A 72,089-nucleotide genomic window follows, 5' to 3' on the forward strand; every position below is an offset into this window, starting at 1 on the left:
TTGTAGATGGAGCATAATGGAAAGCCATCCACGTGATAATAATCATAGGCAATACTGATATAGCACTCACTCTCTGCCACCAACTCTTCTAATTACTTCCTGTATATTATGCCATTTAATTATCTTAACAATCTTGAATGACTATTGTTATTGCCATTTTACATATGAAAAACCTGAGGACCAGAGGTTTTAAGTAATTTTCACAAGATCCCAGAGTTAGTAAGTAGCAGTGCAGGATTTCATCCCAGGCAGTTTTTATCATTATGCTATAAAACAAGAGTTGTAATGCTTTGCAGTTGTTCATGTGTTTTCTCCCCATATAATTTTTCTCTCAATCTATGCTTGAAAGCTAAACCTATTTAAGTTGCGGCAAAAATACATAGAGCTGGTTTGACCCTGAGCTCATTGAATGTTACAGCAGCAATTGGCTGAAAGGAGGACTTCTCATTTGGAACAGGATATGAACCACTGGTTATTTTGGGGATCCAAATTACTTGGATTTCAACATTTTTCTAAGTAGATTTAATTTGGTTTCCACATTTTCACGCTTTCCTTTTTAAACTGTCATTCGCATTTCTAACTTTTAAATTCTTATCCAAATAGTAAAAACTGGTTTATAAAATTCCATCAGTAACACTTAAAACTAGTTTAATTCCATAGAATGCAAGTTGCAATGATAGATGGTGTCTACAGAATACTTTATTTTGGTGCCTTGTATTCTTCTTTTAAAATGCATCTTTCATATAACTGCTTTTCATTGCACTACCAGGTTATATGTTACATCAAATTGTTTAAATTACCAGTTACTTACTATTTGAAAATTTATAATTATTCAGAAATTGTAGTACATTACATATAAAGAGGGTGATTTTTGGAAATTTGGACATAGTAATAATACACTTTTTAAAAGAATCAAATTAACATTCAGAATTGAAATATGTATAATTAATAGTAATAAGTACATATGAAAATATTCATTTGGGAAGTATTTTGGAACAGTCATATTAAATATTTTCCAAAACAACTTGAAATATGATTAAATGTAGCCTAAGTCCCAATTTTCTGAATGGTTACTGTTTAGGAGCATTAATGGTTGGTGACTTTGCCTTAAGCGATTAACTTTGAAAATGACCCTTCAAGCTAGATGTGATTGATATGAATGATATTAATGCATTAATATTGTCAGTGTCACATTTGTCAAAGTTACTGTAAACAAAAGACTGCCAGCTGTTAGAAACTGCAGGAGAGTGTTTTGGAAGTCATATGTAAGAATGTCTTTCTCTGTGTAGGAATTTGTGGCATATGCTTCAAGAAAAAGATGATATTGTACTACAACAAAGTCAGTAAGTACAGGTTGTTTGATATTACAGAGACTGATTTCCAGTGGAGGTCTTGGCTAGCTGCCCCTAATTTGTACTCCCTCATGTTCCTATTGAACATGAATGTTCATTTCATTGAACATTGAACATTCATTTCATTGAATTCCTCATGAAATTATGTAAGAGAGATTTTCAGTGCCACTGAAAACTAGAAATAATACCTCATAATCTTGTAAATCTCAGGAACAATTTATTAATTTCTACAGTGAAAACACAAATAGCACTCTGTAACTGAAGAAGGGAGAAACACAGGCAGAGATTTACCTAAATATATGTTTCTAGTTATGTGAGTTATAATTATGAAAGCTGTAAAACATACATGGCCAAAAAGAAATAGAATGGGTAAATAATTATGACGCGTCTATGTGACAGACTCTTACGCAGTTATTAAAATGGTGATTTTTAGAAGGATAATTTGGGATAATTTGGAAGATAATTTGGGATAATTAATACACATAACGTAAGCTCAATTTTTCAACATTGTTAACAAACATATGGGTATTGAAATAAATAATAGAAGGAGATGTATCAGCATATTAATGGTTTTATTAGTTTACTAGTGATTTTATGACCTTCATATCTTTTATAACTGCAAGTATTCTTTGTATACTTCATTATAATTTATTTTATGTATGGTAAATAAAAATATAGGACAAATGTCATATTTAATGTAATACATTTTTAATCCAGTTTTAAATTGTTTCTATATCTCTGTCCATGAGTTTCATTAAGAATATTTTCTGCATAAATAAAAATGTTCATACCCACAGCGTATCTTATGTTACTCTTGGGAACATATACCCCTTCTCAGTACTGATTCCTGTTTGTTTTTATTTTATCTCTTTTGTCAGAGTGCTACTGGACATCTAAGTACTGAGAAAAATACTAGAATAATAGCTTACTTTTCCTAGTAGTTAGGATTATGGGAATAAAAACAAAATAACTGGCATAGTTTTATTCCTAAGGTTTGTAAATTAGCCTGATGTGTAGAAACTAAAAGCTAAAATAAATTGCCACACAAGTTTTAAATAGCTATTTATAAAACAATTTTCCCCAAACTATTTATATAATGAAATGAAAAAAATCAAATTAAAGGAGCTGTATATATATATAGCCCCTTCCTGAATGTCAGTAATGTATTAGTGCATAGTTTAATTAGGTTCAATAGAAAGTTTCTGTTATTTCCCCAGAGTACAGTGGGCAAAGGATGTTCTTCACTCGGCTGCTGTGAAAAACTATTGTTTATAAAGATTTATTCTCCATGTAACAAAGCAAAAGGACAAGAGTATTTGAAGGACTCCTGAATTCTCTCTGTTGCAGTGTGATTGGGTAAGGTGATGCCCCATGCCCATAAACTATCATCATAGGTAATATTTACAAAATAAATTAAGAAAATAAAAGCTGCAGCAGATTTTATTATAATGGAGATGGCTTACCTTCTTTTTGAGAAACTAATAGCCTTATTTCCTCCATAGAACAACATAATGAAAATTTTCACACAAGAATGAATCTTGTGAAACCTTGTGTTTCTTAGCATATGGCTCAAAAAGCTGAAGGTAAGGACTTCGCCTTTTTCATTTTAAATTATTAGGGTAAAAGTGAGAGTGGAGACACTGGGACAAAGTGGAGGTGGTGATCAGTGCACTTAAAAAAAAGTTTTAAAACTCTTTTTAATGCTGTTGTTTTGTGCTGATTTTAGTCATTGCTTGTCTTTTGTAGATTAGAAATCAGGGTCAATGAGAGGGTTATACTGTATGGCAAAATGGAGGGATTGCAGGTTTCAAAGTTTATCGTAGAAATAGCTGCAGTGTCCTACAAGAAAGAGTTTGTTCTTTATTTTACTTAAAAGACCTAGTTCATAATCCCCAGGTTTGAAATCTGATTGTTCCTGGTCTCCTGCCATGTGAATTTTGATGGGATAGCAGACTGCCATTTTGAGATTTTAGGAGCTTTAATTTTATCTATACAGACAAAGGTTACTTGCCTCATAGTTATTACCAGATGTAAAATAGGGACACGATGGAAATCAATTTTCTTTCTTCTTTCCTTCCTCTGTTCTCCTTTTCTTAGATTCCTTCCTTTTCACCATTTTTGTGGCTTATCAACTCATTACTAGATCCAAGATCCCTACAATCATCAAGTAGCACTCTCTTGGAAATATTTAAAATCAAAAGAAAAGTCCCCCACCAGATCTTTAAGCTATAGTAAAATGCTACAGAAATGTAGGCAGTAACCCTAAAAGCCATCCCCCTACAAATGAGTGGCCTCTCAAGCCTTTGGACCTGAGTCAATCATGGTTTCCAAGAGATCTAAGAAGTCGCAGCAGCGTTTTAGATTTGATTGACATGATAACTTGTTTACAAAGTAATTTGTAAACAAATAGAATTTTTTTGAACTTTGCATTTTTGCAACATTCTTTTTTTTAAATCAAAATATGGTAGCAGAAAAAAGTAAGGATGTTTGATGTTGAGAGAATAAAATATGAAACTAAAGTGGTTCCTGATAACTTATTTTCATTGTATCTTTGAAAGTTTAAATATTATTCATACACTTAAGCAAGGTTTCCACGTCAGGATTATTGAGACTAGTATCTAAAAACAAGAGTCTGTAATTATTGGGAATCCTATTAAAGAAATACTATAAATTGAATTTTTAAAAGTTATTTAGGAAACTTTTATTGGTTATCTATCATGGCTAGGTGCTTTACATCTAAATTTTTTTTTTAAAGGTTTATCTGAATCAGGTCTTTCTTTTTTTTTTTAATTTATTTTTATTATTTATTGTATTTTTGCCTGCGTTGGGTCCTCGCCGCTGTGTGCGACCACCCTCCAGCCGCTTCGAGCTGTGGCCACTCCCCGCCGCGGCGCTGCAGGCCCCTCACCGCAGCGGCCCCTCCCGCCTTGGGGACGGGCCCCGGGCGCGCGGGCCCCAGCTTGCAGGCTCCACAGCGCAGGCCCAGCAGCCGTTGCACACCGGCCCAGCTGCTCCGCAGCATGCGGGACCACCCCCGACCAGGGCTCGAACCCGTGTCCCCTGCACTGGCAGGCAGACTCTCAAGCCACCAGGGAAGCCCACATCTAAATTTTTAGATCTGGATGCTGATGCTCAAGAGATGTACGTTTGTGAATATGTGTGTGTGTGTGTGTGTGTGTGTGTGTGTGTGTATGTATATATATATATATATATATATATATATATACACATCTCAGTTCACACATTCAGGAGGTGGCAAAAATATATGAGAATGTAATCTTATTCCCTCCCTACATCAATCCTTTTCTTACCACTAGTCTTACATTTTTTTCCAGTATTGATTTATGTCATGAATGAGAGAGGGGGGAAAATGGGAACTAAGAAGCAGCAAAGGTAAATTTTCTGAGATGATGTAATCAGAATGACAATGATGTCTAAGTCAAGGGGTAAGCAGAAATGAGAGTAGTGTAGAAAAAATTACTTTATCCCCTCAGCATGACCATGATCACCAATTTGAAGCTGTTAAGGAATTTCAATGTGAAAACTTTTACCTATTGCCAGAAAAGCCAAAAAAGGAGAATAATGAAAAAAATGTGTTGATTTCTCTTTTGATCTCTTTTTTAGTGCTGTCTGTTGATGACTAAAATTACTTAAGGAAAGGAGATATATTTTATCGTGCTTAAATTGTTCAGTGCAAAAGTTTAAATATTTGAAAATCAGTGAGCTAAGAGGAAAAAAAATACTTGTGACCTTTGTCAATCTTTCCAGTGCCAAGTGTGGATACCAATTTCATATTTAACACACACACATATGAAAATAAAATGCAAAACATGATTTTTTAAATGTCTAAGTCAGTCTTGAAGTACATAGTGTACTGGCTTTTTCAGGTAATTTTCTGTAAAGTATTACGGAAGATGGTGTCCTATGGATATTATCCTATGAATTTTCACTTAGTGCTCAAAATTTTATATATACATATATATTTATATAGGTTATATATAAATATATGTATATATAATATATATTTTAAATTATCTGAAGAATTTCATTTATAATATAATATCTTCAATTTAGTTTTAAACTACTTAGCAAAATACTTAAATAAATTGAAAAACTTTCACATTAAATCATTTAAATATGTTATTGTGTAATAATGTAATCTTTTCTGGCATAGGGTTGGGAATCAACAGAGAATTAATGTCTACCTGAATTTCTGTTATATAAAGGCAAAATTTGCCTAGAGCACATACTCAATTGAATGGTATTGAGAATCAGTAGAATATTTAATAACACACAGTGCTGAGTTTTAGGGGAATCCCCCAGAAGACTGAAAAAGCAGTGTAATTACGTGGACAAAATGATAATATTTTTCAAAGTACAGGTAGATAAAATAATAGAGGATTGAGTGGGTACAGAATATAAAGGTAGATAAATTGACCAGTGGATAGGTAAATATCTACATCTACCTATATCATATATATTCTTAATATACTACATTTCTTAAAATACTAAATTACTATACCTAAGAATGCAGTAATTTCCAAAGCCAAAATTTTATTTTTATACAGAAGAATACATACTGTGATTTAGAAGGATTCTCTATTGTTGAAATTAAATAATTGCCTTACTTCTAAAGAATAGACACTAAAAATGTTGTGGACATACATTTAAAGCAACAATTACAAAATATTTACATATTGATCAGTATTTTGTTACCGGGCTTCCCTAGTGGCGCAGTAGTTAAGAATCCGCCTGCCAGTGCAGAGCCCTCGTCTGGGAAGATCCCACATGCTGTGAAGCAGCAAGGCCCGTGCACCACAACTACTGAGCCTGCGCTCTAGAGCCCGCGAACCACAACTACTGAGCCTGTGTGCCACAACTACTGAAGGCCGCACGCCTAGAGCCTGTGCTCTGCAACAAGAGAAGCCACCCCAATGAGAAGCCTGCTCACTACAATGAAGAGTAGACCCTGCTCGCTGCAACTAGAGAAAGCCTATGTGCAGCAGCAAAGACCTGCCGCAGCCAAAAATAAATAAATTTATAAAGTAAAATATTTTGTTACCTTTTTCCCTCAAATGAGATAATGTCTATGACAGTCTTTTAATCTTACCAATTGACTAAAATATTCATTAAGACTCATAATAGAAATACATATACTACAAATGTCTAATTCACTATGTTAGTCTCTAGTGACGATTTAAAAAAAAATCTGTCTTTTTTTGTCATCCTAGTTGGCCTCTGTACAGCAATCTAAATTGCTGACCATTTTATCTTTGAAAAATTTCTCCTTCCTTTGTCTGTGATATACCACCCTTGTGTGCTTTTTTTCTTTTATTCCAACAAAGCCTCTTAATTAATTCTCTTCCTTTTTTGCCTACAAACCCTTAAATATAGATTTTTCACCTACATTTCATCCTCAGGTAACTTCTCATGAATTATTTTTTCTTCCTCCACCCATCTTTTCATCCATCCATCCATTCATTCATCCAAGATTCATTCAGAACCTACAGTTAGTTAGGTGTTAAGAATATTGATATAATTTAGATGTAGTTCCTTCCATATCCTAGAGAAGTGGAAAAATTAAGTATATACATATAAAGGCAATTAAATATTCATGATAGCTGTTTGACATAAAATAGTGTATGGGGGTTGCTGGGCACTAAGCGGGAAGTAATTCTACCAGGAAGGTAAAGGATAGGATAAATAGGGTTTTTTTAACTTTTTATTTTATATTGTTCATTAACAATGTTGAGTTTCAGGTGTACAGCAAAGTGATTGTTATATGTGTATCTATTCTTTTTCAAATTCTTTTCACATTTAGGTTGTTAGGTAATATTGAGCAGAGTTCCCTGTGCTATCCAGTAGGTCCTTGTTGGCTATCCATTTTAAATATAGCACTGTGTACATGTCAATTCCAAACTCCCTAACTATCCCTTCCCCCCAGTAACCATAAGTTAGTTCTCTAAGTCTGTTAGTCTGTTTCTTTTTTGTAAATAAGCTCATTATGATACATAGATTTTTTTAAAAAAAATTATGCTGATTATTGAGGGGCAATTACATGTATTAGCCAGGTGGCCAGGAAGAGATGGGGATTCCAATGAAATTGAACAGAGAATAAATGACAGCATTTGGGAAAGTCTAATAGTCTAATAAGCTAATAAGCTGGAGTAAAGAGGAAAGAGTAATGATGCAAGAAATGGGATAGAAAGATAAGCAGGGTCCAGGAAGGGAATGTAAGACCTTACGTAGAATTTGAAAGAGTTGGGTTTTATCCTATAGCAAATAAGGTGTCAATAAATGTTTTAAGTATACAAAAATCACTTTGACAGCATTGAGAAAGATAGGTTTGTGGAGGGAGTGAGAAAGCAGGAAGGATCTGATCAGTGACTTATAAGACAGTAGGGTTGTAGATAAGGAGCATTGTTTAATGAAAATCCAAAGGATATATTATATACAGAAACTGGTAAAGAAAGACATGATTTGGAGATGGGGTGGCTAAAGGAAAAAGAGTATTCTAGGATGATTCCCAGGTGGTTTTTTTTTTGGGGGGGGGTTGTTGTTTGTTTAGAAATTGTTTTGGAAAGAGGATGGTGTTCAACAAAATTGAGAAGGAAAAAGAGGGGTAAGGAAGGAAAGAGAAAGTTCTGTTTAGGACACCTTATACTGAAGAAACTTTGAGACACCAAGTAAAAAAAAAGTAAAAAAAAAAGGAGTATTTAGAACATAGTTCATGTGTTATGTATATCTAGAATAGATGTACCTATCTGCAAGTTTTCAGCATGTTGAAACTCTGAAGGCACATAGCTTTGCCTAATGTTCATTAATAGAGTGGAATTTATGCTGAGAAATAATTGGACAAATGCATGAAATATAAATGTATAAAATAACTTTCACTGATAAATTTTTATAAAAATGAAGGAAGAAAATGCTGGAGTTATTTGCAAAAATTAAAAGGTAAGTATAAATAAGAGAAGAGGACTATAATATATTAGGTAAGAGAAGCAAGTTCCTATAGTATGTATAGTATAATCCCACTTTCGTCAATGTATGCATTAATTGACAATAGCCTGAAATATATCACCATACATTTAATATTGAAGTCTTGAGTCAGTGGGATATGAATAATTCTAGTACCTAATTTATGTATTTTACAATTGGCTTAATACTATAATATGTATTACTAGAATCAACTATATGTATTTGTCATTTTTGTAGGTCAAAAATAGTAAATATTGGCACATTCAACCTGATGTTATCTCTATGATGATAATTTAAAATGATAACTGCAGTTCAGTTTTTGAAGAGAAAGTATGTGCATAAGAGAACCACTTCAGCTTAGGATAGAATATTAAGTCATATCAATATTTAAAGAGAGTAGATCATGGAATAAAAACTTATGTAACTGAGAATATAAAGCTATAGAATGAAATCTAGTGAGCTTGGGTTTACGAAAAGCTAGGAAGGAGAAACATAGTATCTTTAGGCTATCATAATGTGTATATTCCCAGGACAGACTTTTTTTTTCCCCCAGTTTTACTTCCATGTATATCCACCAGCCTGCCAGATATGTCCGTGTGGATGGTTTGCATCCACCTCAAACTCAACATGTCCAAAAAAAGTCTCATTTAATTTCCATCCTCCATCTAATCTTCAAAATTGCTTCCTTTCCTTACATTTTCATTAATGATATGACATCTATTCTTTTATCACAGGTAGAAATCTTGATAATATTATTTACTTCTCCAATTCCTGATGTGTACAATGTATTCATTCAGCTGAGCTTAAGTTCTTTTGATTTCACCTTCTTCATTTCTTTCCTATCTGTCTCATTCTCAGTACAGACTCTTCTACTGCCCTTGTTCAGGAGATCATCATTTTTCACATGGATAGTTGGAATAGCCTCTACTCTTTGCTTTTCACCTCTTCCCCTCTCAGTTCATTCTCCACACTGCAGCGAGTTTTCTTTCTCTCTTTCTTTTTCAATTCAAAACTCTGGGCCAAAACTCTTGCCATGCTGAGCCTCATTTTCTATTCCCGCTGTCAAAACAACTTCTGCTTCAGGTACCAGCAAACAACTATGAATTTTTCCTTAGAATCCCTCTCTCTTCCTTCTTAAGACTTGACACAGCACAATATGCCTACTTCCATTATGTGATCTATCTCTTTCTACATTATGAAACCTTAGAAAGTAGGAGATACATCTTAGTAATCCTTTTTTATGATTCTTAATACAGGGCCTTGCACATAGTAAGCATTTGCTGAAAAAACAAATAACTACCTTATTTAAATACTAAGTTTGGTGTGTAAGACAGATATTTCCTCATCTAAAACTATGAAGAAACAGTTTTAGTATAAAAATCAAAAAACTAAAAATAGAGCTGCCATTCAACCCAGCAATTTCACTCCTGAATGTATATCCAGAAAAAACAAAAACACTAATTTGAAAAGATACATGCATCCCAATGTTCACAGTGGCATTGTTTACAATACTTAAGATATGGAAACAACCTAAGTGCCCATCAATAGATGATTGGATTAAGAGGATGTGGTATATATACACAATGGAATACTACTCAGCCATAAAAAAGAGTGAGAATTTTGCCATTTACAACAACACAGGTGGACTTAGAGGGTATTACACTAAGTGAAATAAGTCAGACATAGAAAGACAAATTCTGTATGATGTCACTTGTATGTGGTATCTAAAAAATACAACAAACTTGTGAATATCACAAAAAAGAAACAGACTCACAGATACAGACAACAAATTAGTGGTTACCAGTGGGAAGAGGGAAGGGGGAGGGGCAATATAGGGGTAAGGGATTAAGAGGTACAAACTATTATGTATAAAATAAGCTACAAGGATTTATTTTACAACCCAGGAATATAGCCAATATTTTATAATAACTATAAATGGAGTATAACCTTTAAGAACTGTGAATCACTATATTGTCACCTGTAACTTATATAATATTGTACATAACTATACTCCAATTAAAAAAGAATAATGTGCCTTTTCACAGAATTGTATAAAACATTAAATATTCCACTATATTTAAAAAATCATTCGGTTAAAACAGATATGATATCACAGAATATGTGTGCTTTATGAGCTGGAAAACAGTTTTCTTTCCACTTAAAATTTTTAGAATATATTTTATATAGTCACCTAAATTTTTAAAGAAATCTACAATGTGTTAATAACTATTTAGGAAATCAATATAATGTTCCTGTTATAGAGCAATTTTACTTAAAGAAAAAAATTAGGGAAAAGTATTTCTTAAATAATGGTATCTCTTACAAGGTCTCAAAATAACATAAACTAACCATAATACAATTCTATTGGAACATATTATTGTAATAAAAAAACAACCCCTAGTCGTTTATACTTTGTGAACTATTCTTACACAAACCAACCTTGAATTTTAAATAGGACATTAAGCCGTTAAGGTTGCCCAAGATTTACTAATTCTGTACACGAATACACAGCTGTCTTTGCCATTCTTCTTTAGTCCAGCATCCTGGGCAAGTTAGGGTTGTTTTGGGGATAAAAAAAGACGAGGTTCAAAGTCTGAGAGAAATCTGGAGAAAATTCTACTGCTTCAAAAAAGAAAATGGATATTAGTTTTCAGAAAAATATTTTTAGATATTTAGACTAAGAAAATAATTTATTGAAGTAAATAAACTAAAATCAAGACTCAAGAGGGGTGGTTATGGAGTAGAGAGATTTTTTAAATAACATTCTTTATATCTAATTTCCATAGTTTAAATACGTATTACATTATCACTGGTCTATTATAATAACCTCTTAGCTGGCTACTTGATCCTCACCATTAACCCTAAAACATTCATTGGTTGTCTTTGTAATAATGATTCACCAGGACATAAATATGGAAATAAAGTTTAGCAATCAAAACTCTTTCTGACATGGCAGTGATTAATTTTTCCAACATTTCCATAATATACAGACTGTATCAGTTAGGGCTAGGTTTTATTTAAGAAAAAGAGGCACAAAATAACAGTGACTGAAAGAAGATTAAATTTTATTTATCTTTCATGTATAGTTCTCGAGGCAAGTAATCAGATGATGTATAGCAGCTTTGCTACATAAAGTCCTTAAGGACCTGAGCTCTTCCCAGCTCTGTGCTTTGCCATCCCTAAAGTGTGGCCTTCATCCTCATAATCCAAAATGAAGCTCACGTGTTGGTATCTATATTCTAAGTAGAATATGGGGGAAGGAGGAAAGAAGAAGAAAAGAGAACATGCTGTCACAGGACATTTATACTTCTGTTCCTTTAGCTAGGTCTCAGACATAAGAACATGCCTAACTGAAAGGAAACTTAGAAATTTAGTCTTCTTTCCAAGTGTACATGGATCAAGCTAAAAGCCGATGATCGTAAATGAAAGGGAGAATCAGTATTGGGGTGAGAAACAACTCTTCCACACTACACCGCCTCTACTATGTTCTCTTGACAGTTTGCACAGTGATGTTAACTGACCTGGCACTTCCTCAGAAGGTGATTCCTCCATGTCTATATATCTTAACTCCTTTAGGTGGAGACAGTTTTCCTGGAGGGCATGAAAGTTCAGGCCAAATAGGAAGGCAGCAAATTGCCAATCTTTCTGTAATCTGAACATTCATAAAAATTTAACTTCTTTCTTAAGATTTCTTTCCATGTTGCCTGGTAGAGCAGATAACGAAGAGTGGTTTATGAAATTCTTTTCACATATCTTCAGGAAGTACAACATATTTGCACTACCTGCGATGTCTCAGAGTTTGGTGTCTGTTCATCCTTTTATTCACTATGTAATCATTCCTCACGTGATTTTATTGATGTCCTCCACTTAAATCCTTCAGGAATTCTGCATGAGAACTCCTGCTCAGGGAGAGTTACCTGTAATGAATATAGCTCTAGTTTACTCCTAATTAGTAGTTACTTCATTTCCATGTAGCTCTTATTAACATGAACATGGGGCTGTTGAATTCCAACTGAGATCTTAGCTCACTTCATTCTTCTGATCATAAGAATAAAAATTTGGGTAGGGCAAATTCCCTCAAAAAAAAAAAAAAGCATAAAAACTGTCAACAGCTTCTTCCTCTTCATTATGCATGTACCTCCCAATATCTTCCCAAATGCTGTAGAATGCTCCGATTTGGCATACTTTGTTTCTACCAACATAATGAATAGTTCACAGACCCACATTATTATACAGTAACAAACTTTCTGAGGAAATGTATTTTATGTACCCATTGCTTATTAATGTACTATAATAATGTACTCTATTATAGATTTCTTTTCTGATCATTAATACCAAATACAGTCTAGTCATTTTGTTCCTGCTGAATGCAAGTTCTGCATTTTCTTATCTTGTTTTCATTGCACTAGTGAGGTAGTAAAGCCAGCAGTTAGGAGTGAGGCAGTGTAGGGAAACTTTTGTGTTCCCCTATGCCCTGTGGAGTTTGGGTCGGTGACTGAAACTTCTCTTTGTTATAGTTTCCTCATCAGCAAAATAGAGACTTTAGTACTACTGATATTATAACATTGTTAAGGATATTAAATAAGGTCTTAGAACGTGAACACCTGATAAATCTTAGCTATTATTATGCCCTCTGCCTAGAATTATCTTACCCTAATTAACCACATGGAATTAACTCTAAATTAACTCCATTTAGAGTTAATTTCTTCCTTACCTAATCTCACACAGTGCTTTGCCAAAGCTCTGTTAAGGGACTTATTAGAGTCTGCCTTTTATCACAGTTGTTGTGTATGTACCCACTGTCTTCATGAGGTTGTGAGCACTTATGGAGCAGGCTTTATGTCTCCTTCATCTACAATATACCAGTAATGCTTTGCTGTCGTAGTAGTTATTTAATATATATTTGTTTAATTACCATCAACATTTTAGGAGAAAAAGATACAAGTGTAACACCTACAGTATTGCTTAGCTTTTCAGAATTTTTTCTTGATTAAGCAATATGATTTGTAATATAAGAAACTATATTTTCAGACCAGGGATATTACTTATGTTCTTTAGTGGTATCCTTTGCCATCTTTGCAATAGCAGACTCTTAACGGATATCTGTTGATTGATTAACTTATGGGGATTTCATTTTAAATTATCCTGTATGCTCTGCCAACTTTTGAAGATATTCAACATTTTATAGTCAGCTCAAATGTTCCTTTTCTGTGGAACCTTGCCTCATCATTCCCCTAATATTTCATTGCTTTCTTCTTGGTTCTCTCATATTTTGTTTATCCTCTATCAGCATTTGTATCACAATATTGTAGTGATATATTTACATGTCTGTCTTCACAAAATATGTATTTTGGGGGCAGTGACTACATTTTTATTGTTTTGTGTCCTATCATCCTGTATGACATAACTGAAAGTTTATTGACAACATGAATAAGCATGTGTTCGATATCCTTTATTTTCTTCCCAGCATTTATTGAATTATATAATGAGAATTCATTGTCAGCATAATGATACCAAAATACTGCGTGATTATCAAGGTAGCTAACTAGAATTAAACAGTCCATTGACTCACTATAGCAGTAAATAAACAAATACTTGAGAAAGATGTTTAGTGATACTGAGAGGCAGTGGAATTTGTGTATTTGGGAGCCCAACCTTTGCAACCAGATTGCCTGTGTTTACATCCTGCCTCTTCCTTCTACCGGATATGACCTTGGATAGATCGTTAACCTCTCTGTGTCTTAGTTTCTTCATCTGCAAAAGATAGATAATTGTCCTCAACTCATAGGGTAGTTGGTAGGATCAAATGAGTTAATAAAAGTAAAGCCCTTGCAGTTATGTCTGATACATGATAAGTACTATTTAAGTATTTTCCATAGCATTCTAACAATGCCATTCAACAAATAATGGTAGCCCATTTCCTGAACATTTCAGTTAATGAATATTTCACCATTCAGAGCTGTTCACCTGCATTCTCTGTGTTGGCAGGTATATATTGTTGGCATTGGAAAGATAATTTTAATGGATATTGAATCACTAGAGAGGAAGGCTGAGGACAGTGAGCCCAAGGATAGAATAGAAAATGTGGGTCAGCAGATCTGGACCTGCAGATAAAAACTGTATCATACACAACTACCCAGATGTGGGAAGGAATGAAAGCCAGGGGGCAGCTGATGTGGCGTTTGGAATGTGATAGCAGCACTCACTTGCAGTTGACTAGTCTCTTCCTCTTAAATAACATCATGCATTTTGATGGTTTTACATTGAATGTTTAATGACATATTTTATAAGTTGAAACTGCCATCTTCTCAATTTCATTTGTCATTTGGATGCCAGAAGCCCAAACCTTCCTTTTATATAATTCCCCTGAGAAAGCAGCCTTACTCGAAAATACTTGCTTTCATCTGTTCACATGAATTTGTGCATTTAAATTCAAAGGAATAATTTTTTGCCTCCGTATTGGCAAGTCCCACCCCTATGATTTCACCAACTAGATTTTATATTAGTTTTGCTACTTAACTTTTTCTAGATCCTGAATTTGAAAGCCTTCCCACTAGTCCCTTTCTAATCCTTAAGAATTTTTACTATATCTTATGGCAATTTTCTCTTTTATTGCTTTCTCTCATAAATGATATGTGATGTAACATAGGTTAAAGAAAAGTATTTTGTTTTTTTGTGATTTTTCTTCTGCTTTAGATTGGCCTTTTGTAGCAAGTAGTAATCAATTCTAATGTCAGTTTGCTATTTGATGTTGCATTTTTCCCTGCTACGTTTATAACATTCTGTTTTTATCCTTTAAAAATTAATATGCAAAAGGATAGTAGACAGAATCAAAATATTAGATTATGTTACAAAGCTAGTTTATGTTGCTCAAATAACAACTAAAAATTTGGAGTATTTAGTTGCCCATCTTTCCAAGAGAACTCAAAGAATACCATGTAATTTCTTTATCATGTATTTTTTTGTAATTATAGTAAAATAGCACTATACAGTCACTCCTACACTGTTAAATAAGAACTGTGGACTAGAGGTCTACTTGTGACATAGATGATTCCTTGAATTCTCCATTAATTACTGCTATTATTTTTAGCATCCTTAATTTCAGCAGTGGGACAGTTGGGATTGAAAAATAAGGTATCTCATGTATTGGAACAGGTAAGGACTACCCCGGGACCAGGCAAATTAAAATAGAGGAAAATTAATTCTATCTTTGTTGCACAATCACGTGCTTATTTAGTGCACCTTTACATAAATGTTTCAGGAGACCATTGCTCTTCTTTTGTCTCTTGGTTTCCCATCCTTCAGGAAATGGTTCTCTGTACCTGTGACAATTTTGCAGTTCTTGTCAATACTTATTTGACTTAAGTCTGAGTCCCTCAGGGCCTACGCTATTAGCTAAACTAGTAAGTATCATTGGCTGAACGTGGCTTAAAGAAAAGATGCATTTGTGACATTAGATTACCTTCGTTACTCAAAGAAATATAGAGCCCCTCCTTTTTGTTCTGCAAATTAGAGTATAAATTCTCTAGATTGTTTGGAGGATTTTATGAGACTCTTTGTAAAAGTGCTTCATATACAGTCAATTTATAGAAAGTAAAATTTAACTATTTCACAGTCTGAACTTAATAGAGGAGAAAATAATAAACATGAACCCCTTATTTAATTGCTTCTGTGCCCTCCCTCAAGGAAATTTCTTGGGTTTCAGACATCCAAAAGTAACCTTTATTGTGTGCCACACTTTTGAGTAGTTTAGAAGTCTTCGGTCATATTCCGCTGTGTCCCAAATCCTCTTCACCTGGGGTCTTCTTGCCAGCTCAGTAGCCATGTTGTCAGGCTTCTGGCAAGCCATCCTTAGTGGTCATCTACAGCAGGGCTCCCCAACCACTGGGCCACGGACCAGTACTGGTCCACACAGCAGGAAGTGAGCAGCGGGAGAGTGAGCAAAGCTTCATCTGTATTTACAGCCGCTCCCCATCTCTCGCATTACCGCCTGAGCTCTGCCTCCTGTCAGATCAGCAGTGACAATAGATTCTGATATGAGCGGAAACCTTACCGTGAACTGGGCATGTGAGGGATCTAGGTTGCGCGCTCCTTATAAGAATCTAATGCCTGATGATCTGATGTGGAGCTGGGGTGGTGATGCTAGTGCTGGGGAGTGGCTGCAAATACAGATTATCATTAGCAGAGAGGTTTGACTGCACAGAGACCATAATAAATCAATTGCTTGCAGACTCATATCAAAACCCTGTCAGTGAGTGGCAAGTGACAATTAAGCTGCATCTGGTGGCAGGCTTTATAGTGGCAAGTGAGTTGATGTACTTCAGTTGTACAGCTGCATCTGGTTATTTTAGTCCATGTGTGGCCTGCCCATTATTTTATTTACCACTTCCATCTGCAACTCTTTCCTGCACTGTGCACTTGTCTCAGTCACAGTTTCGGTAAGCCCACAAGCTAACTGTAGCCAAAATGAGTAAAAAACAAACGTCGCTGGAGAGCTTCTTTGAAAAGGGGGAAAGACCCAATGATGAGACAGCAGAAGACTCTAAGACTGCCAACAAAAAGAAAGCTGCATTTAGAAGAAAATACCAATAGTCCTACTTAAATTACGGGTTCATTGCAACACGTGATTCGCATTCTCCAAGCCCGCTTTATATAATATGTGGCGACCAACTATCCAATGAAGCCATGAAACCTTTAAAACTGCTTTGCCACATGAAGACCAAGCACCCTCATTAAAAGACAAGCCTTTGGAGTTTTTCAAAAGAAAAAAATGTAAAGATGAAGAACAGAAGCAATTATTGAAGGACACAACTTCATCAAATGTGTCTGCACTGAGAGCATCATTCTTAGTGGCTAACCGCATTGCTAAAGCTAGGAAGCCCTTTACTGTTGGTGAAGAGTTGATCCTGTCTGTGGCTAAGGACACTTGTCATGAACTTTTAGGAGAGGCTACAGTTCAAAAGGTGGCACGTGTTCCTCTTTCAGGTAGCACCGTAACTAGACGAATTGATGAAATAGCAGAGGATATTGAGGCACAATTGTTTGAGAGGATTAATGAGTCACTGGTACACAATCCATGTTGACGAGTCCACGGGTGTTAACAAGGCAACAATGCTTGTTTTTGTGAGATATATGTTTCAGGAGGATGTGCATGGGGATATGTTATGTGCACTTTTGTTGCCAACCGATACCACAGCTGCAGAACTATTCAAGTCTTTGATGATTACATATCAGGAAAACTGAATTGGTCATTTTGTGTTGGTATGTGCACAGACGGAGCAGCTGCCATGACTAGACGGCTTTCTGGTTTCACTACTCCAGTCAAAGAGGTTCTTTCTGAATGTGAGTCTACACAGTGTCATCCATTGAGAAATGCTGGCTAGCTGAAAAATGTCACCTGAACTTAACAACGTTTTGCAGGATGTGATTAAAATTATCAACCACATTAAAGTACATGCCCTTAATTCACGTCTGTTCACGCAGCTCTGTGAGGAGATGGATGCAGAGCACACACGTCTTCTCTCATACACAGAAGTGAGATGGCTTTCTAAAGGCAGATCACTGGCCAGCGTTTCTGAGTTATGAGAGCCGCTCCAGAGATTTCTTTTAGAAAAACAGTCACCACTGGCAGCACATTTCAGTGACACACAGTGGGTCATAAAACTTGCTTATTTGTGTGACATATTCAACCTGCTCAACGAACTCAATCTGTTACTTCAGGGGAGAATGACAGCTGTGTTCAAGTCGGCAGATAAAGTGGCTGCATTCAAAGCCAAACTGGAACTATGGGGGCAATGAGTGGACATTGGGATTTTTGACATGTTTCAAACATTAGCAGAGATTTTGAAAGAGACTGAACCAGGGCCTTCTTTCTCCCAGCTGGGGCATGATCACCTGTCTCAGCTTTCAAAAGAGTTTGAGCATTACTTCCCAACCACAAAAGACCCCTGAACTGGGAAGGAATGGATCTGCAACCCGTTTGTGAATAAGCCAGGTGATTTGACTTTGTCCGTGCTAGAAGAGGATCAACTGCTTGAGATCACAAATGACAGGGCCTTAAAAGTATGTTTGAGACAATTTCAAATCTCCATACGTTCTGGATTAAAGTCAAGGTGGGATATCCTGAGATTGCCACAAAAGCACTGAAAAGCCTGCTTCCATTTCCAGCATCCTATCTTTGTGAAACAGGGTTTTCTGCAGTGACAGCAACCAAAACAAGGTTACGGAGTAGACTGGACGTAAGCAACACACTTCGTGTGTCACTGTCCCCAGTCACCCCCAGATGGGACCATCTGTTTGCAGGAAAACAAGCTCAGGGCTCTCACTGATTCTGCATTATATTGAGTTGTATACTTATTTCATTATATATTACAACGTACTAATAATAGAAATAAAGTGCACAATAAATGTAATGCGCTTGAATCATCCCAAACCATCCACCCCCCCACCCAGTCCATCGAAAACTTGTCTTCCATGAAACCAGTCCCTGGTGCCAAAAAGGTTGGGGACCGCTGACCTACAGTATCCACTAGGCCCACAGGAAATCAGACAGCCTTGCTGAGCCAAAGGAGAGGACAGGCTGCCCTACTACAGATTGTTCTTTCAGTCTAAAAACTCATTTACTTTTCTTTTGTTCACTCGTCCCTGCTCAGATATGAACAGGGGTTATAACAGCAAAGTTTAACTATAAAACAAGATAAATGATGCCAGCCTCCTTTCCTACCAGGTAGGCCCAATTTCTACAAGTGCTTCCCGTAGATTTCCTCTTCCCTCAAGTTTTTCCCCCGTGATGTGCTTAACTCTACCCCCTGTAGATGCTTCTTCCCATCAGGTCAGTATTTTCCATAGATCTCAAAAGGAGGAAGGGAGAACCCTTAGTCAGAACTCACTGTCTATGAATGTCCTAACATTTTTTCATGTTTCCCAAGTATCTGCTGATACAGACCGTAGGGTGGGTCTGTTGATGTCATTACAGTGAGCTGAATCACCTCTTGCCAAACCCTGCAACAATGTTTTTCTTCCCTTCATCTTTTAACTGTGAGGATATACTTGGAACCTGTTGTTTTCAGCTTTGGGGGCTATAGCTAAAATTCTGAGATATCAGAAAATATACCTTCAAAAAACTTGTTATTACTATTACTGAAGGAATTTCAGGCAAGAATGTAAATTAAGACAGAGGAGTTTGTGGGACTACTTCAAGTAGGCTTCTGAGACAAGTGGCAACTCTGCCCATGGGTAAGGGTGGCCCTGGCTATAATTTACATAATCACAATAGTAATGATGAAGATGATGATGATGTAATATTTACAGAAGTCTTATTATTTTCCAGGAACTGTTTTAAGTGCTTTGAAAGTACTTGTTTAATCCCCACAGTAACTCTATGAAGAAGTAATATTAAAATTATTGCACACTTGAGGAAAGTAACTTCCTCAAAATCTTATAGCTAAGAAGCAGTGGAATTAGTCTTTGAACCCAGGAAGCTTGGCTTCAAAACTTTGTATCTTAACCAACAAAATATAATTAAAATAATGACACCTTTACATTGATAAGTATGTTTACTTTTTAATGAAATAATCCAGATTATTAAGTGTTGATTAAAATGTAGCTTTGTTCACCCATATTTTTGCATAAAATATTTAAATAATGTTTACTAGTTATCTTTGCAGATTTGAAAATAAGATCAAATGTACAGATTTTATCTTCCTATGGCATCTGGCATCTGAATTTTACTTAACTATGTTATAAACGTCCCCCTACCCAACTAAAACATTTTATCTTCTTTTCATTCAATAATTGAAAAAGCTCTAGAATATTTTCAGATAGCAAATCCTTAACACAAAAACACTTCTTGATCTATTCCAGTTTGTTTCTTTTCCCTAATGTTTAAATCCATTTATAAATACAGTATATGCACAGTTAGTCATTGTGGTGGGAAACTGAGAATTAATCATTGGGCAATCCTTTGAAATAAATATTTCATTGAGCACAAATATTCCAAATTAATGAAACTGTGCTCAAAACATCCTTAAAGAAACACATACTTATATTGAAATATAACATAATCCTTCAGAAAATATGTGTTACAATTAAACATTGCCCATTCCATTAAAAAATGTGATTCATTGTAAAAGATTGAGAAAAAACTGAGCTAAAGAAGAACTATATTTTATTAAAAGTCTTTCCTGAGATACAGACAAAAATTTTTAGGCTTTTTTTTTTTAAAGGCTGAGCAGGTGTATACAAAGTTATTTTCCTAGCTGGTAAAATTCATCACCCAGAAATATTTTACTAGCATAAATGCCAATACTGCATGGTTTATTTATTGGAAGCCAAACTATTTGGATGACTTTGGATGCCTTGCTACAAATAGTGATTTTTTCCTAAAAACAACGAAAGAGCACGTCAGTCAGGAGGGAAAGAAAACACTTTGACACATTAGTTTTCTCTATAAGTTCAGCTTTGGAAATCTGAGAATTCTCACGATAACATCATATTTTAGCTGTCTATTGCTGTGTAACAAACTACCCTGAAACCACATGACTTAAAACAACTCTTTCATTTTGCTAATGACTTTATGGGTCAGAAACTCGGGAAGGATTTAGCTGGGTGCTTAATCTCTGATGGTTGTCCGTCAGTTGGGTCGTCTGGTCCTAGAGAATCAACTTGCAAGTCTGGCTTCCCCACGGTCTTTGTTTTTTTCTCTCATTTTCCACAAGATAAATTATCCTGTAAGACTCCTCTTATAGTTTAGGCTTATCAAACAAGGCTTGAGATTTCAGGATATTTGTATTTCTTAGAGTGTGGCTCAAGGCCCCCAGAACCAAGGTGAAATCTGCCAGTATCTCTGAATTCCTAAAACAGGATATAGCATTATGTCCCTTCTGCCACATTTCATTGCTCAAAGTAGTCTCAATCCAGCACAGATTTAAGGGGAGGAGGAAAAATAGACCCCTATCCACTTTGTAGGAATAGAGTCAAAGGATTTGTTGCAGTCTTTAATTTGAGATATATATTGTTAAAAAGACAGTTTTGAAATATTTTTTTTTTACTTCTCAGTTTTGCTTTATCTAATTCAAACCATTGCTGCATTGGTTAACATATGGCTCACCATACACTTTCTAATGAGAAAGCTTCAAAAAGCTCAGTCCTCAAATGCCAGTACAACTAGTCTGGCAGAAAGTCACCTGAATTCCTCTCTTTGATACACAGAACCTAAGCTGCATGGATTTGTTTTCCCAACACAGAAAACATTATGGTAAACAAGGGATTTGAATTTAGATATTTACCCAGCTTCTCTGAATCCTGGGCTCCTTTTTGCCTCAATCCTTTGCCAGGAGTTCTGCTGTTTGGCTCCCCACGTCTCCTAAGCTAATATGCACTTCCTGGCAAATTAGAAGCATTCTGGACTGAAGCAGAGATTGTGGCTTGAGGGTAAAATTAACTCTTATAACTGAGTAGTTTCCTCTGTTCACCAAAATGTGCAGTTGGAGGCTTAAAAAATACATGTATATAGATATATAGATGTATATATATGTGTGTATGTGTATATATATATATATACACATACACATATATATATAATTTGGCTGTCAGTTTAAAAGGAAATAAAGCTAAATAAAAAGTAAAGTTTTCATGTATTAGAAAACCTAAACACTTTCTACTTTTATGTACCACTTAGTCTGTGGTCGTTCCTGCATTGTGTCTTTGTGGCACTATTAGAAATTCATAGTCTCTGTTCTCATTTTTCAGCTCTTTTATACGTTGAACATTCTTACTGAGGGCTATCGTAAGCTATGATTATTCTTTTTGTGTTTAAGTATTCACTCCTTTAGTCTCAACTGTTCAACTGTTCAAATATCATTCATATTGTCCATGATCCATCTAAGGCTAATAGTAAAATGATAGAATGCGCTAGTGAATATCATAGCATACCATCCTTCAGAGGATTATTGAAAGCTACATGAGACAGAATACATTTAGATAGATAGATTTTTACATGTATATATATCTTTAATTCATTATATTTTAAGTGATTACTTATCCATTATATTCATATACGTTGCTGTTCTACATTACAATATTCTAAAGAAAATTCCATTCTTCATGAGTTACTTGGCTAGTACACACTTTTCTATCTGGTGGCATTAGTGTGCTGTACCTTTTATGCATGTTGTCAACCTATGCTAATTGAAATGTTTATAAGATGCTGATTCTGAAATATTGCATCTTAACAGTTCAGTAGTTTTTAAATGGGCCCTCTGTTTTATTAATGAAATGATTTATAGAAATATTTAATCTCACTGATTTACCACTAGCATTAATGAGTCTAGTTATTAAGCACTCTATTTCCAAAGGCTATGAAAACAGGCCTGGCAAGTGTGTAGTATTTTGTGATGAGTTATTTGTGCTGAGATAGGATCAAAGCTATGGGAAGCTTATTTCTTAAGTGAAACAGCATTATTTATGATCATGTAACTTGATAACTCTTTCTGTAATTTTCATACCATTGCTTTCCTATTTACAAGAAATTTAATACCAATTATGAAAATCATACTGCAGATTTTTAAAAGACATTTAGGTGATATATAAATACATCTTTCGTATTAGTTAAACTGAGCTCTGACAGTAAGCCATTTAAAAATACTTAAACAGATCCTTGCAGAATACAGATTTATTCTTTTGAGAAACCAGTTGTTTCTTTTGTCTATGGTAAATATTTAAGGTGGCTATTACTATTTCCATAGAGTCTTTTTCAAATAAACAACCCACAAAACCTGTTTTTGTGCACTTAAGTAATTTTTTCTTATTTGCATATTTAAGTATTTCATGTATTATGGGTAGCGCTTAGATACCTTAAGTATATTTATGGAGCATCTCTTCAATATATGGTGTCGTCTTTTAGTTCCATAAAATAGTTGGATTTTTGAGAGGTATTTTTTACCCCTTTGCCAGTTTTATTTATTATTATTATTATTTTGGCTGTGTTGGGTCTTTGTTTCTGTGCGAGGGCTTTCTCTAGTTGCGGCGAGCGGGGGCCACTCTTCATCGTGGTGCGCAGGCCTCTCACTATTGCGGCCTCTCTTGTTGTGGAGCACAGGCTCCAGACGCGCAGGCTCAGTAGTTGTGGCTCACGGGCCCAGTTGCTCCGCGTCATGTGGGATCTTCCCAGACCAGGGCTTGAACCCGTGTCCCCTGCATTGGCAGGCAGATTCTCAACCACTGCGCCACCAGGGAAGCCCCCTAGAGAGGCCCCCCCTTTGCCAGTCTTAAACAAGACTAGTTTAATTACCTAACTTGTGTATTAAAGAAAATGATTTCTTAGGTTTCACCTTAAGACTTTGACGCTTTTAGAAATTAGTGCCTTTTTGAGATTCTAGTGTCTATTTTGGATTACAAACCTTTTGAAATAAATGAAATTTGGGAGAGGGGACGTAAGGATATGTCTTTAGCTATAAGATGTCAAAAATGAGATCCTAAACTATTCAATAGCTCAAAATGGCATGAAATGGCTTTGCTACTATTGCTCTCTCCTTCCATCTTGTAATGTTGAGGTATGATATGTCATAATAAGGAGCTGGCATGATCCATTGACATAAAATACCAGCATTATGTGGTTTAGCTCACTGAAATGGTATATTTCCTCTTTCTCTTGTTCTGTTTCCTTCTTGGAGCAGAATTTGTCTTATTTGTCAGCAGGTGGATATGATTTATGTTGGGAGAGTTTGATGATTAACCAGAAACTTGGGGATTTTCATAAAATCCCCCTTATTTCAGCTAAGCAGTACGTCCTTAACTTTTTCCTACAAGTAAATGAGTGGTAGCCCATGATTTTATGGCAAAATTTAAGTTCAAATCTTTGTTCATATTTAGAAAGGAATTTAAAATAAAGTGATCTGATTCTCTGGCCACAGTTCAAAGAAATAAGATACAATTAGGTAATTTCAGGAGAAGACAATGTACATCTTCAAATTTGATTTCACTTTTTAGTTATTCTAAGCTACTCAAATTAATGGAGCAATATAAGTTTAAAAAATTGATTTTTTGGCTAACATTGTAAAATAGTTCATCAAAACAAAGGTGATTGCCTATATAGTTTAATATTATCTGAAGCAATCATTAGGTTAAAGACTTTTAAATTGCTGATAAGTTATTTTGCACAGGGATCCCAAAATACCCAAAATTCTTAGGGGACTTTCATGATAAAAGAATGAACATACTTCCTTTTCTTAAGACATTTTTGATTTTATAGGAGGCTTTATAAGAAAATACAAATCCTGAATTTAAATTAGCATAAGGCCTTTGGGAATCCATAATAAGGGAAAAATCTCTAAATTAGTGGAAGGATTGACACAACTTAGACTCAGAATAATATAAGGTCAGAATTTTTAGACAAACCCCAAATTATATAAAGTAAGACATTTATTGGTATAATTTTTACAGTGAAATTTTTGACTTTTACTTCTCTTTTTTCTCCTTACATGGAATGTAGTCAAGAGGAGAGCCTACATGTTGCTTTACACAAAATAAAGTAAAACTAAATAAAGAATTAAATGAAAATAGAATAAGTGTTAGTAATTCAAGATCATATTGCTTGTTTTTTTTAATTTAAAGAAAGAAAATAAGTATAGCTTCATGATTTCTTATCCATAATGTTAAATTGCATAGAGCTCTAAAAGAAAACTCTTTCATAATTTACTTTATTATAAATCCAGACCTGAACCGACACAAGCTATTTAGAATCTTTATCACACTTAATGTGAATGTTCATAAGTTTTGCTGATGAAACATTAAAGTATTATGTAAATAGTATATATACTTTATTACATTTCTGAAATTACAGTGAATCCCAATTCTGACACATTTGCCAGGAATTTCATTTAGGATAACTTGAATGTAATTCAAGTCTAATGCTTATGTTAAGAAAAATCTCACCCTTAGTATTGCTTTGTTCTTAACATTATTTTTTATTTTCTGTAAGGGGTCATGACTGTGAATCTAGACACCATGGCATGGATTAAAAGCTGGAGAAGACTGATTAGTCAGCTTTTGCCTCTTAAGGTACCTGTTTTCTTCTTTGAAAAAGAAATAAAATGTAGTGTTTCTGAGCATGGGCTTTAGATCCAATTAACTTGGGTTAGGATACCTATGCTTTACTAGTTTTGTGACTTCGGGCAAGTCATTTTGACTTTCTAATCTCTAAATCTCTGCTATCTTTTCTGTGAAATAGGAATGAAAAAATTGTATGCCTCTTAGGGTTGATACAAAAGCAATGAAATATTTCATGGAGAGAATTTAGGCCAGTGTCTGGTTCATATACGCATTTAATAAATAGCTATCATCATAATTTAAAAAATTTGGCCTAAAATCAAAACATGGAGGGGCACTAAGAGAAAGATTATTATTTTGGGGGAGAGGGGAATCTACTTTTTTTAAACATCTTTATTGGAGTATAATTGCTTTACAATGGTGTGTTAGTTTCTGCTTTATAACAAAGTGAATCAGCTATATATGTACATATATCCCCATATCCCCTCCCTCTTGCATCTCCCTCCCACCCTCCCTATCCCACCCCTCTAGGTGATCACAAAGCACCAAGCTGATCTCCCTGTGCTATGCAGCTGCTTCCCACTAGCTATCTATTTTACATTTGGTAGTGTATATATGTACTAAGAGATTATTTTAATGCATTCAGGATGAATAGGATTATAATGCTGGGTAACCTCTAAAACTAATTTTCTAAAATAGATATTTATATGATTACATTCCAAAACAAAAATATGACCTCTCTTCCACCTTTTAACCTGTGGTAATTATGCTTAAATCTTTAAACATATCTTAAATTAGCTCATTTGGGGAGGCACAAAGAGGTGATACAATGAAGAAATATACTATTGAGTAAAATTGAGTAAAATTGCAGGTTGCAGAGGATTCAAAACTGGTTTCCAGTCCATAAACTCCAAAGGCTGTTAATTCCCCCACATATTTGTGTTTAAATTATAGTGAAAGTGGCTAATGCTTGTCACAGCTTGTCATGACTCTCAGTGAGAAAAATCAAGTGAAAATTAAAAGAAACAAATCACTAGCTGAATAATGTATTCAAAATATTTTGAACCTAGAAAGATCAAGTAGAATTAGATAATGTAATGTAACCATCACTTTGTTTTATGTACGGGGGAACCATCACTTTGCTTTATGTATGTATGTAAGGACCAAAGAGGCTAATTTGTTTGCCTAGTATGACACAGGTAATAAGTAGCAGAAATAAGCCTAGAATTAGTTCCCTAGTTTTCCATTCTTTCCATAGTAAAACTCAAATTGTTTTACTTCAAGAAAGTATGTATAGATTCTTCTGTATGAACAGGAAGATGGTGTGACATTACAAGCATAAAATAAATGCTATTATCTGATATTTGGGGCAATATTTTATTGTAGTTTTTGTAATGGCATATATCTGTGTATAAATGTACTTCATGCTAGAACCCACTAGCGATACTTCACATGAAAGCACTTTACATTTGGTCTCCTTGCTTTATTTCTCAGCCTGCTTTTATCAATCAAAAGACAAAAATAATTTATGATAGAAAATATATTACATTAACATCAAAACATAGATTCTTGTAAAAAATGAAATGGGAAATATGAAAGGTATAAATTTTTTAAAATACAGGACTAATAAAAATTGCTAGGCTAAGACACATAGTGTTAGGAGTTATAAAAATATCAAATCTATATTTATTTTTGGATAGGAAGGTAGATTTTATAATTATTTTATAATCTTATTTATTTGTAGTAACTTCCTGTATAAATATTACCTTTAAAATAGATTTTATCTCCTTTTGTTATTAGTTTAATGAATTCCAAGGAAGATTTCATGTGTACACACACACACAATTTCAAAGATAATTTTAGACTTGAACTTATTTTTTCTACAATGTTAGTGTTAGGTTGTTAAATATGCTCATATTTTCTTTTTAGTGGTTCAGAAGGCTCCAGAAGAAAATGAAAGTCAGAATGCTATCATATTATATTTAATCCACTTTCTAGCTCTAGGAATTTGAGAGACTTAAATAATACCCCTAAACCAGTTTTCTTATCTCTAAAGTGGGAATCATACAGCACCTATCTCTTAGGGTTGTTGTGGGGATCAAATGTGACAGGACATCAAAAAGTAAGTGCTCAATACACACTAAGTATTATTATTATCATTATCAACTTCCGTGTGTAAATTCTCTGAGTTATGTCAATTAGACTTTAAGAATGAATTGAATTTCTGTTGGTGAGATTGCAAATTCAACACCTCTGGTGGGTAAGTAGAAAAAATATATCAAATACCTTAAAATGGTTTTATACCATGTAACTTCTAGAAGTTTACTAAGTGTAAGTTTGTTTATATTAGGTTATATGAATGCACTCAAAAGGATTTTGTAAAATGCTATTCTGAAAGTGTTTTTTATAAAAGTTAAATCACATGTGGAATATACTATTTTGAAGCTACTAAAAAATTCTTAAAGTATTTGATGAAAGAAAAAACTATTCATATTCACTGAATCATAATTCTAATTATAAGAATTTACTCCAAATATTTAAGCAAACAATGGCATCAATACTTAATTATAAAAATGCTCATTGGAGCATTTTTGTAACTATTAAAAAGAGAGAATATAAAAATGTCCAAAACAGGGAATTGTTCATCATAGTCATACCATATAGTACTATGGAGTCAATGAGAAATTTTTGTTTAAGAATATTTAAAGAGGGGATTGGAACCAAGATGGGGGAGTAGGAGGACATGCTCTCACTCCCTCTTGCGAGAACACCAGAATTACAACTAGCTGCTGGACAATCATCCACAAGAAGACACTGGAACTCACCAAAAAAGATAACCGACATCCAAAGACAAAGGAGAAGCCACAATGAGATGGTAGGAGGGGCACAATCACAGTAAAATCAAATCCCATAACTGCTGGTTGGCTGACTCACAGACTGGAGAACACTTATACCAAAGAAGTTCACCCACTGGAGTGAAGTTTCTGAGCGCCACATCAAGCTTCCCAACCTGGGGCTCTGGCAACGGGAGGAGGAATTCCTAGAGAATCAGACATTGAAGGCTAGCAGGATTTGATTGCAGGACTACGACAGGACTGGGGGAAACAGAGACTCCACTCCTGGAGGGCACACACAAAGTAGCAAGCGCATTGGGACCCAGGGAAAGGAGCAGTGACCGCAGGGGAGACTGAACCAGACCTACCTGCTAGTGTTGGAGGGTCTCCTGCAGAGGCGGGGGGGTGGCTGTGACTCTCTGTGGGGACAAGGACACTGGGAGCAGAAGTTCTGGGAAGTACTCCTTGGCGTGAGCACACCCAGAGTCGCCCTTGGCCCCACCAAAGAGCCCAGGTAGGCTCCAGTGTTGGGTTGCCTCAGGCCAAACAACCAACAGGGAGGGAACCCAGCCCCACCCATCAGCAGTCAAGCGGATTAAAGTTTTACTGAGCTCTGCCCACCAGAGCAACACCCAGCTCTACCCACCACCAGTCCCTCCAATCAGGAAACTTGCATAAGCCTCTTACATAGCCTCATCCACCAGAGGGCAGACAGCAGAAGCAAGAAGAACTACAATCCTGCAGCCTATGGAACAAAAACCACATTCACAGAAAGACAAGATGAAAAGGCAGAGGGCTATGTACCAGATGAAGGAACAAGATAAAACCCCAGAAAAACAACTAAATGAAGTGGAGATAGGCAACCTTCCAGAAAAAGAATTCAGAATAATTATAGTGAAGATGATCCAGGACCTCGGAAAAAGAATGAAGGCAAAGATCGAGACGATGCAAGAAATGTTTAACAAAGACCTAGAAGAATTAAAGAACAAACAGAGATGAACAATACAATAACTGAAATGAAAACTACACTAGAAGGAGTCAATAGCAGAATAACTAAGGCAGAAGAACGGATAAGTAACCTGGAAGACAGACTGGTGGAATTCACTGCTGCGGAACAGAATAAAGAAAAAAGAATGAAAAGAAATGAAGACAGCCTAAGAGACCTCTGGGACAACATTAAACGCAACAACATTTGCATTATAGGGGTCCCAGAAGCAGAGGAGAGAGAGAAAGGACCAGAGAAAATATATGAAGAGAGTATAGTCGTAAACTTCCCTAACATGGGAATGGAAATAGCCACCCAAGTCCAGGAAGTGCAGAGAGTCCCATACAGGATAAACCTAAGGAGAAACATGCCAAGACACATAGTAATCAAACTGGCAAAAATTAAGGACAAAGAAAAATTATTAAAAGCAGCAAGGGAAAAACGACAAATAATATACAAGGGAACTCCCATAAGGTTAACAGCAGATTTCTCAGCAGAAACTCTACAAGCCAGAACGGAATGGCATGATATACTTAAAGTGATGAAAGGGAAGAACCTACAACCAAGAATACCCTACCCGACAAGGATCTCATTCAGATTTGATGGAGAAATCAAAAGCTTTACAGACAAGCAAAAGCTAAGAGAATTCAGCACCACCAAACCAGCTCTACAACAAATGCTAAAGGAACTTCCCTAAGGGGGAAAGACAAGAGAAGAAAAGGACCTACAAAAACAAACCTAAAACAATTAAGAAAATGGCAATAGGAACATACATATCGATAATTACCCTAAACGTGAATGGATTAAATGCTCCAACCAAAAGACACACGCTTGCTGAATGGTTACAAAAACAAGACACATATATATGCTGTCTACAGGAGACCCACTTCAGACCTAGGGACACATTCAGACTGAAAGTGAGGGGATGGAAAAAGAAAATCCCTGCAAATGGAAATCAAAAGAAAGCTGGAGTAGCAATACTCATATCAGATAACATAGACTTTAAAATAAAGACTGTTACAAGAGACAAGAAAGGACACTACATAATGATCAGGGTATCAATACAAGAAGAAGATATAACAATTATAAATATATATGCACCCAACATAGGAGCACCACAATACATAAGGCAACTGCTAACAGCTATATAAGAGAAAATTGACAGTAACACAATAATAGGTGGGGACTTTAACACCTCACTTACACCAATGGACAGATCATCCAAAATGAAAATAAATAAGGAAACAGAAGCTTTAAATGACACAATGGACCAGATAGATTTAATTGATATTTATAGGACATTCCATCCAAAAACAGCAGATTACACTTTCTTCTCAAGTGCGCATGGAACATTCTCCAGGATAGATCACATCTTGGGTCACAAATCAAGCCTCAGTAAATTTAAGAAAATTGAAATCGTATCAAGCATCTGTTCTGACCACAACGCTATGAGATTAGAAATGAATTACAGGGAAAAAAAACGTAAAAAACACAAGCACATGGAGGCTAAGCAATACGTTACTAAATAACCAAGAGATCACTGAAGAAATTGAAGAGGAAATAAAAAAATATCTAGAGACAAATGACAGTGAAAACACAACAATCCAAAACCTATGGTATGCAGCAAAAGCAGTTCTAAGAGGGAAGTTTATAGCTATACAAGCCTACCTCAAGAAACAAGAAAAATCTCAAATAAACGATGTAACCTTACACCTAAAGAAACTAGAGAAAGAAGAACAAACAAAACCCAAAGTTAGCAGAAGGAAAGGAATCATAAAGATCAGAGCAGAAATAAATGAAATAGAAACAAAGAAAACAAGAGCAAAGATCAATAAAACTAAAAGCTGGTTCTTTGAGATGATAAACAAAATTGATAAACCATTAGCCAGACTCATCAAGAAAAAGAGGGAGAGGACTCAAATCAATTAAATTAGAAATGAAAAAGGAGAAGTTACAACAGACACCACAGAAATACAAAGCATCCTAACAGACTACTACAAGCAACTCTATTGCGATAAAATGGACAACCTGGAAGAAATGGACAAATTCTTAGAAAGGTATAACCTCCCAAGACTGAACCAGGAAGAAATAGAAAATATGAACAGACCAATCACAAACAGTGAAATTGAAACTGTGATTAAAAATCTTCCAACAAACAAAAGTCCAGGACCAGACGGCTTCACAGGGGAATTCTATCAAACATTTAGAGAAGAGCTAACACCCATCCTTCTCAAACTCTTCCAAAAAATTGGAGAGGAAGGAACACTCCCAAGCTCATTATATGAGGCCACCATCACCCTGATACCAAAACCAGACAAAGATACTACAAAAAAAGATAATTACAGACCAATATCACTGCTGAATATAGATGCAAAAATCCTCAACAAAATACTGGAAAACAGAATCCAACAACACATTAAAAGGATCATACACCATGACCAAGTGGGATTTATCTCAGGGGTGCAAGGATTCTTCAATATATGCAAATCAATAAATGTGATACACCATATTAACAAACTGAAGAAGAAAAACCATATGATCATCTCGATAGATGCAGAAAAAGCGTTTGAGAAAAATCAACACCTATTTATGATAAAAACTCTCCAGAAAGTGGGCATTGAGGGAACCTACCTCAACATAATAAAGACCATATATGCCAAACCCACAGCAAACATCATTCTCAATGGTGAAAAACTGAAAGCATTTCCTCTAAGATCAGGAACAAGACAGGGAGGTCCACTCTCACCACTATTATTCAACATAGTTTTGGAAGTCCTAGCCACAGCAATCAGAGGAGAAAAAGAAATAACAGGAATCCAAATCAGAAAAGAAGAAGTAAAACTGTCACTGTTTGCAGATGACATGATACTATACACCGATAATCCTAAAGATGCCACCAGAAGACTACTAGAGCTAATCAATGAATTTGGTAAAGTTGCAGGATACAACACTAATGAACAGAAATCTCTTGCATTCCAATACACTAATGATGAAAAATCTGAAAGACAAATTAAGGAAACACTCCCATTTACCATTGCAACAAAAAGAATAAAATACCTAGGAATAAACCTACTTAGGGAGACAAAAGACCTGTATGCAGAAAACTATAAGACACTGATGAAAGAAATTAAAGATGATACCAACAGATGGAGAGATATACCATGTTCTTGGATTGGAAGAATCAATATTGTGAAAATGACTATAATACCCAAAGCAATCTACAGATGCAATGCAATTCCTATCAAATTACCAATGGCATTTTTTATAGAACTAGAACAAAAAATTTTTAAATTTGTATGGAGACACAAAAGACCCCGAATAGCCAAAGCAGTCTTGAGGGAAAAAAAATGGAGCTGGAGGAATCAGACTCCCTGACTTCAGACTATACTACAAAGCTACAGTAATCAAAACAATATGGTACTGGCACAAAAACAGAAACATAGATCAATGGAACAAGTTAGAAAGCCCAGAGATAAACCCACGCACCTATGGTCAACTAATCTATGACAAAGGAGGCAAGGATATACAATGGAGAAAAGACAGTCTCTTCAATAAGTGCTTCTGGGAAAACTGGACAGCTACATGTAAAAGAATGAAATTAGAACACTCCCTAACACCAAACACAAAAATAAACTCAAAATAGATTAGAGACTTAAATGTAAGACTGGACACTATAAAACTCTTAGAGGAAAACATAGGAAGAACACTCTTTGACATAAATCACAGCAAGATCTTTTTTGATCCACTTCCTAGAGTAATGGAAATAAAAACAAAAATAAACAAATGGGACCTAATGAAACTCCAAAGCTTTTGCACAGCAAAGGAAACCATAAAGAAGACGAAAAGACAGCCCTCAGAATGGGAGAAAATATTTGCAAACAAATCAAGGTACAAAGTATTAATCTCCAAAATATATAAACAGCTCATGCAGCTCAATATTAAAAAAACAAACAACCCAATGAAAAAATGGGTAGATGACCAAATAGACATTCTCCAAAGAAGACATACAGATGGCCAAGAAGCACATGAAAAGCTGCTCAACATCACTAATTATTAGAGAAATGCAAATCAAAAGTACAGTGAGGTATCACCTCACACCAGTTAGAATGGGCATCATCAGAAAATCTAAAAACAGCAAATGTTGGAGAGTGTGTGGAGGAAAGGGAACCCTCTTGCACTGTTGATGGCAATGTAAATTGATACAGCCACTATGGAAAACAGTATGGAGGTTCCTTAAAAAACTAAAAATAGAACTACCATATGACCCAGCAATCTCACTCCTGGGCTTATACCCGGAGAAAACCATAATTTAAAAAGACACATGCACCCCAATGTTCATTGCAGCACTATTTGTAATAGCTGGGTCATGGAAGCAACCTAAATGCCCATCGACAGACGAATGGAAAAAGAAGATGTGGTACATATATACAATGGAATATTACTCGGCTATAAAAAGGAATGAAATTGGGTCATTTGTTGAGACATGGATGGATCTAGAGACTGTCATACATAGTTAAGTAAGTCAGAAAGAGAAAAACAAAGATCGTATATTAACGCATATATGTGGAACCTAGAAAAATGGTACAAATGAACCGGTTTGCAGGGCAGCAATTGAGACACAGATGTAGAGAACAAACGTATGGACACCAAGCGGGGAAACCAGCGGGGGGGTGGTGGTGGTGGTGTGATGAATTGGGCGACTGGGATTGACATGTATACCCTGATGTGTACAAAATTGATGACTAATAAAAACCTGCGGTATAAAAAAATTTAAAAAAAAGATAAGTAAGTACTAGGGATGTAATATACAACACGAGTAATATAATTAACACTGTTGTATGTTATATATGAAAGGTGTTAAGAGAGTAAATCCTAAGAGTTCTCATTACAAGGAAACATTTTTTCTTCTTTTTTTTTTTTCACTTTAGATGATAGGATGTTCACTAAACTTACTTTGGCAATAATTCCATGAGGTATGTAAGTCAAATAATTATGCTGTGTATCTTAAACTTAAAACTTGCATGTCAATTATATCTCAGTAAAACTAGAAGGAAAAAAATTAAGTGATAACAAAAATAAATAAATAAACGTTTTCAATGAGTAAAAAAGAAAAAGAATATTTAAAGATATAGAGAAATTTTCACATATTGTTAATTGGAGGAAAAGTAAAGTGTAAAATTATCACAGTTCTAGTCATAAATATATCTGTACATTAAAATATGTTTACAAATTATATATTGTTTCTGATAATGTTGAGAACTAATGTTAGTTTTAAATCCTGATACCTTCTTCATAATCATTGTTAGAGAAAATATAGAAATAGAAAACATTGACTTGAAGTACTAAACCAAACCAAACCAATCTGTGAGAAACCTCTGCAAATCGGAGTGTTGCCTTGAACTGGTGTGTTCGTGTATGCATGTGTGTGTGCATGTGTGTGTGTCCAGAAGGGGACAGTGTCTGAAGCCTGAGGTGGAGTTTGGCCAGAGCGTCTGATTGCAGGAGTGATTTTAAGGTCTGATTTTTCCTGATGAAGGTCATTAGCACAAGGTAGGCAGCTGCTGCAGTAAAACCTGACTGACTGACCTACTGCCCTGGGCAGTCTCTCCTTCATCTCAGCCTCTCCAAAACCTTAAGGTTGGTAGATTACAACCTCGACAGGCTGCCTTCTCCAATCGAGCTATTTTTTGAATATTTAAAGACCTTGAACTTTGGTGTGTTTGCCTGGTGGAGTTGTCCCAGGAGAAAAAAGAGCAACAGTGATTTTTTTTTTTTTGTCTCTTTGGGGTTCTCCACCCTAGAACACATCACCACACCTCTCCTCCTAACATTCTTTGACATTCCTTTATTACACGTGACCAGATAGAATAGGTGACATCCCCAGCTGAAAATGAGTACTAAATCAAGACTAAAATAAAGTACATAAAGTGGGAGGTGAAGAAAGGAGCACACATACCATATTTAAATAGTGCTTTTCCGTGCTTGCTGTATTATGGGTGATTTTTGTTTTCATCGTGCTTTTTTTTCAGTTTTTTCTACATTTTCAGCCAAAAGAACAACATGACTGTCTAGTTTATATTACCAGAATAAGAAAGATAAATATTATCTTAAACAAGGTTTAATTTACTCATCTAGAGGATTTGGATAATTCTACATTTTTAAGTTTTTATCGGTACCTCGTAATCCCCTTTAAAAGTACTTGTTTTTCTGTCCATCTTTGAATGTCATTTTTAAAAGCAAAAAAAATATGTCGTGTCGTATTTGGCAGTCCCCAAGACCACCTTCAGTTTCAGTGATTTAGGATAAGGACTCACCAAACTCAGAAAAGCTGTTAAACTCATGGATATGGTTTATTTCAGTGCAGGGGTCAGACTGAGATCAGCAAAGGTGAAAGGCACATAGGGCAGAGTCCAGGAGAGAAAAGGTGAGGCTTCCTGTCACCATCTTTCTGTGGAGTTTTGCGGTCAGTGCTTAATCCTTCAGTAACAGTGTGTGACAACACGCCTAAAGTATTGGCAACAAGGGAAGCCAATACTGTCAACCTGTCACCTGAAAACCTTGGTGTCCAAGTTCTGTACTGGGCATTGTTCAGTAGACACAACTGACAACCCACCTGGCTGACTTTAGTTAATTCCCAGCCCCGCCAGACTTCAAATTGATATCTTGTAGCCCATGGTTCCCATGATAAATCACGTTGTTAGTATAGAATATCCTGGCATGGCCCAAGGCCTCAGTTAAACAAAGACACTGTTATTACATAGGACATTCAAAACTCTAAAGGTTATCTCCCAGGAGCAGGGCAAGGGCCAAACCTTTCTTTTGAGCAGGTTTTGGACACCCCAGGCTTACTGACTTAGTCCTTTCTTGCACATATGTAAATCTTGCTTTGCTTGAGATGTGTTGCCAGAAAGAGATGGATGAAGAACAAGGAAATCACACCCAAAGTTAGTGGAATTGTTTGTACCAATAAGCAAAATCCAAAACGTTTAACTTTCAATAGTACGTGATAGACAATGTGAAGGAAAAAGAGGACAGATCCTGGATATACAGTGTCTAGGTTTATATAGGCGCTCTACTATTCTCCTAGCTGTATGACATTTTATAAATACTGTATCATAACTAGTTGCCTCAGTTTCATTATGTGATAAATAAGGATATTATTATAACTAATTTGCAGGCTTATTACAAGAAGCAATTGAATTAATACACATATAAAACTTCAACTTGGGCTTCCCTGGTGGTGCAGTGGTTAAGAGTCCGCCTGCCGATGCAGGGGACGCGGTTTCGTGCCCCGGTCCAGGAGGATCCCACATGCCGCGGAGCGGCTGGCCGCTGAGCCTGCGCGTCTGGAGCCTGTGCTCCGCAACGGGAGAGGCCACAACAGTGAGAGGCCCGCCTACCGCAAAAAAAGAAAACCAAAAAAAAAAAAAAACTTCAACTTGTGTTTGGCAAGTAGCAATAATGTGATAAACATCAGCTTGTTTTGTTATTAACCAAATGATGATACATACTTATGTCATTTGAAAGAGCCCTGTACCTACTCCCATTGATTATTTTATTTGTCTTCTTAACCAGTTGACAAAGAAGTGATGGGGTGAATATATGGATTTCTGTACTTCTGAGAAATTTTCATCCTCTAAGAAAATTCAACACTTTTCTCATTGAGAGAAATAACCACCCTCCTAGCCCAAGTGGAAAGAAGTGATACATATTTCTCAATTATTGGCATCCATTTAAGTTCTGATTTTCTGTCTTATGTCAGATAGAAATAATTTTATTATCAAATATTGATAAAATGAGTTTATCATGTGTATAGAGCAAATCCATTGAATAAAAGAACTACTGGGTAAGCTCTTCAACAGGTTGCTATCTGGATGGATCAGGTGCAGCTCTCTTTGGGGTTTGTTATTTTTCTGTTTAAGATTTATAGTCACAAGGGAGAGAGACTCTGGTTAACACTGGTCATATGCCCGCTTTTTAGCCAGGAGAGGGCAAGAAAACTTGAAGGATAACTCCACCAATTCCCCATCTATCATGGGAGGGTAAACTCTCTGAAAAAAAACGGAGACACAATTAGCACACTAGGAAATGGGATGCTATGCTTATATATAGTTTCCTTCATAATAGTAAATGATATTATCCAAAAGCAAACTCCATTAACAGAATAATGTGATGGGCAGATATCAAGTACCCAATTGCCTAGTTTAAACCATGGTTAGATTTTAGAGTACTACAGCAGATGATTTCAAGCTCTTTTGGTAAGAATGTGATACCTAGAGTTGAGCCCTCATCTCAATTTTAAGTATGTTAAACTTGAGAAATTTTTATGCATGCATAACTCTACTAATTACTTTTACATTATAAATCATGTGCAGAAATATAAACAGATAGGAAAAAATAGAAATTCTAATATTTTCTTCCTATCCCACCTTGGGTGTGTCTCCTGTGTTGGAGACTGGTATAAAGGAGTGAATGTACAATTAATACATGAGGTATCCTATGTAAATGCTCTTTCTTCATTTCATCAAAATTGGATAGCATCAAGCAGTCACAGTCTGACATGTGTCTGAAGGACAAGTGCCTTTCATTATAGTTTGATGGCAGATGCATGTGCGATGGCGAGGAGCACCCATCAAGCTACTGTATATTATACAAAGTGGATGCTACTAAAGCATTTGTCCTTAGACCTGGGATCTGCTCCTCAGTAACTTTGTTATGATTCCCCCTAGTGATTCTCCTAAACATTACTTAAGGGTTTATGAGTGCTTTCTTTCCCAGAATGCAGAAGTTTGATGTAGCTTCCACTCCTCTAAATAACCTTCTTCTTTTGTGTCGTTAACAGGTCTGTAAGTCACCACTATTAACAGAAATAATGTGCTCTTTCCTTTAGCCAGGGGAGTTGAATAGTACCTGTGCATCAGGTACAATTGCTCCAGGTTAGCAGTTAGCACAAGGGTTGTCCTTTTGAAAAGAATATACAAATTTTGCACAGCCGCAGGCTCCTGAGGTACTCAGTAGTCTGACCTCCGAATAAGTTTTCTTACATAAAATTTGAAATTCTGTCCTTGCTATTGGAGATTAGTGACCAGTTAAGTGGTTAATCTTAGATTCTGAGGTCTTTGAATTGTTGGCAATAGCTGTTTAGCTGTGTTGTGGTAATTCACAATACAGTCAAAATACTTTTTGGTAGATCACTTTTTGGTCCAGAGATATATGATTTTATACATTTCATAGTCCATGAATAAACATGCAGGAGTTACTGTTAATAAACCAAACAAATACCACTGACTCCAAACATTTAATCCCTTGTTATTTTTTAAGATGTCAATAGTATATTCACATATTAAAATCTTTTAAATTACATAAAGAATATACTTGAAGATCAAAACAGCATACGTCCTTATTATAGTAATACACAGTAAACACATATATGTTTTTTAGCATCCAGTACAAATAATAGATAGTTTTGCCAATATATTAGGCAAAAAGCTAGTATTTTTGACTATCTTGAGCCTACAAAAACAGTACTATCACATGGTTCAATCAAACATACTAGCAAAGTTTTGTGAGTAAAGGCTTTCTGCCAGGCCTTCTAAATGGACATGTTACCTCATATCAGTTATTATGAAATTATTTGATAAAGTGGATTTCATTTCAAAGTTCTTAATTTATGTTGACCGAATTTTTGAAAGCAAAAAAAATCAAAATATGTTTTGTGCTTAAAACAACTGTTTAATATGTACTAAAATAATACAAACCTACTACTTCTTCAAGAGTTATGAAAGGATAAAACTACAATTCAGATTCTACCTAAAGTACCATAAATTCTAAATCAGTGCAGTTAAGTATAATGGGGACATATTCTTATCTGATGTAATAAAAAGATAGCCAGCCTTTTTTTTTAGACAAATGTGTTAAATGAGCATTAAGGCCATACATAATTCATCTTCTTTACTTTTAAAAAAAAAACTATAAAATAAATACATTTGTCATAGAAAGCAAAAAACAAAACAAAACAAGCCTACTGCTCTGCCTCAGTAAGAATATGAAATAAGCTTTTGAGGTCACATTGTCACATCACTGACTATCCAAAATGACAATGGATAAGATCAAATAATTGATGTACATGTTGCTATTCTTGTATTTTTCTGTGTACATTTCATAGCTTCTACAACTCTTTCTTTATAATCCTCAGATAAGGGATCAAGTTATTATTAAAAACATTTTTGTGACTTTCCTGAGATGAAATAGGTGGCCTACAGATGCATGACAATTATAGCAGCATGAGCATGAGGGGACTTAGCAATGTTGAATGTATTCCAATGACAGTCTTTTAAAGAATTCCCTGAGAGTAGTTTCCTCAAAAAAAAGAGAAAGAAATTGCAATAAGAAAAATGAATGAGTTTTATAGCTTTTATATATGACCTTAAATAGTAAATAGTAAAAATGTTTAAACCAAATTGAAAATGCAAAATAAATTGTGGGAATTTAAAGCTATTCTCCCAAAAGCCTTCCTTGAATTAATTGTTTGCTGATTTTATCATATAATTTATCACAATGGTCAATAATCTCTAATTCATGTGTCTGTCTTGCCTTACACAAGACAGGTTTTATCTGTAATTCAACATTGCATATTCCCAATGCCAATCACAGTGCCTGAGCACTCATTAAATATTTATAGAATGAATTGAATGAGTAAATATATTAATGTTATATTAAAACAAGGGTATATGTATGTAAATTTGAGAGTGTTAGTACCTTTTTTTTCATTAGAATTGTTTCTTTTGGAAAATTATGCTCTGACTTTTTTGGTGTGTTTATCAATTTGTTTTTGTTAAATGGAAAGGAAGAGTTTTTGACCTTTTTGTGTCTGTGTGTGTGTGATGATGATGCCGTGACTCCTTATTCCTAACAGTTGTACTTGCAGTGCACTAGAAAAAAAAAGCATAGGACCATTAAAAAATTAGACAATTTGGTAAATCATATAATCCTAATCACATAGGAAAGGCTTTCAGTAATACATTTAGAAATCTATTGGCCTTTTGTACACTCTGGCTTATACTTTAGATATAAATTTGCTTGCTGGAGTTTTAAATTATATTCCCAAAAATGTCAGTGAATGAATGTATAATAATGTGAGGCCTTATACAACTATGTAACAATACCAGGATACAATAAAACTTATTCCTGACCATCTGCTTAAAATGATTTGAGAACATTATCTACAGATTGTTTAATTTTATAAGTATTTGTACTTATCTTAAATGATTCTCTACCTCTGTACCAAACCTTAGTATAAATATTACACAAAGTATGTGAACTCTGATATTAACTGAATTAATAATCATTTTGAGAATCGATGACAAAATGAATTTAAAAATTGAAAATCAAATGAAATGTCTTTAAATCTGCATTCTGTTTGAATTATCTAATTATTATTATAGCGTATTAAATACTGTCATAGACTCAAGTGATTTGTTTCCCATTTCTAGTTTTGAGCTTTCATAACTATCAGTAGTATAATTTTCTTTTTAATTAGAAAAAGTTATATGAAAAAATGTTCCCGTTCATAGTGAGATGAGATACAAATTTGTCTTTTAATTATGTGAAATTTGGGTTAGTTTCTTTGCCTTAGTAGTTTCTTTGAAAACAGCTACATTCTTATAAGGCTCTAGACCCATTAAAGATAAAGTAATGTGAGTGAAGTATTTTCCAAGATATAATATATCAATAATTCTCCATTTAAAATACTAAAATTCAAGTGTAGTTTATTTCTCAAACCTTGTTCTCAACCATCTTTTTTCTTGTCTTTAAGTTAATTTTGATGATGCCTCTATAGACTTTGGTTCAACAATAATAATTTGAGCTGAATTCTATAACCCTCTTGGCAAAGAGGTTAATTTTTTGAATATTTGATCCCCCAAGCAGTAATTTCATAGATATAATTGCAGTGAACCACACCTATGCTATTATTATATTAAAGCTAATTTATGCCATTAGCCCAAGTAAAATAATTCTCTGAGTTAAAAAGCTTAAAGATTCCTAGAAAACATAGAATATTGTTCATACGTGGCCATAGAGATCTACATTGCCATAGAATTTTAAAGCTTGGATAGATCTCAGATATTGTACAGTCTATAAATTTTATTTTTTAGTTGAAAATAAATTGTGGTTCAAGAATGAAAAGTGACCAACACAACCAGAACAATTGTCTCATTTCTAGTATAGTGCTCATTCTTCCATCCTCAGGTGTTTAATATTTTACTGTATTTTCAGCTAAGCTAAGTTCTGATTTTCTGTGTTTGCAACTAAGCTTTTTCAATTCCCAGTTGTATCTCAAGAGATTCTACTCACATGCTCCTGTTAACATACACTAAGAACATAAAAAAACTAAACTTATCTTCTTACACTTCCATATCTGTGTTAATGGCACTAAGACTTGAAATGACCTTTTACTCTCCTCTTCTATAAAATTATTCACCAAGTACTATAGTAACTAGCAATATATAGTAGGAATAGTTCTAATTACTTTATGTGGATCATTTGATTGTTTCTCAAATGAATCTCTACATAGATAGTATTATTCTTTCTGCTTAAAAAAGGGGGAAATGATCTTAGATAATAAAGCTTATATTCACAGTTAATTATTAGTTTACCCAGATTTCAGTGGAGACCATCTGATGTCACAGCTCTCTCCCATGACCACTATAATAATTGTCCCACTAGAGATTTCACTAACATTTTTTGTTTGTCTTCCTTTCCTTTTATTCTGCTATGATGACTTGATTCCACAGTCATGTATTAGATGCCTGTGGAGGAAGATAGAAAGATAGTTGACATAACAGCAGTTTGTTCAGGATGATAGATGAGCAAAGAAGAGAAGTGGGTTGCACTTTTTAAAATCTGGCAATCTCAAATTTAAAATAGTGAAATTAAATAAATGCAGATTACACTAACAAGATGTACAGGATCATCTGCTTCCGGTGATCCTGGATTATGGAGCCAGGACAGTGCTGATGGTTTGATGTCAGGAGCAGACAGTGTTGATGGCTGGGGATCCGGGGCAGGAAGGATCTTGATTTCATCACACTACTAAGGCACCTGATTTAAAACGGATGAACTGTTTATTTCTAGAGTATTCGTTTTAATATTTTTAGACTCCAGGTGACCTCAGGTAACTGAAACTGTGAAAAGTGAAACCACAGATAAGGGGGGAACACTGTATTCTTTTTCTGGAATATCACATTTTACAAGCTCCAAGACTTGGCTGGTGTCCTTTATGATTATTTGTGGGGTATTTTTTAATGTACAAACTAGTCATTCACCTTATATATTTTTTCTGAAATAGTCCTCTCAGCTAAGATTGACTGTTGTATTCAATATTTCCACCAGTCAGCTAACTGAACTTTTGCATCCAGTTGAAACTCTGGGTAAAGCCATAGGACACATGCTTATTTAGGGAACTTGTACATGGATTACTGGATATGTCTGAAAGTAGACAAACCAACATGTTTATTCAAGCATCACCTAGTAATGATGCACGTTGTAAAAATTAAAATTTATCTTACAGTAAGTACTAGCATTAATCCAAAGCTAAAATATAAATGTCCCTGATGGTAAATGCTTTGATAATATTAGATTATAAGTTACTGAAAAAGAATCTGTGTGGGGAGTTATCTGTTTAATAAAGGTCATTGTTATTATTATCATTATAATAATAATTATTACTAAGCAAATCCCCAAATTCCCCACTCTGATAGCTGCCCTAATTTTTCTCAGACCTTCCCACAGCAGGAGACTTGAGGATATTTTAACATAGGTGAGAATGGGAAAGGAAATCTTCCAGGGGCAACACCTACCATGGTCCAATGTTTTGGGCAAGGGACAAGTTTGTCAACTAAAGACTTAAAGTGATTTTTTCCCAAGGAAGTGGTATTATAGTAGTTTTAATACCATTATGTGTTCTGTATTTTGTCTGCATTGTGGATTAAGTTGGATCTTATGAATAATCTTTATAGTTCTAAGTGAATTACAAATAGTGTTTTGAATCTGTCCCTGGGGTGGAGCCTTTCAATATTTGGAGTATTAATAATAATAGCAATAATTTTATATATAAAATTTGGCCCACTTTCAAGAAATTCCTGAAATTATAATCCAAGTTTATCATAAAACTAGATAATCTGCATCTAAAATAGGAATTCCACATTACTGAACTGAATTTTTCAAATTCAGATTATTTTAAATCAAATAAATTATTTAAAAAATATATATGTAGGCTGAAGATTAATAAATGAGTGAGCATGATTTCATAGGCTAGGTGGTAATCAAAATACTTTCTATATTTGTGAGTTTTGCAAATAATACTATATAGTTGTTTGTAGATTTAAAAACCTAATGGGCCTATTTGTCTACTAACTATAATTAAAAATTTAATATTTACTTTATATCTTTTAAGATTGTTATAATCACATATTGAATGGTAGTATTTCCCCTTTTAATTGAAAGAATTAGTAAGATCATTCATCAAGCCTCCCTTCTTATATTCAATTTCAATATACAATCACCACCATATGAGTTTAGCTATTTTCCTTTTCTCTTTCACTGAAAATGTTTTTACACATATTTTTAAATACATGTTGTCCTTTCCTGAATCACTTAAGTTCTTACATACAGACATTACCATTTTCAGGTGAAATGCACATAAGGAAGAATGCCAGCTCATCCAGAACTTGGATTCCTGAGTTTCAAAAATCAAAGATCCTGTTATTTGACTTGATGGAGACTGTATTAGCTGTCATTCACGTTAAGACTTTTACTCTCCTACTAGATCAACTCCTGAGGGTTTGAAAATGTAGGAAAATGTGGTTCTGCTTTTGGTACCTTTCAATGCTTGCGCACTAGTGGAGCGAGACCATGATTGTAGGTTGTGAGAATTTTTAAGATGTTTAAAATACAATTTTTTTTTATTTTAGAAAACAATATTCCTCCCAAAATAGTATTCGAACTTAAAACTAATGAAGATTGTTTGAAATCAATGTAAAACATATCCCTTTTAACATAGAGAAAAAAATTAATATGGTGAAAAAGTAAATTAGTGGTCTTTGGATCCACATTGCTTTTACATTCTGATATGTATTCCTGAGATTCCTGAATTAGGTAAGGGGATTGCTATAACATTTTCTATCCAGTATTTCTATTAGTAAAATAAAGCATGTTTCTCTACAGTGTATTAGTTTCTCTGGACTACCATAACAAAAAGTATCACAAACTGGTGGTTTAGAATAACGGAAATTTTTCTATCATGGTCCAGGAGACCATAAGTCTGAAATGAATATGTCATCAGGGTTGGTTCCTTCTGGAAACTCTGAGTAAAGATCTGTTCCATGTTATTCTCCTAGCTTCTGGTGGTTACTGACAGTCCTTGATGCTTGTTGGCTTGTATCACTCCAATCTCTGCCTTCATTGTCACATGGCCTTCCTCTCTTTGTGTCTCCACGTGTCAGTCCTCTTCTTATAAGAACATTAGTCCTTGGATTTAAGGCCTGCTCTAATCCAATATGACTTAATCTTAACCGACTACTTTTGCAATGATCTTATTTCCAAATAAGATCACATTCTTAGGTTCTGAATGGACATAAATTTTGAAGGAACACTATTCAACCCACTCTGGCTTTCTGTCAGAGAGTTTTTTCACTATTGATGACATAATCCACATGAAACTTGGTGCTTAATTAATTAAGTATATTTTTCTCTATCCTGGATATTCCAGTTAATTCACTTAATTTTAGAGCATCAATGTTTCTATTTATAAACATGGAGGATAATAATTTCTGTATTAGTAGGTCTTAATAAGATCATGCAATATAGAAATTTATAACCATTTTGACTAAGGACATTCAATAACTTAATAATATCATTAGAATAAGAACAATTCTCAAGTCTGCTGGTAATCTGTTGTGTGACCTTGGGCAAATCACCTGCCTATCTAAAGACTGCATGATTGATACATAAAGTAAAACCAGTAGGCTATGGGTCAGTTTGATCTACATACATATCTTATTTGACCAGCAGAATAATTTAGAACAATGAATTTGATTTCCTTTATGCAAGATTTTTACTCTCCAGTTAATCACAGTCCTTATCCCTTCCTAAAATGTCATATTGACTACTTCATCTTTAGAACCTGGTGACCCCTGAAGGCATATGAGTTTCCAGCCCTTGAGTTTTCTAACTTATAGTCTCATGATTCCTAAGTCACAGATTACTTTCAAATAATAAAGTCACATTCTGTAACTAGTTTATCACTTTTGAAAATGTTATAAATTCATTTGACTCCTTAAAGGACAGCTATTTAATAGGTATAAAATACTATTATGCTTCTATCTCTTTCTTACTGCTTGAAGTACCACTGTGTATTAAGTGAACATCTTCCTTTAGCTTTTCATTATGAATTCTAGATTATTTCTTTGAGAGGTTAAAACTAATTCAGCTCCTACCAGTGGATATGAGTAGTCACAATTGCCTCTGCCCAAGGACACTCATGTAAATCAAATGTTAATTTCATCTCTGCAAGGTGCCATTAAAACAGCAATGAGCTGTCTGCCCACATTTCAGCTTTGTGAAGACAACATGCATTTAAATACTCTCTTTTATATCCTTGGCCTTCTGCTCACTAGAGAAATTTCTATTCAGGAGCATTTTTACTGCCAATGTCTGTCCATCCCTTCTCTCTTCAAAGTAATTTCCAGTCCAGGGAAAAGTCTTAATTGGTGCTGACATCCAGACTAGTAGTTGAATATCTATATTCTAAATGCTAATGTAGTTGAATATCTTACTTACAAATGGGTTTTACATATAAAGTTAATTGAAGATGTAGAATTCTCCTTTAAGGAAGGAAGGAATCCTGCATGCCATGTCTCTTGGGGTCTGACAGAAGAAACAAATGGCTGTAAAAATATTTATTACATTAGAGTTGTAGTAAGTGCTGTGATAAAAATTATGTTTTTCATGAAAAGACCTTTTCCAGGTCTGAGAGGTCAAAAGAAGCCTTTCTGAAAAAGGACAATAATTTTTAAAAATTTGATTTAAATAGAGAGTGTGTGCCGATTCAGGGATAAAATGTCTGGGGAGTTACCCTCAATATCCCAGACCTCTGTTTCACTGAGTGTCTTGATTGCCTGTATCCTTGAAAGTGTTGGTAAAGCTTTACACTAGGCAAGAAACTGGATAATATTGGTCACAGGGTCTGCCTTCTAACGTCCTTACAGTATAAGATCAATTCATTTCTGGAAGAGGGTATCATAATCCAGAGCCTCTATAATATTTTATACACAATGTCCAACATTTAAACAAAATTATCAGACATATTAGGAGGTAGAAAAACATGACTGAAAAAAACAAAAGGGTAAAATAAGAAAAATTTGAAACAGATCCATAGGAAATACACAGATACACATTATACAATAACAGCATTGAAATAAAGGTGTTGAAAATATTCAAGAACATATATGACAATATGAAATATTTTACAGGAGAGCTGGGAAAATCCTGAAATTTAGTGAGTAATACATGGGTTTTACAACAGCAGAGAAAGAAGAAAAGAGATGATTAGTGACTGGAACATATGTCAGTAAAACTTATCCAGACTGGGGCAAGGTGGAAAAAAAAGATAGAAACTAGAGAAAAGAACAGAAAGGATATAGAATTCATGGACAAAAGTACACACACATACATGCAACCTACATGTGCAACACTCTTGGTAAATGTAAAAAAAAAGGAGGGAGAAAAAAAAAAAAACTATGTACATCGTAGTGAAGTGGCTGAAAACTGAAGGTAAAGAGGAAATCATAAAAGCAGCCAAAGGAAAAACCCCACAAATTAACTTTAAAGATGCAACAGAAAAAAAAAAAAAAAGATGACTAGATGACTTTTCCACAAAGTAAAAGTAGAAGGAAGTGGGATATAGTTCAGAGTTCTAAAATAAGATAACCACTAGCATAGAATTCTGTGTTGAGTGGAAAATTATTTCAAAATTGAGGGAAAGGGGCTTCCCTGGTGGCACAGTGGTTGAGAGTCCGCCTGCCGATGCAGGGGACACGGGTTCGTGCCCTGGTCCAGGAAGATCCCACATGCCGCGGGGCAGCTGGGCCCGTGAGCCATGGCCGCTGAGCCTGCACATCCAGAGCCTGTGCTCCGCAATGGGAAAGGCCACAACAGTGAGAGGCCCACGTATTGCAAAAAAAACAAAAAGAAAAAACAAAAAAAAAACATTGAGGGAAAGGAGAAACATTTTGTGATGAACAAAACCTGAGGGAGTTTGTCACAGCCAGCTAGTACCAAAAGCGATACAGATGAATACACTTCAAGGAGAAGGAAGATGTTCCTAGAAAGAAGCACAAAAATGCAGAATGAAATAAACAGTCTTGCAAAGGGCAAATAGGGAGATTAATTAAATAAAAATATTTGCAGAATGAAAGAGTAGTAATAACATCTTTTGAAATTTAAATACATGTACAATCAAGTCCATTTATTTCCTGCAAAAAGACAACTGGTAAATAGATATAAAAAGATCTAAGGTTTTTGCAATGTTTTAGAAATGGTAAAAGTTCTAATTTAGAAAAGATGTTAATATATCAAGAATGTAGTTTTAATCTCTTTGCTAACCACTATAATAACTGTGTATAACTGAAACCCAATAGATGAAAAAGATTTTTTAAAAAACCCAATGAAGCCAAGATAGAAGAAAACAGAACACAGAACAGCTAGGGTAAGCAAAAAGCAAATAGTAAACTGATAGCAGTAAAATCAGTAACTAGAACAAATATAATTGCCCTAAATATGCCAATAAAAAGACAAATATGTTAGCCCTCTAAAAAACAGTATGCTACTTATAATAAAATTAAAAAAACATTGAATACTGAGACATAAAGTCTAGATATGTAGAAAATTAACAGATATTTAGACATTAAATAGTACACTGACAAATAACCTGAGTCAACATAGAAATTATGAGAACTAAATGTGTATAATAATATGAATAATATATATGTACATATATATTTTAACATAGTATTCACATATTATAACACATCAAAATTAGTAAAATGAACTCACACCATACTTCAAAAAAAATTTACATTGTTAAGTGGATTTATTGGAAACAAATGCTGAAAATCAGTGGACTAAGTTTATTTCTTAATAAGTTTTTAAAAAGATAATAAACCACCTTTCTCCAAAATAGAAGGAAGCATTAAAAAGAAGTGTAAAAGTGAATGAAACAGAAAACAAATGCACAATGTAGGAAATCTATAATGCCTAAAGCTGTTTTTTAAAAAAATTAATAAAACTGATAAATTCTAAGAATGACAAAGGGGATATCAGTATAGAGCTCACAGATATCAAAAAGAAAAACAGATATTATGAAAAAATTTATAACAATTAACTAGTATTTGGATGAAATAGAAAACTCTTAGATAGACACAACTTCCCAAAACAGACAAAAGCAGGAATAGGAAATTTATATAGTCGTATACTTATTAAAGCTTTGGAATACATAATAGAAAACATTCACATAAATAAAGATGAACTTTTCAGTGGAGTTTTCCCAGCATGTAAGCCTAAATCCCTATGTCTTTTTCAGTGGATTCACATATAATGAAGGAGTAATGTTAATTTAGAAAAAAAAAAAAAGAGGAAGCATTTAATAATTAATTTTATAAGGCCAGCATAACCTTAATTCTAAATCTTGAAAATAGTATATAGGAAAAAACCTAACAGGCTGATCTCTCTCAAGAAACAAATGCAAAAAAGTCTTGGAAAATAATAGCCATTTGAATTCAACAAATAGGAAAAGGAAAGTGCCTCAAATGAAGTTGGATGTAATACTGAAACAATATTAATTTACCATTTGAAAAATTCTTCACAAAATTAAGGTGAAAAATCCTGTGATCTTTTTAGATACAGAAAATTCATTTCATAATATTCAGTACTCATTTATGATAAAGCAAAGCTCCTAGAAACCTAGAAGTAAAAGAAAATTTTGTGAATGTGATAGAGTACCTACACCAAATTTACAGCATTTTACTCTATGATCTTTCCCCTGAGATTAGGATTGAGACCAGAATGCCCTTAGACCCCTGTTCCATTGAACATGCCCTGGAGACCTTGGTAACATTACACAGAGGGATGAGATCAAAGGCTAAAAAACAGACAGTGAGGCTCTAAGAGTGATCTTTCTAAAAAATCCTAATCTGATTAAATCATTTATGTATTCAAAACCTTTTAGTGGATAAAAGTTAAGCTCCTTAGCCTGCTATACAATGCCCTTCATGATCTGGTATTTACCTCTCTTGACCCTCTAATTAAATCTTCATTCCCTGTGAACTAGCCATGCATTCTCAGGAGGAAGTTAAAGCAGCTGGATTGTGATCCACTTGCCTGGGGTACAGTGCCACTGGAAAGTAAAGAAGGCAAACAAACCAGTCTAATCTTCTTGTCAGCATGATTACTGGACCTCCAGGTAAATAGTGAAATAATATTTATAAAGAGAAGGGTTTTTATCCATGAAATGTTCTTAACAAGATGTCCTTGTTTAAACATTGCTTATAGTTATTAAAACACTCAGAATCCATGGTTTTAGGACTCATGCTCCCTGGAAAAGGTCATATAAGCTCGAGTATAAGATGAAGCTTTTTCATAAACTAACCTCTCCCCATGATGTGGGTTAATAACCTATGTAACTCATTTAGTGACCTTGTCTACACTGGGCCAGAAAGTGCATGTTCCATGCACGGATGGAGAGTTTGGGGAGCCACGATCAATATTCCAGGCCTCTGCTTGGCTGAGTCTCTGATAGCTTATGTCCTTGAAAGTATTCATAAAGCTTGATAATAGCTAAGATCTCTGATTCATGTAACAGTCATTTTACAAACCAATCCATTATGATAGTTTACAGGTCTTTACTCATTTATTGCTGGTGCTGTTATTGACACTTGGTATATATCATTGACATGGAAGATAAGACCTTTCCTATTTTTTCATGGAACTTTAAGTTAGAGGAGGTGAAGATAAACAAGTAAATAAAAAAAAAGGACCAAGATAATTTCAAATAGTGTTAAATATTAGAAGACAATTCAAATGGAGGGTACTTCTAGCAGGGAATATATTAGATAGGGAGAACAATGAATGGAAATTTTAAATGATGACTTCTGAGCAAAGATTTCAGTAATTTGTACGTGAGTTACTTAAAATGATCTAAATGAAGGACAGAAGAGGTGAAATTAAAGGAGAGTTGCAAAGCTCTCTGATGAACTGAAGATAGATATGAAAGAGAACTCCAGGCTAGTTCCTGGGTTTGGGATCTAGCAATTGAGTAAATGGTAAGATTATTAATTGAAATGAGTAGAGTTAAAGAGGAACAAGTTTGGGAGATGGGGTTGAAGTAGGGATTGCAAGTTATTTGGCATTAAGTTTGAGATACCTACCTGTCATAGGAGAGGAGACCTTGAGTAGGAAATTGAATATATGTGTCTGGAACTCAGAGGAGATTTCTGATCTGAAGTTATTAATTTAAGAGTCAGGGCTTCTCTGGTGGCACAGTGGTTGAGAATCTGCCTGCCAATGCAGGGGACATGGGTTCGAGCCCTGGTCTGGGAAGATCCCACATGCCGCGGAGCAACTAGGCCCGTGAGCCACAACTACTGAGCCTGCGCGTCTGGAGCTTGTGTTCCGCAACAAGAGAGGCCACAACAGTGAGAGGCCCGCGCACCGCGGTGAAGAGTGGCCCCCACTCGCCGCAACTAGAGAAAGCCCTCGCACAGAAACAAAGACCCAAAACAGCCAAAAATAAATTAAAAAAAAAAAGTCATCAGCATATAGATACTATTTAAAGCAAAGGGACTGCATAAAATTAACGAGGCAGAGTTTTCAGACAAACAAGAGAGGAGGACCAAAGACTAAGTCCTGGGTCACTCAAATATTTAAAGTATGAGAAAAGCCAAGAGATCATGGTATGCTGGAAGACAAATAAGAGACATGTTTTAAGAAGGAGGGAAATAAAATATGACAAGTTTCTGAAAATTTAAAACAAGGACCAGGAATCATTGGACTTGGCAAATTGAATATTGGTGACCTTGCAGAGTGGTTTTATGAGTCCTGAGGAAAAATACCTAATTGGAATGTGTTCAAGAGAAAAGAGACTGAGTGAGAAGGTATTACATATTAATATTCCTTTAGCTCTAAAGGGCTACAGAGAAGTGAGGTAGCAACTGGGGACAGCACTTGTATTATGTGTATATGTTAATAGGAATGATCCATTGGAGTAAGAATATTGTCAGTAGTTAGAAAAGGTAAACTTTAGGACAATAAAAAATCTTCTGTTCACAGACTAATTGGAGTGAGATCTGGAATACAAGTTAAGAGTTTCGACTTGGAAAGAGAGGGGACTGTTGGTCAATTTTAACCAGAGAAAAATTCAACATAAGGGGGGATGTAGATGTACACTTATTGGTAGGAAAATAAGGTAGATATCTTTCAATCACCTTATTTTCTAAGATAATTAGGAAATAAAGTTACCATTTGAGAGGAACAAGTATATAGGGGGTACTGAAAGCTTAATGACAGAAGAAAAGACATTTAAAAAATATTTTGGTTAGATGCAGCATTTCCAGGAGAACTCTACTAGTATTGCCAGCTAGTGCTGAGGACCAATTTGAGATTGGGAAGGATAAAATAAAGTGAAAATAATCATTGTATTTGCATGTTCTCCTATATGGTGTAGGCAGGGAGTCAGAGAAAAATCTGGTTAAACCAGAATTATCTTTGCTAGCAGAGTGCAACTGAGGAAGAGAGGTGTAAGAGAGTGAAGTGTATATGTAAAGGAAGCATTGAAATGAAAATTAGTCAAGATAAGGAGGAAATGAGAACATTTTACTGGACAAAGAAAAAACTATGGTGTCAACAGATACTGACGTGGTCAAAGATTGGATATAATAGGGGCACTAAAATGATCTAAAACAGAGGAAGCTGAGGGCTAGAAGTGGGAGAATTATAATAAAGATTTTGGATATGGTACTCCTGTTAGAGATAACAAGGCCTGGAACAGTGATTCTCAAACAGGATACCACCGGTATTTTGTGGTGGAAAATTCTCCGTTGTGTGTAATTTACCAGTACATTAAAGAATATTTACTTTCCCTGTCCTCTATACACTAAGTACCAGAAGCATCCTTCCATTGCAATAACTAAATACCCTAACAAATTTCCAAAGCTTGCCTGAGGTACCTCCCAGGTGAAATCACTGGTGGGTATGGTAGATCCATGGATCCACCTCCTGGAAATGGCAGAGAATCATTTGGAACTATTTCCTTACTTAAGGATACCGTGCACGCTTTTGCATCCATGTCAATTAACTATTACCTTTAAAATGTTAAGGACCAAATCCGTCTTTTCTGTTCCATGTCTAGCCCACAGAAATAACTCAGATATTTTGAATAAATACATAGAATGATTGAATCTATTTGCCCTGCTTTATTTCTAAGTTTGGCTGCATATCTTACAAATGCTTTTTCATGAATTATTGTATTTACTTTCCTAATGAAGAATAATGACTGTATTATTTCCCTTCTTGAATGCTAAAAAGAAGCTCTTTTCTATTTTTTTAACCAAAGTAGGCCTCAAATTATGTTGGTCTTAACTCACACAGTGTTGATAATTTTTTTTGTTGGATGCTTTCAGATGAACACATACTCTCACAACTTCCTACCAGTCCTTATTTTTTTTTTTTTATGTCAGTCCTCCTTCCTTCATTTATATTAGCTCTGTGGTCCTTGTAGGTATTTGAGTTTGAGATTCTTGTTATAATCTAATAATTTCAGTTTAGATGATACTTATATTTGTCCTGACATACACAGTGGGCACAAAAGAAATATTAATAGTAAATAGCATTCATTTGATTTTATTTATTTTTCTTAAAAGTAAACTTTGATAGAATATAATACTACTTGAATTCCAGATGCATAGAGAAATGTGTGCTTAATTTACAAAAAAATGCTTATGTGATAGTGCACAATGATTAATGCTTGGCATATTTTATTTTTAAACTACAATTTCTAATTTATATGAATATTACTCCCAGTTAAAGACTTCAACATATTAAATATGCATTAGAGATGTGTTATTAACTCTAGTTTGCTTCTAATAAGAGCATATTTTTAAAACCTTTGAATGTGCTTAAAATTCCATAAACTAGAATAACTTGCATTTTCAACAGCTATTGTATTTAGCTTTTCCCAATTTTACCCTTTTACGCCATAACCAGGCTGTCTTGCTGATTTCTACTCTGAGTCCAAAATATTACATACATAAATAACCTACAAGAAAAAAAAAATCTAGTTTATATAATTCAACATATTGCCACTTAGTCATGTGTCCTGATAGGTTGATCCAACTAATAGACTAATTTTTGTAATACCCATCCCAACAATATTTCACAATATACATTTGATAAGGTAAAAGGAACTGAAAGGTAAAAATGGAAGACTGGCAGAAGGTACTAGGTTTTAACTTGACTTCACACAATGTTTTAATATGACCTCATTGTTTTCAAGACATTATTTTAGGTGTTTTTTATGTGGTTGAACAGTTCTGTTTCCAACCTAGCTTTTTAATATTTGAAATCAAAGACTTTTTTTAAGTCATAAAATTATTCTCTAATTAATTGATGGAAAAAATGAATAATGTGATTTAAACCAATATGAACTTTTATGAAATTTCACTAATTATTGCAATAACTTTGGAGTAAAATAAAATTATCCCTGCAGTAGACAATGAATTTATACTTAATATCACCATGACTTCACAGGTGTTAAATTAGCCACAAAGGAGCTCTTGGGAGCAACCCAAACTTAATAAGAATGGACAGGAATCAATTTTAAAAGAAACATGAAGCCAAATATCTGGTATATAACCCTGATTCAGTCTACAATAATGTGTCAGTATTTCTCTGCTATTTCTGTAGATAGGAGTTATAGTTTGCCTCTATTCTTAGTCTTCTTTCTTTCTCAAAGAAGGCTGAATTTAGAACTAGGTTAGTGATTTTTTTCTTTTCTTTTTCTCCCTTTATAAAAACCAAACAATATTTAGGCCTCAGATATTTGTATCATTAAACCCATGTGACAAAGTATATTTTGAAAAGGAACATGACTGATAAAATGATTTTCAAACTGTGAGTATGTGGATACTTCTTTAATTCTGGAATAATAAAACAATCTGGTAGCAAAAACCTTTTGTATTGGCTGCCTGCCAGGCTTCAGCACACAGACCTTTAAAGATGTCCCTTGCTAGACACTGGGGTTCTTGGCAAAGGACTCTCCCAGTTTATGGTGCTTTGGGAGCCACAGCCTTGGCCTCTGTTGGAGTAGTAGTTGAGCATCTGCCATGACGGAAAGCCCAGGATTCCACTGGCAAGAGTATTTTCCTGCCTAGGCAAGCACTGTGGAGTGCCAGAGGGCCAGAAGACTCCCACAAGGCTGTAGGCAAGGACCTTAGTTACCAGGCTGACAACTGTAGTTGCCAGAATCAAGCAGTTGCTGTTAAGCCATGACTGCAGAAATAGCTTAGGAAAATCTGTAAGAATATTTGTGTTTGAAATATCTTTGTACCATCACATAAACTTTATCTAATGTGTGGGTCATCAATAGCCAGAAGATCCCTAGAGAAATCCAAGAACTCAGGGTTAAGGTTGAGGATTAACTATTCCACACTACGGAACACCTGAATTTCTGTTTTATTATTTCTATAATATTACCCACTATTATTGAACATGTATTGAATGTCAGACACTGTGTTAAATGCTCTACACATTAGATTTTGTGTTCTTTGCAATAACTTCCTATGCAGGGCAATACAATACTCAATTTAAAACTTGTGAAATTGACACAGACAAGTTAAGACATTTACTCAGCTCAAGGATAGTGGGTAGGAGAGCAGGAATTCTAATTCATGTTTTTCTGATAGCAAAGCCACTGTGCCATCCTGCTTTCCTGGTGGCTTTGCAATTTTAATTCTAACTCTCAGGACTCATTAGAGCAGAAAGGATCTAGGGTTATAAGACTTCCTATATTCTAGAATTCCGGGTCTAGGTTTATTAAGGAGACTAGGACTAGTATCAAAATTAGTTCTGATCAAATCTTTAATAATTTTTTAAATGTTAAGGTGTTGGGCTTGTATTTCAGGATTATTTTCTTTTCATTCTTTCACTGAAGTTCTACTTAACTTTGGATAAGCCTGCCAATGCCTCTGTATCATATGTGTCAGGATTATACATTAGAAAAATCAATTACTTAAAAGAACATGGCGCAATTAACTGTTATCTGAACACTGGCTTTAACAGTTGACATGAACAAAACGTTTGGAATCAACATTATGTTTATATGATACTGCTTACCCATGAAAAATATTTACTATATATAACATAGGTATAAACTATATAATGAATACATATAGCTATATAATTTTCACTGCTGTGGATATCGGATGTCATACGTATTAAGACAGATACATGATTGAGATGCCCTGTTATAATAGATACACAGACAGATTCATACCATGGCCCAGGGAAAGTTCTTATTTTCTATTCTAGAATCCTAAGTTACATAAAATAGAGGCTTTCGAGAAAGTTCATTTTATTGTGGAAGAGATTTTTTTATAAAGATATGATACTTCATCATTTGTTCATTTGTTGGTCTAAATATTGTCTATTATACTATATCTTTATTCATTTATTAAATTACATGTAAATGAAACATAATAAAGAACATCGTGCACAGAAAACAAAAAAAATAAGTGCTGTCACCTGTTTGCTCAAAAGAATAAATGTTCCCCTCTGCAGATATTATTTTGCATGCACATCATGATGCTTATAGAGAAGGAGAAACACAAATTTAAATATTTGCATGTTTCAAGACCCTAAACAAATCAGGAGTCTATATTCTGCTCTCCTCCAGGATTGGTTGTTAATGAAAACTATAAAATAAAGGAAATGCATGCTTTATTCAGAATATAATTTATCCAAACTCTTCATCTTGTGTTGACCAATTCGTTTGAGAGACCATGTGCATACCACTGAGAAGAAAGGAAAAAAACCTGGAAAAAACATATAAAATATCATAAAACAGAACCCCTCTTTTTCTTTACTCCCTTGTGCCATTTCCAATCATTTCTCATGTTTTGCACACATTTTCTATCAGCTTTAAACTCTCCCTCTTCTCCAGTTAACTCTCATATTCTTGCCTGAAGTATCACTCCCTTGGGGAAGTTGTGCCTGCTGCCCCCAGTCTACACCAAACTCTCCACTGCATGCTTTCATAGAGCTGTGATAATTTCTTTCAGAACCCTTATCTGAGTCTGTAACTGGATATTCCTTGATGTGATTATTTCATTATCTCCCTCACTAGTCTGTAATAAAGGACCATGTCTATTTATTTTTCTCCATTTAATTCATATCTTTAGAACACTGCCTGGCACATAATTAATTGTCAATAAATCATTCTTGATTGAATTAATACATTAATGAATGATTCAAAATTTAAACTGGATGTCTGTTTGAAAAATCAAGGAAAAACTATCCAAATAATATAAGAGAGTTCAGATACTCAAAGTTTTTAATATACTTTTTCTCTCTTTCTGTTATATTTATTCTTTAAGATTCAGATTAAATATTATCAGTACTATTCCTTTGTGAAACATTTTTTACTATCCAGGAAATTTTAGTCACTCCCTCCTTAAGAGCTTATGGTTTTGACCACCCCTGTTATGCTTCTGCTGTCTACCTTGAGAGATAGTCACTGGTCTCAGAATGAGAGACATGCAGAGAAGACCTGAACCCAATCTGTACCTTGAAGCTGAGGCACCTCAGACAAAACGAGAGCAAGGATAGAAACCGTCTGCTGTCATAAAGCCACTGAAGGTTTAGGGTTGTTTATTAAACAACATTATTGCAGAAATAGCTAACTAATGGAGCTATTAACTCTTTAACCCAATCACATGACCAAGAGGTCAAAGTAATTAGATTTGGTTTGTAGTGACACTAACACATGTGAATAATTATTTGCCTATATTTGAGAGCTACAGAAAATATTTTGCTGTGTATAATGGTGTATTCTCTAAAGTCATTTAGAAATGATTAGAACAAATCAAAAACTGGAAACTTTTTGGATATTGGATAAATGGCTTTGTTTGCTCTTCCAGTGCAACTTCAAAACTAATTATTCAACCCCTTCTTCTAAACCCAAGAGCCAAAAAAGAAAGGATTGTTTTTACAAGATTTCATATTTATTTTTAGTATTAAGCTACAGACCTAATGACAGGCATACAGAATTATTAGCCATTGTATTCAAGTCTATTTGATGTCACATATTATCCAAGGTTCTGTATGATGTAGGTTTTGCATAAAAGTCATATTTTTCTTTTAATCCAACTAACCATTTCTCTGCATACAAAGTAAATTGAATCTTAAGACCAGAAAGTACCCTATAAAATGGTATAAACAGGGTGTAACCGGTAAAAAGATTCTGATTTCCCTTGATAGTAAAAATCATTTTGCTAAGTAATACCTGGGTTCTTGGTGGGTGTTAAAGCCATAATATGAAAAAGAATAAGGCCACCTATTGATGTAGGTGAGATGTCAATGGAGGGAACCCCAAGAAGTGACTGTATATCACACACTCTGGCTTAATGGAATGAGGAGTGTTCTTCCACTTCTCTCTGCCTTTGTATCACTAGCTAGGAGCTTGTGGCTATCAGCACTCAAAAGAATATAGGCTTGTGCTATGGATCTTTCACCCCAGATGTTTATGACTTGTCTGTTCTGGCATAGTTTTTAATTCATTTATTCATTTCTCATAGGCCTGGCACTTCAGCAGTTTGATTACTAGCCAATGTATTGGGCCTTATACCTGTCACATTAATATTTCTTTCAAGTGGTCAGACTTGAAAAGGGATTAGGACTTCTTTAATCATAGTGTGTTTGAGGGTCTGATTTTCCTGTTACTATCATCAACCTGAAATGGAGGAAAGATTGCATTGAAGTAATGGTAACATGTCCCTCCATAATTAAAGCTCAGTTGCTAGGAAAAGAACTGCAAATTCAAATTGGTATTTAGTACAGTACCTCCCTAGTGATTAGGAATGAGGAAATCAGAGTATCAAAAGAGAGAGATTATATTAACTCTAACTAATATTTTCTTTGTTCACATTCAAGAGGGATACAGAGCAGGACCTTCATTTCTTGGGGGAAGGAGAGGTATATGAGAGGTTTGTGAGAGGCATGAGGGGAGAAATAGAGAAACTGAAAAATAGAAATGGTTTTCTAAGTCCCCCTGCATGTATTTTCCATAGTATCTTCAGGAACTGTGCAGGGTAATACGTTTCTTTTCTGTTAGACAGTCATATACATTTGTAAATGTTGTTCCAAGTAAGCAGTGAGTGCATAACAGAAAGATATCTGAGTTCAAGTCAGTGTGATTTTATTAACTATTCAGTGTCCGTAGGTCCATGCCAAAACCACTTTTGGTTTTGATTTTCTTATCTATTACATGATGAAGTAGGATTATAAACTTTCCCTAGACCCTCTCTCAGTTCCACCATTCTCCAGAGTCAACCAAATTTTAGCTCAAATTATTTAGAGGCTACATAGCTAAGATACTTGGATTTTACTGGCTTCTTGTATCAAGTACTTTGAGTTACCTAAATGATGAGAGCCACCAATGTAAACAATTTTACAGTAGTAACCAGATTTTATTTAAAAATACGGTTAAAATGACCAGACTGACTATTAATTGGGTAATTATACACCGAAATAATGATAGATTTTTAGAGCTAAGCTATATTTCAAAAAGTAACATAGTGCGTTCTTATGATTCTGGAAATAGACTGATAACACAAGTAGGGAAACATTATTCAGTATACATGCCACATAAATGCAGTGTCAGAATAATTTTCTTGGAATTTCTGAGATTCATGTCTTCTATATCTTTTTATAATAAACTGATGATCTAGTAAGTAAAATGTTTTTCTGAGTTCTGTGAGCTGCTCTAACAAATTAATTGAACCCAAGGAGGGTGTCATGGGAACCTCCGATCTATAGCCAGTCAGTCAAAAGCCCAGGTGACAACCTGGGCTTGAGACTGGTGTCTGAAATGGGAGGTGGGGTCAGTATAGTAGGAATGAACCTTAACCTGTGGAATCTGATGCAGTTTCTGAGTAGATAGTGTTCGAATTGAGCTAAACTGTAGGACACCCAGTTGGTGTCCTGAGAATTGATTGTTGGTACAGGGAAACCTCCCCACCACTCCACATCAGAATTTGGTAGCCAGGACACAAAAGAGCTCCCTTAGTCATCAAATACCCAATCATTTTCATTTTGCTGCTAGTAGAGTACTCTGTCTAAAAGCTTCTTGTAGTTCTCTTTCAGTATTTAAACGTGTTCTCTGGGGTGATTATGGATATGATTTATTTTAAAACTGAGCAAATATTGAGTCAACATTGTTACTGCTCTAGGACTTGCTTTGAGTTTCATAAACAAAATGAAGTCAAAATTTTAAAGTCCTGAGAAAGGCTAGTCAAAGGATTTTGACTGTCCCTTCATTTTCTCTCTGTTTCTATGCTCTGCCACATTTAAATACTACCGATACTACTTTTTGTCACCCCTCTCTCTGTCTCTCTCTCTGTCTCTCTCTGTCTCTTTCTCTCTCCCTCCCTCCCTCTTTCCCTCCACACACCTTTCATGTAGTCTGTTAGAAAATCCTGTTGGCCATGTCTTCAAGATATACCCCATATGATTATTATTCCTTACTGCTAATTTTCCTATTTCTCTCTCACTGGGGTTGTTAAAATATCCTCTTAACTAGTCTCCCTGCTCTCATTTTTTCCTCCACTGTTTAATATCCACATGGAAACCAGATCATGAACTGTAACATGTTAGATCATGCCTTTTTGTTCAAGACCTTATAGTGCCTCACACTTTTTCTCAGATTAAGTGCCAAAATCCTTATAATGGCCCATAGAGTCCCCATGATCTACTCAAAACTCTTAAAAGCAGGCAATTTTGTCTATTCCATTCACTGGTGTATCTTTAGTCCCTTAAATAGTAAGAGTACAAGGCAAGTGCTAAGGAAATACTGATGTATGAATAATGTCTGAGTAGTTACCGAATCTTTGGTTTATCTTGGATTGCTAGGACAAATGAGTGACATAGAGACTTCGAATGGGGGGAGTTGTTCTGAATTCCTTTATTACTTCACTTAGGGTGGAAATGATGGGCCCATGGGGATAGACAGTCTGAACATCCTTATACCATTGGAGTTAGTGTTAATAGTGGCTACTAATTCCTATTTTGCTACCTCCTTTGGGACACTGATGATAAAGCTTGTAAACATAGTTTCTGGACAAAGAAACTTTTCATAGGAATTTGGTAACTTGAAGCATTCCTTATCTGCAATATAAAAATTTTATCAGTAGGAAAGGAAAGCAGTTCTTGATACACCTTGCATTAATAGTCACAGGTGATTGGGGAAAAAAGGGATATAAACAATCAATACAAGTTGTCTTCAGGGTTGTAAAGGTCTATTTGATCTAGCATCTCACATAATAGATCCACAGTTTCTCTGCTTCATTTTTCTTTACCTTAAATCTGTGAATTGAGCTATTATGAATAACAATATTTCCATGTTTGAAGTGTATTCATAATCAAGAATTCTAAAAACAGCACAGGTAAGGACCTAAATGATAAGATTTTTATATTTTAAAAGCTTTCAAGAAATTGTAGAAGAGATCAATCTGGTTTAATATGTTTAAGTTAAAGCACACTTTCAAAGACCTGGCCAACCAACTTCATTTTTATAATCAACTAAAATATTAGTTCTGGGATAAATTGCCCTATAGAGAGGCTTGAGTTCAATCCATCCAGACATTTTGAAAAGCAAATTCATTTGTCAAATTTCTATTGTTCTTTTTATAGTAATTTTTATTTTCCTATGGCAAGTGTCATCCCCTGATACAAAGCTGAGGAAATTGAATATATAGTAATATAGTGTTACATGTTAGGAAATTAATGATACTCTAAATACCTCAACAAAATACTATCCCTAAATTACTCCTACGTAGTGACTGGACAGTGGGGAAATTTAAAAAATATAATAATAAGATTATATGAGAATCACTTTTACAGTGTAAAATTATAGAGTAGGAAAAGAGCTTTCTTAAGAGCAAAAATAATGTTATTTCCCTAAATCAAAAAATGTATACTGAACTTATTTTTACCAATCTTTAAATTGGATAATTGAGTTTTAAATTGAATAATACATATTATGCATTAAATCATAGTGGTTATACTCCAGCATATTTTAGGTCTCAGCTTAACACCTCACATGACCTATAGACTAAGGTGAATTTCCTTTATGTTTTCTCACAATACTACGTATAGTACAGTAAAAATGGCACCGTGCCTTGATGCTCTATTATTATCCAGGAATGGATTCCTATGTTCTTTCTTTACACTCTGTTTCCCCAAAGTGCTTTTCCACTTTCTTCTATAAGATCATAGTCTCTCAGATTTAAGTGAGTTTCTGGGTGGATGTAAGAGAGAATGCATTCTTGGAAATATTTCCAGAATGTATGATCTAAATCATTGGGAGTATATGGTAAAAAGCTAACTCTAGTAAGTCTAGTCTCATACTTCATTCCTATAATGGAGCAAAATCAGAGACACATGGTGTGAAAAGGTAAATTTACTTAAAATGAAAGATACATATATAGAGAACCTTTTTTTGCGGTATGCGGGCCTCTCACTGTTGCGGCCTCTTCCACTGCAGAGCACAGGCTCCGGACGCGCAGGCCCAGCGGCCAGGGCTCACAGGCCCAGCCTCTCCGCGGCATGTAGGATCCTCCCGGACCGGGGCACGAACCCGTGTCCCCTGCATCGGCAGGCGGACTCTCAACCACTGCGCCACCAGGGAAACCCATAGAGAGCTTCTTTGAATGGTTTTCTAGGACACAGTTTTTCTTTCCTCTCAACCAAGTCTATGTTCTAGTGCCATTTTCACAGTGAAAATTGCATTTACCAAAACATGAACATCTTATATTTGCATAGTATTTTCTGTCCAAAATGTAATTTTTTCTATTGATTGCTTAATTGTTCTGTCCATTTTCACAGTATTTAAATATATGAATGACTTATTTTTAAATCCTAGATACTGTTTTTATATCCTGTGAATATGTGAAACCTCTAAGCTTGTTTTTTAAGTTGTCAATCTGGTTTTAAGCAATTACACACACACATACACACAAATTCCTTTAGAATTTATTAAGTTCTGTTTTTTTTTAAATTTTTTTAGACTTTGGTTGATTTACAATGTTGTATTGGTTTCTACCGTACAGCAAGTGAATCAGTTATACAGATATCCACTCTTTTTTAGATCCTTTTCCCATATAGGTCATTACAGACTATTGAGTAGAGTTCCCTATGCTACACAGTAGGTCCTTATTAGTTATCTATTTTATATATAGTAGTGTGTATATGTCAATCCCAGTCTCCCAGTTTATCCCTCACCCCTCTTTCCTCCCCCAGTTTATCCCTCACCCCTCTTTCCTCCCTGGTAACCATAAGTTTGTTTTCTACATCTGTGATTCTATTTTTGTTTTGTAAATAAGTTCATTTGTATCATTTTTTGATTCCACGTATAACCGATATCATATGATATTTGTCTTTCTCTGTCTGACTTACGTCACTTAATATGATAATCTCTAGGTCCATCCATTAAGTCCTTCTATTTTTGACAAAGTTTTTCTAATGTATTTTCAGTGTTGCTAGGACTGTTAGTAATGACAGGTGCAATGTTATGAACAGATCACTTGTAGATGTATCTTGGCATTATTTGTTCAACTTCATCCGTATGTCTTTTCATTTCATTATTTTAAAAAAACATTTCCTGATGCTGTCTATATGCTAGAAAATTGTGCTGGATGCCATGTATATAGTCATAAACAATACAGCTCTGGTTTCTGCCCTCACAGAGTTGGTTTCTAATCTTAAGAAAGGCATGGAATAAGTTAATTATACACATAAAGAGTAATAAGTATTATGATGGCAAAAAGTATGCAGTGTTATCAGAAAACATAGCTGTAACTCACCTAGTCTACAGGACATTTGAGGTTTTCAGCTGAGACCTAAAATACAGTAGAATATGACCATTATGATTTAGTAGATGATGTTTATTTTGTTCACTTAATATGTCTTGGCACCCAGTATACTACATACCTGACATGTAGTAGGAAGTCAAAAAATCTTATGGAATAAATGATGGATGAATGAAAGACTTTGGCAGACAAAGAGGTTTGGCAGTGTTTTTGGTGCAAGGTTACAGAAAGAATAGAAAATATGAAGGATTGAATGTGAGAGATTATAGAGGCAAAATGTTCACCATTACTAGGTGAAGATGATTAGAACAGGTTGAAATGATCTAAACAAAAGATTCATGTAATTACATCATCAATTTGCATTTCAGAAAAATCACTCTGCCTGCTCAGTGGAGGACAGCTTGGAGAGGCCAAATCTGGTGGAAGAGATGTAAAACACTGTAAAGGTCATCTAGCTGAGATCACATGGTACTTCAGACTAGTAAAATAGCAGGTTTTTTCAAGAAATGTGGGTATATTTATGAGCTAGTTAGATTGGAGACATGATAGATGTTAGTTATTGAGTAGATGTGATGAATGTGGGAGATGGTGGCATCAAGGAGAATTCCTAGGTGCTTAGAGAATTATGATAAAAGTGGTGATTTAGGGAAAAATAAGCTTACACGTGAAGAATCTGAGATGCCTATGTGATATCCATGTAAAGGTGTCCAGTTGACAAATGGAAATAAGGGGTACTATGGGGATATCAGTTTCCTTCTTAAAATGATAACATATATCTGCAAGATGTGAAGGGTAGCATTTATCTAGGGATTTGAATATCTGATTTGTAGGGAAGTAATTGTTTTAATTGAGAAGTCATTTCTGAGGATTTTGCTGTCCAAGAGGCTGGGGAATTTAGGCTGCTCGTATAATAGTGCTTGAAGAGATGGATCATGGAATCTAAGCTAGAAAGCCAAGGAAGTGAAGGCAGGAGGAAGTGGAGAAATGAATTAAATGTCCTCCTGAGTCAAAAATAGCATGTAGGAGTATTTGAGCCAATGATTTGGAGGAAGAATTGCTGTTACTCTAGGTTACTGTGTGAGTTTAATTTTCTTTTTTTTTTTTTAATGAGAGTAAATGTATGATCCTGTGTAAGCACCTACAGAGAACTGTACTGGTGCATATAACTTAATTTCTTGGAAGTAACCAGGGTGCAGAATAAGCCTTGCTTATCTTTACCTTCTAAACAGCAAAGTTGAGACGTGAACTCATCAACATGTTGGGCTAACACTGTTCAAAAATTAAAGTAGGTGAGAAATGACAGTTATCTAGCATCTCTCCTTGGACTCATTTGACGTTTAGGACAAACAGTTTGAGAACACAAATGTCTATTTTCTGTTAAATCTGGGGCTAAAAAGAAAAAAAAATGATAGGGCTTTCTAGGTTTGATCAACCATAGACTTATTTTTATTTAGACAATAAAAAATTCAGTATATCATCTGTTCAAAAAAATATACTGGCAAAGATATTTTGTGGTCCAGAAATTTTAAAAGTATCATTGATATATTAGGAAACCAAAAATACCTATTCTATGACAAAATTAAATGGGAGCTATTTCACCTTCTAGCCAATCTTGCTTTTGGCAATAGGTAGGATCGATTTAAATAGACACCATTTTCATCTCAATCTGTTCACTGTTCTCCAAGAGAAATCCCTTGCTGAGATAAGTGATTTCTATCTCCTTTAAAAAGATGAAAGTTGTAAGATAAATGTTTACATTCAGCCACTTCTGGTGGTTGAATACTATGTAGAAATGTACCTAATTTTCCTCAAAATAAACAAAAATTTCAGGAATATAAATACCTGTTTTGCTAGGAGATAATTGACTATTTTGTTGAGAAATCAATTCCAAGAATTTAGTTACTGTGAGAGTGAAGATTTTGAACTGAAGGAGATATGGATCTAAAACACGCTTAGCATTGTCAAAACAGAAAGAATTATATAAATGCACAGTTTATTGGGGGAAGTAGGGAATGATTTTTTCTGGCAGTGTCCATGGGGATATAAGTTTGCTATGCTAAATTATTCCTTATTATCAGTTTCAGTTTACCACATGAGCCTTCAAAATTTTATACAGTAGGGGCTTCCCTGGTGGCGCAGTGGTTGAGAATCCGCCTGCCGATGCAGGGGACACGGGTTCGTGCCCCAGTCCGGGAAAATCCCACATGACGCGGAGCGGCTAGGCTCGTGAGCCATGGCCGCTGAACCTGCGCGTCCGGAGCCTATGCTCCGCAACGGGAGAGGCCACAACAGTGAGAGGCCACAACAGTGAGAGGCCCGCGTACCAAAAAAAAAAAAAAATTTATACAGCATAAACCAAAAGGAATAAAGAAGTCAGGGAGAGGCCAATACGTGATACTTACAGATAAACTTAGTGAAGAGGCAATCTGTTTTTTTTCCATTTTGAAATATATATATATATATATGCATATATAGGTATATATGTAGAGAGATATATGTTCACCTGTCCTCAAAACACTGCCCGTTGTCCTAGTCAAAAGGAAAATGTTGAGTTAGTAGTCCAAGCACTGACTTTACCCTATCAAGTCCAAAAAAATTTGTCTTCAAGCTTTAGATCACCCTGACACATAATTTAACAATATTATGTATGTGCCATTTTCTTCTTTTACTTTTGACTAAAGAGAATCATGATGTCAAGACTGCACAACCCAATATGGTAACCCCTAACAACATCTGGCTTTTTAAATTTAAGTTAATTAAAATGAGATGCAATTAAAAATTCAGTTCCTCAGTCACACTAGCCAAATTCCAAGTGCTCAGTAGCCACATTTGGCTAGAGGCTATACTATAGAACATTTCCATCACTCTAGAAAGTTCTATAAGACAATATTGTCATAGAAAGATTTAAGCTGAAAGCACTCCTGTATTAAGCTCTTTGATCATTCCTAAACAACTAGGTTATAGTTTTATGGTTATTTTCCAATAAAAAACAACATGTGTTAAGAGAAGTTACACCGGTGCTTGAAAATTTAGAATAAATTTTTACAAAGACAAAAGCAAAGGTTATAGAGGTAGGTTAGATTCTTAATCTAATCCACAAAGCCTATGTAACTCTAATAGTCATTGAGCTGTATTAACCATCAATAATAGGGCTTAAGTCCCTCTGGGGCTTATAGGTTTTTTGGCAGAAGTTTGTAAGGAGTGAGACCATATACCCTCACTGGCAAATCTCTAAACTTAAAGCTATTTATACAACAAAGCAATAAATATATAATTCAGTCTGATGAGGTTTTTGGATTTATTTACTAACCTAATTGTAACTAATAGGAATGAAATTCCCCCAAAGCTCAATGATTATAGTAGATTGTATTTTCAAATATTGTATTTCCAAAGGCAACAATATTCACTATCTCTGCTTTTTTATGATGTGACCTTTTTTTTTCCCTATCAAAGGTGGAACTTATTTTCCCCAACCTTGAATTTGGGCTGTTTAGGTTGACCTGCCTTCCAGATTGGCCCAGGAATGCTCTGGTTTTGGCAGTGAAAGTCCTGCATTCCAGGAAACACCTTGGCCCCAGGCAAGGAGAGATGGTTGGTAACCCTAGCCATCCCTGTGATGTTTTGACCAATGGAACACAGCACAAGTATCTGTAACTTCTGAAGCTGGGCTTTAATAGATCCGTAATTTCTGTCTTCACTACTTGGAACGCTCTTTCTTAGACCTCGTCACCATGTGTGAGGATACCAAAGAAGCCATATTAGGAGGCCCACTTGGAGGAGGCCAACAGCCTCAGCTGATCTCCCCTCCAGCAGCGAATCTAGATTGACAGTCTTGTAAATGAGACCATTTTGGAAATGTCAGCCATTACCGTGCCCCAGATGACACCACATTAAATAAAAAGAGCAGCTTTGTCCACCCACAGATTCATGAGAGATAATTAATGGTGGTTGTTTCTTTAATTCTCCAAGTTTCAGGATGGTTTATTATGCAACAATAGATAATTGAGACAATGAGTGACAAAAGGTCAGCAAGTACTCAGAAGTAAATGTTGAAAAATTAAGTACTGTGTATGGTAGAAAAAGTATTGGACTTGCAAGTGCTACGCTGATTTTAAGCTCCAAATCCTCATTTGCTAGCTGAGGGATTTTTAACAAATCATTTACCTTTATTTCCTTATCAATAAACTGGAGATTACAATACCTTACAAATTTGGGGAACTGTCAAATAAGATAATACACATGAAAAATCTTTAAAACACAAAGTACTTCATGAATACATGACAGTGTTACTATATCAATCATAAATGAACAGATCTATCATGTTATTAAACTTTAAATATAACAATATGCTTGTTTAGAATATGAGTCTTATTATAGAGGGGCAGTTTAGATAGAGGTGAAAGTTGCAACTGGTTTCCATGATAGTTTTTTAGTAAAATCTATTGACTTCTATCCCAATAGGGAAGAAAAGCAACAAATCCTGTTTCTAGCTTTGCCATGTACACTAAAGTACTTTGCACAATATCAAGAAATACCGTTTCATGTTCATCGAGAACCCATATAATTACTTTATACCTCATGAGACTCCTCCACGTTACATTTCACTATGGATCTTTCATTTTACTATTTTAAAGATTCAAAGTTTACTTTGCTTTTACCATTAAATTTGCCTTAGTTTTCCTGGGTTTTTTTGTTATTGTTCATTTTCTCTATGAGGGTAGTGTAAAGAGGATAACTCAGAAAGTAACACATGGCTTCTGGCTCCTGTGATGACACAGGAAAAAAGTGATTCCCTTGGCAGAAGGGTCTTTGAGAGAATTGTGGAAAAGGGAATGTTGTGTATTAAAGGTATTTATGAACATGAGATCTGAAATCAGCTGGTTTTGTGGGGGTGGGAGGTTGTTTATGAAAATTTCTTTCTTATTGTTCTCTTTGGTTAATATGCAGAAATACCGAATCATGAAAAGTTTAATTAAAAACATTAACCTCACTTTCCAGGTCTTCCTATAGAAATTATAATTAAAATCAAATCACCATAAAAAACAGAAAGCCATAATATTTGTGTATCAGAATACATTTTAGAGCATGGAAAAAAGAAGGCTGAGTTTTTACAAGACAAAAATATTTTTTATCTTTTTCATGGTTAGCACAATACTGGGGCATTTTAAAACTTGTTAGAGAAGATCCATTAAATTTTACTGCTGAAAGTGAGGGAGGAAAATTACACACATGGGGTCTTTAACAGGTTTTCTATCTAACAGCTTTGACACTGTCCTACTGATTTTTGTCCCTGCCCTGATGGGTAGCCTTGAGAAGTGCCTGTTGTCTGGAATCTAATGTCGCAGCAATTAAATTCCCACAGGAAGCAGCAGCTTTAGAGATGTGATTAGATTGGAGACACTGATGCTTGTTTTGATTTTGAAAATGCATCATCGATCAAGCCTACTGATTTCAGCAACTGCTCTAGCTGAGGGAAGTGTGGGCTTAGCTTCTGGCTTTATATTTAACTTCAGGGAAAATGAAGTCTTACCGTGCCTGTCAAGCCTTTACTCTGATACGTGGTCAATGCCTTTAGCAGATAATCCCCAAAATGTCAAATAACCTTTATTTCCCAGAGGTCACGTTGATCTTTTTCTTCTCATTCTGACCTCAGAACAGACGTATTCATTTTACATCTGACATCAGACCAAGAGAAAACAGAGTAAGTTTTCTCATTTTTTCCAGGGTCTTGTTGAGATGCTTTTTTTGTAGTTATTACTATGCCTGCCTGCCACCCCTCACCAAAACAGAATGTGTTTCTAGTGTGTGTGTGTGCCTGTGTGTTATTATCAATAGTTCAAGGTATGTCAAAGAAATTCTAAGCACTTCATTTAAGTCAACTGATTTTTATAAACAAAGGAAAACATCATTGATGTTAGGTAGTCTCCAAATGAGACTAAAAACTCAGCAAGTTTGTAGTTAACTGGCAAAGATCTTCTCCAGGCACCATTTCGGAGCAGATTTCTCTCTCCCACAATTACCAACCTTCTAAATTCCGTAAGATATTCCTCAATGGCCTTGCACATCTGAAAAGGAAGTTAAATGAGTCCACCTATAATACCGAATGCATGATATTTTTATTCATACAAAATTGTCCCCTAATACACGTGCCTCTGCAAATTAGTCATCACTTATTGAAATTTAATTGGCAGAGTAACATACATAATGAATATGCATATAATGTGAATTGTGGGACCAAGTGAATATCTGACCAATTGTATAAGTAAAGGTAACTAATCTGTACTAGTTAAAATCCCCCAGCTTTCCCCTAAAAGACCCTCAAAATTACTTTTTACTTTAGCTGCCAAATTATCTTGATGTGTGTCTCAATATTATTTCAACATTATTTTGGAAACAGAAACTCCAAAAATTAAAAGCTACTTTTTTGATTATTTCCATAATAAAAAATTGTTAGAGAAAAGTACAAGTTTATAGTAAGCCCCTCCTAAAATATTTATATTACATCGAAATATATATTCTTCCGTACATGAAAACTGCCTTTCAAAAACAAAAAGGATAATGTGTTTTAAAAATAAGGATAATACAATGATCAAGCTTGTGTATTCTTTTGTTTGTTTGTTTGTTTTGGTTTTTTGCGGTACGCGGACCTCACTGTTGCGGCCTCTCCCGCTGCGGAGCACAGGCTCCGGACGCACAGGCTCCGGACGCACAGGCTCAGCGGCCATGGCTCACCGGCCATGGCTCACCGGCCCAACCGCTCCGCGGCATGTGGGATTTTTCCGGACTGGGGCACGAACCCACGCCCCCTGCATCGGCAGGTGGACCCTCAACCACTGCGCCACCAGGGAAGCCCCAAGCTTGTGTGTTCTTGATCCACACAGATATGGCTTCAGTAGCTGGCTTCACCTTCAAGTTTTATGATTTTAGGAAATATACATAAACTTGTTAATCCTCAATTACTTTGACTGCACTTTGGGATTATAATAATACTTAACTCACAGGGTTGTTGTGAGGATATAATTAGGAAATGCACGTGAATCACTTTATTGAGCCAATGGTACATAACAGGAGGACAGTAAATATTAGTGACTGCTAGGCTAGCTGTTCAAATATAATTCATAAGAAATATCTGTAAATATCACTTCACTGTAGGAACTAATCCTTATTCACTCATTCATAAATGTTTTCTTGGGTGCCTACTATGAGTCAGCAATATGCTGGGTGCTTAGATTACAAACTAAATTAAGAGAAGTTAGAAATAAAGAGTTTGGTTTGGGGTAAAGAAGAATGATGCACACACAGAGCAATGGAGAGCTTCATTAGATATTGTGGCAACATCAAAGAAGGACACCCAAATTGACCTGGGCCCCTAGCCCTTCCTAGACAAGTAATGACAAGCTATGTCACAGAGGATGAGGCGTTGTGTACGGATCGGGGACACCGACTTGGAAGTATGTTCAAAACAGGCTATTATCATGATCAAATGCACAGAGGTGAGAAATGGCACAGGCTGTAACTAACAGCATGAGACAGAGAATGCAAAGAATGAGAGATGGAGAGATACACAAGGGCCAGTCACTTAGGGCCTTGAATGTCCTTTTTAAGAGGCTCTGACATTGTTTTCTGGATGATAGGTGGCCAGTACGCAGCAATAAGATATAGTCAAACTTTGCCTTTTAAATAGATCATTCTAGCAACAATGGAATGGATGCATTTATACGGGTCTCTGAGACTGTTTTAGGCTGGGTCCTTAATCTTTGTAGCAGCAGATGATTTAGGTCAAGAAACTGAGTCAAATAAAGAGGTTAAACTAGTGTGTCAGGACCATTATTTGAAGGGAGCTGGTACAGGTACACCCTTCTTTCGCAGCACACTTACCATGACCTCTCCTACCCATCAGGTGCTACTACTACCTCACCTCAAACCACCTCTATGATTAACTGGTTTCAGTCATGCCACTGCAAGAACATTGAGCTTTTTAAAAAAATTTCTCAAACTCTTTAAGTGCATTGGTATTGCTCTGTTTAAATCCGGGTCACCTGGTCAGCAGGACTACGCCGCCGGAGTGCGGAGGGTTTCCTCTGTGTTCTCTATCACAGAAATTGAATCCTTTGCAGGCACAGCTGTATTTCAGGGAGCAGATGCTAAGAGTAAAAGAAGTTGAGAATGGTTGATTTTTGCTGGTTGGTTACAAATCAGATTTAGGAGCTAAAAGCGAAGTTCATGTAGAAGAGGCGAAAACCAGAGTCAATCAGTGGAATGTTAACTATCTGGAAACATCTGCTAAAATGCGAACTAATGTCAACAAAGTACTTTTTGATTTAAGGAGGGAATTTCAAACCAGAAAGATGGGAGACATATTTTTCTTTTTTTTCGGGGCTGGGGGGTGGGAAATAGTATTTATTGTGTCTCTAATTATATATATTTAGATGTGCGTAGTCAGCTGGCCGAGTTCATATGGTTTGTACAGCAAATACATCCGCGGGGTCCGCTCTCCGCGGGGCAGGGGGCGGGGGAAGCGGCCACCCGTGCAGTTCAGTAAGGGGCCCTTGGCTGCCTTTTTCACAGCGCTTTTGTCCTCCATCTCCTGTTGACGCTCCGCATGCTTCTTTTGAGCCAGGTTGGCCTTCTGCTAATGGCTCTCTGTCCCCAGCCCCTCCCAGTTGTCATCATCCCACGAGTCTGGTCTCTGCTCAATATTCTA

This window comes from Delphinapterus leucas, chromosome 3, assembly GCF_059928025.1.
Source record: "Delphinapterus leucas isolate spDelLeu-1000000601 "Yukka" chromosome 3, BTC_Dleu_Yukka2, whole genome shotgun sequence".
Classification (NCBI taxonomy): domain Eukaryota; kingdom Metazoa; phylum Chordata; class Mammalia; order Artiodactyla; family Monodontidae; genus Delphinapterus; species Delphinapterus leucas.